Source organism: Diadema setosum, chromosome 18, assembly GCF_964275005.1.
Source record: "Diadema setosum chromosome 18, eeDiaSeto1, whole genome shotgun sequence".
Classification (NCBI taxonomy): Eukaryota; Metazoa; Echinodermata; class Echinoidea; order Diadematoida; family Diadematidae; genus Diadema; species Diadema setosum.
Window position 1 is genome coordinate 653,727 of NC_092702.1, and position 72,089 is coordinate 725,815.

General features: G+C 37.9%; 3 protein-coding genes and 1 pseudogene across 3 annotated transcripts; 2 read left to right on the forward strand and 2 right to left on the reverse strand.

Moving 5' to 3' along the window:
• Positions 1-4,419: 4,419 nt before the first annotated feature.
• On the forward strand, positions 4,420-23,495 carry LOC140241909 (uncharacterized). Its single transcript, XM_072321656.1, is given in 9 exon segments — positions 4,420-4,431; positions 6,912-7,073; positions 11,323-11,496; positions 12,064-12,273; positions 13,703-13,849; positions 15,122-15,221; positions 17,980-18,074; positions 20,636-20,773; positions 23,328-23,495. Coding segments are annotated over 9 exon segments (1,206 nt in total).
• Positions 23,496-24,915: 1,420 nt separating this feature from the next.
• Positions 24,916-32,072, forward strand: LOC140241910 (uncharacterized). Its single transcript, XM_072321657.1, has 5 exons — positions 24,916-24,960; positions 26,103-26,228; positions 28,432-28,565; positions 30,022-30,197; positions 31,943-32,072. Exons 1-5 carry the CDS (start codon positions 24,916-24,918, stop codon positions 32,044-32,046), a joined length of 585 nt encoding a protein of 194 aa, XP_072177758.1. The 3' UTR covers positions 32,047-32,072.
• Positions 32,073-35,068: 2,996 nt separating this feature from the next.
• LOC140241911 (52 kDa repressor of the inhibitor of the protein kinase-like) lies at positions 35,069-35,524 on the reverse strand. The gene has a single exon (XM_072321658.1). The coding sequence runs from the start codon at positions 35,522-35,524 to the stop codon at positions 35,069-35,071; it is 456 nt and encodes a 151-aa protein (XP_072177759.1).
• Positions 35,525-35,546: 22 nt separating this feature from the next.
• On the reverse strand, positions 35,547-39,385 carry LOC140241912 (uncharacterized; annotated as a pseudogene).
• Between the last annotated feature and the right edge of the window lie 32,704 nt (positions 39,386-72,089).

Consider the following 72,089-nt stretch of genomic DNA (forward strand, 5'->3'; position numbering starts at 1 on the left):
AAATAAACTCGCCCACCTCACAACGCGAGTGAACAACCTGACACGTCGCCCCTTAACATTGTATGCTTTCTGCCGGCAGAATGAGATTTCGGAATCAAAGATTGTTGCAATCTTTGATATTTCTACTAACAAAATACAATCTATTTGCCTAGAATATACCTCTCTGTCAGCCTTTTTTCCCCTTCACCCTCTCTATAATATCTCTTCACTTGACCTTCATGATTATTAACTGTTTGAAAGCAGTTTGGCGATTACACATTATAATTCGTGATTATGGGTAAAGGGGAAGCGAAACATTTTTTTTTTTTTTTTGGGGGGGGGGGGGTACAATAGAGCCAAAAGTGTATATTGTGTGTCGTGTGTTTGTGTGTGATGGGATAGGGGTATTCCAACCCTACCCACTGCAGTGAAGTCATTACCATAAAATACAATAAAAGCAGCAAAGCTTGGTTGCTGCTTTTGGAATCTACATTTTATAATAAACAGAGAAAGTACAAAAGCAGGTAGTTAATGCTCTATATACATCACAACCACATTTAATGATTCGATACTAATTTTCTATAATTTCCAACTGTTTTCAAAGTCAAAGCTGGGAATCTCTTGACAGACGTGCAACGAATATAAGTCAAGTCGAGTCTCATGAGACCACAAACAATAAAAACAGTTTTGGGATTGTAAAAGTTATTTGACCATAAAAAATTAAAAAACAAGAGAAGAAAGTGATTAATGTCACATGACCGTTTTCAATATTGTACAATTATAATTAGGCCAACAGCCAGGTATAAGTTGACCGATCACATCATCTCTTGGCTTTTTAAAGGAAACCCAAACCCAAAGAGAAGTGTATGTGGATTGAGTGAAAGCAGCAACATTATAGTAGAACACATCAGTGAAAGTTTGAGGAAAATCAGACAATCGATGCTAAGTTATGAATTTTTAACGTTTTCATGTTGGAAACAATAGATAAGGACTACACTATAGACTTTATGACATCATGTGTGGACAACAATATAAAGAAAATATAAAAGAAAATTCAAAATATATTACACTTTCACTTTTCTTGCATAATGAAAGAGCACTTGACTATACTACCACTTTCAGAAAGCAGGGGGAATACTCTTAACATATGCCAGTATCAAGTTGATGGAATGTGTAATTTTCATGAAAATTAATTCTTGTTGAATTCTCTTTATATTTTCTTTATAATTATTGTTGTCCACATGCACATGACATCATGGACTATAGTATAGTCTTCTTACATCCAGTGATTATAACACCAAAACTTTAACAATTAATAACTTTTGCATCATTGTCCGATTTTCCTCGAACTTTCACCAATGTGTTCTCCTAATGATGCATGCTTTTCTTGCTCGTTTGGGTTTTGGTTTCCTTCAATGATAAGAAGTCAGTCAGGAGGATCTGCCCTCATTACCATTCATCATCATGATGAAAGGAATAGCAGTAAACTCCACATCTTAAAAAAAAATAGTAGTGAGTAAATCCTGTTCAACCCATTCCATTCATGTTCATATGCATCGATCTCAGAGTTGACTATTTCGCAATAAACCATATTTCTCCAAAAAAAAAAAAAGGATCCTCTCTTTATTCCGAATAAACGTCATATTTGCTCATACAGGAAAAATGTATACACACCACCAGAAAGTTTATAATACCTTGAGATCTTGTATATACAATATTGCATTATAAAACAATAATTCATCAGACTATTATATATATTTTCATATACTATTATGAAGGGTTTGTTTGCAAAAACCGATAAGTCCATATTTGCCAAATGAAGATATTTGCGATTAAAAGTTAAGAAAAATAAAGAGAATAATTAGAAAATTTTTGCTTCTTTTGACCATAACTTCAAAAATATACATTTATATGTAGTGACCAATATTTAAAAGGTATCATTTTGTACATTATGACAGAAACCGTATATCAAAAATGGACTTATCGGTTTTTGCGAACAAACTCTTCATAATGTTACCTTCACACTTTACTTTACTTCTTACATGTATTATTACTGGCCCCCATGGAATACTGGGTGCTGTTCGTTATTCCAAAGGTTCGTTAATCCGAAACACACAAATTCGTTAATCCGAACATTTTGTGGCGTTATTCCGAAGGTTCATTATTCCGAACGTTCGTTAATCCGAAAATGAAATAGGGTTCGCTATTCCGAAGGCTCGTTTATCCGAAAATGAAATAGGGTTCGTTATTCCGAAGGTTCATTAATCCAAAAATGAAATAGGGTTCGTTGTTCCGAAGGTTCGTTAATCCGAAATGAAATAGGGTCCGTGTAAACCTTCGGAAAAACGAGCTTTGTGTCATTTTCGGACAAACGAACCTTCGGAATAACGAACCTTATTTCATTTTCGGATTAATGAACCTTCGGAATAACACACCTTATCACATTTTTGGATTAACGAACCTTCGCTAATCCGAATCTCATTTTTTTTTTTGTATATTTATGGTGTGTTGATATACTCTTCATTTGCTATATGTATGTTTCATTTTATGCATGTATCATTTTCCTGGAATGGAAACCTTATGTCTTTTATATCTGTATGCCTGTTTATGATGGAAATGAAACAAACAAACAAACAACCATTATTGTATCAATTTGTTTAAAAAAAAAAAAAAAACTTTGTTTATTGGAACACAAAGAACAGACCAAAAAAGATAACATGAATACACTATGGAACATTGGTCATCAGCTATACACTAATGGGGGGCGTTTGATGAAAACATTGCCCGGCAATTCTTGCAACGAAATGTTTTATTAAAAATTTTCCCGATATTCCTCCCAAGTATGCACCTGAATATTGACATATAAGAATGTTAAAGGGATGGTACAGCATTGGTGGAGATGAAAATTGGGCTTTAACTTTTTTGCAAGATACCAAGAAAACACTTATGAAATAGTACAGAGCATCCCATTTTAAGAGGAATTCAAAGTTTATTTGATGAAAATCGTGTTTGGAATAGCTGAAACATCCAAAAACAAAGTAAAACAAAAAGATCGTAATAAAGTGTGGGTCCCACACTTTATTAGGATCACTCTGTTTTGGATATTTCAGCCATTTCAAAATCAATTTTCATCAAATAAACGTTGAAATCCTCATGGAATTACATGCTCTTTCATATTTCATAAGAGGTTTCTCACTATCTCACCAAAAATGATAAAAACCTGAAGTTAAATCTCAACCAAAACTATAAGATCCCTTTAACGCTCCCTTGTGAGGGAGAGAGATACCCCTCCCATCCCCCTCTCCCTTCTCTCGCTCTAGCACTAGTCACTCGTTTGAGTGTGCAACCCCCCCCCCTCTTATAGCTCTCAAAACGAAACTTTTCCTACGCACGACCACGCCCCTTCGTGCGAACCTCAAGAAAGGTCCACTTCTTCCAATAAGAACACAGATATCTGTGAATAAGAACCAGAAGCGGATCTGGGGGGGTTGGGGGGTTGGCGGGGGGGGGGGGGGGTTGCAACCCCCCCCCCCCCCCAAAAAAAAAAAAATCCGGGGACCATCTTTTTTTTATCTTATCTTTTTTTTTAGACTTGTAATTTTATTTTTTTTTTCTATTAATGGCAATGACCTCTATGCCAAAAATAGCGGTGTTTTAGATGCAAAAAAACGTCATTTTCACACACAGATTTTCAAAAATTCTCCCTACTGTGCGAGGTGGGACACCCCCCTCCCACACCCTCCCCCCCCCCCTCGCTCGCTCCGCTCGCATACCACCCCAACCCCCTCCTTTATAAAAAGCTAGATCCGCCCCTGAGAACCCCCACACAACAACAACAACAAATCCCAGTAACGAATCTATGTCCTGTTCCGGGTCCAACGCCACAAGTGCAGTACTCCTAGATCCTGTCAATTTCATCAAGAAGCAGTGGTGGTCGCCCTTGTGATGCTAGATGGCGCCGCTCGACATGGGTTTGCGACGTGCCCCTCCGCTCTAGCTGCCTGCTGAGTGGACCATACCGTGAGATGCCCGACCGGCCGGCCCGCCGCGCGCCCCGCGCCTTGGAGACACCCAGGGACCGGACCCACCGGATCACCGGATCAGCATGTGGATGATGCACTGTTTGGCACTGGTGCTGCTATAAGCTGCCATAATTTCTCAGTTTTATTATCAAAATGAATTGCAGCTCACAAACAGCGTGTTCAAAAAGCCCAAGTGACCTTTCAACATAAGTTTCCACAGCTGATTCAGACGGCTGAACCGAACATTCGCAGGTATTGTGGTGAGACACGACAACCAACAAAGGAAAGAACGAAAAACGCAGCCTGAGCTGAGGCAAGCAGCGCCAGCGGTACCGGTACAAGCTTGTACTGTATCACTTGGACGCTTTTGCTGGAGAATCTCCCATACCACCTTTCTGCAAGCATATCCGTAATCAGGATGCGTGAGTTGGTAAGCTCCACCTGAATATATATGTATTGTAGGTGTGCATTTCTACATTTTCATACCGCACGTGATATTGGATTGGTTTTTCTCTTTCGCTTTGCAATGTTTATGATCTCTTCTTGTCTGAACTGGTGGTGAGCAGCTGGAATGGTTCACCTGCAGCAGGGCCCCATTTCGTAAAAAGTAGGCCTATATATCAGATATAGGGTCTACTCCTAGCAACTCTTGCAGCCATAGTAATCTACAAGTGTCGTGGTTATGACAAAATTAGCTTCCTCATTGGCCAGCTGTTTTGCCTCAAGAAGTTGCTAATCTACAGTACAGACAGTAAGACTAAGGAGTTGCTGTTTAACATATTTTATGCCAAGCAATGAGTGGGGCCATGTGGATTTAAACCTGATAAAACTTGGTGTCTATACAAATTCATACTTTTGAAACAAAACATACTATCACTGAGTATTTTTAAGTACATGATGTGTATCTATTCTGCTTCCCTGAATCCACATGTACAGAGTGTATCAAAAAAAAAAAGAAAAAAAAAGGTAATCCAACTTTGGAGGGCTACTCACAATTGTCATCAATGGAGAGTGCAACGTTGGTTGTGATAAAATGGGGAACTCTCCTCTTTCCATTGATACCAAATTATGTTGACGAATATCATGCATGACTGAGCACAAGAACTTTCAAGATGACCATGACAAATTGCTATTTTTCCAAGTTTGAGTGTGTTGGGGGAACAATGAATGTCGCATTAATCTGTCAATGAAAATGGTCAAATTAACAGGCCGCCTGCAGGTTTGTATTTGTAGGGTTTCTTTTAATCTTTTTGTTTTATTTTCTAGTCCATAACCTTCGACATGACCACGTTGTTGATAACTTGGTCACTCCCACAAAGGCTAACCTATTATCCATTTTACTCTCTTCATCAAGACAGGATTTGTTGCTGCAAGCTATGTGTTGATGAACAGAGAAAAATAGACTGCGTTGGTTGGCCTTTGTGGGAGTGACCAAGTTATCGGACAGGTGGCCATGTTAAAGGTTATGAACCATAAAATGTTAGAAGATTCCCAAACACAAACCCTAAACACAAACCAGCGCAGTTGTGAAAGCTGGCCTATTTATTTGGTCACTTTCATTGATGGATCTCGTCCATTCAGTGAGACATTCATTGTACACTGTACCTTCATATGATATTCAAACTTAGAAAAAGTGCAATTTGTCATTGTTGTCTTTAAAGTTTGTGTACTCAGTCATGCATGACATTTGTTGACATGATAAAATATCAGTGGAAAGAAGAGGAGTTCTTCTTTCCTCACAACCAATGTTGCGCTCTCCATAGCTGTGACAATTATGAAATATGGTAGCCTTCCAAAGTTGGATTACCATTTTTTTTCTTCATATATTCTGTATACAGTGCGCTCCCGTTATAACGGTTATAATCGAATTCCAGTTACAATGAAGTAAAAATTCAGGCTGCGACATTATATGCTCACTATATATATTTTTATTGTTTATTTGTTCGGTTATAACGAAAGAAAACTGCCGGTCCCGATGACTTAGTTTTAACGGAAGTTTACTGTAATTGAGTTAAGTTTCCCTTAGCGTGATGGCGATGGCCATTTTCAAAGTGCTACTCAGAGTAGCAAAGTCACCACCTTCAAAATCCTCCTTATCGTTTACAAGATATGTAATAATCTTGCTCCATCTTACCTCAAAGACTTAATTTCTTTCCGCTCCTCCACTTCAGCCCGTTCTCTTCGTTCTTCCTCCACTCTCCAACTATCACATGGTCCCCGCACCTGCACCCGCTATGGTGATAGGGCTTTTTCTGTTATTGCCCCGTCTCTCTGGAATAAACTTCCTCTCCATATTCGTAATGCTGATAACGTTGATAAGTTCAAGTCATCGTTGAAAACTTATCTGTTTACTCAACTTTAATTATGTTGTTTTGCTGCTGCATGTTATATCATAATACGTATATTTACATAATGCTGTATTTTATTTTAATGTCATACTTCTCTTTTTTTTTTTCCGGATCAATGCGCTTAGAAACATTAGTATTAAGCGCTATATAAATGTTATTCATTATCATTATCTTGACAATCGATGAAGAAACAAATCTGATACACTCACTGCCACATGACCAAAAGTAGACCCATTGACTTTTACATAGTTTATTGATCTCTTCATTTTACACCTAGGGGGTGTTTCACAAAGTCGAACTTAATTTAAGATTGACTGAAAATTATGGCATGCCAGGGGTTTCCCTGTTCAATATCATTAGCCTAATCACCACCCACTTCATATTATCATTTATGCTTACAGAATAATTCCATTGTTATTTATTTTATCTTGTATTACAATGGCTACATGAAAAAAATCTCCAAAATCATACCATAATTTTTAATAGTCAATCTTCAATTTTAAGTTCGACTTAAATTCTTTGTGAAACACCCCCTATTATGTCAAATGTGTTTTAATGATAGAGACCAAGAAAAGCTGGTAAGGTGGTGAAAGAAGCAGACAGTGGGTCTAAAGGAAAAAGCCATGGAAAAAAACAAACACCGCCATCTACTGGCAGGCAACGTAAATCCAAGGAGACTAGCAGTCGGCCAGCACAGACGAAAAAAGCTGCCATCAGAAGCAAGGTAACCAGAAGGGAAAAGGCTTTCCCTATTTGGTCAAAATTCTCATGTACAGTTTGTGAGTTATATTTTCTATTTTAATTCTATATTTTTGGATTTTTTTTTCTTCAATTTCGTATTCCAATTCAGCATTGAATTACTATCACATATTTGCATTTGTCTTCATTTATAATTAAAATGAAATCTCATTTGTACGTACCTGCAAACAAGCTTGGGTTACTGTGAAATGGTACATTTGCAAGATGCGGTTTTTGTATTAGACCAATTTTGCATGCTTATTATTATTTTTTATTTTTTATTATTTTTGTAACGAGAGAGTATTTCTGAACATGCTGTATTTTGATAACTCCAACCTTTGCATGTTCAGCATGGCAGACATCAGTAAATTTCCACACTCTGCAAATTCCACATTTATAACATTTTCTTTCAACTCTTCATAAAAGAGCAATATAGTTTCCTATAATCATGTTTCTGATGCAACGGCGTAAATCCATACTGAGGAGTGGGGGGGATGATCGGCGATAGTCACCATCACCACGATTACAAGCCCATAACCGAACCGGCGCAGCCTTGAGGGGGACGGGGGGTGAGAGAAGCTTGGTAACCCCCCCCCCACACACACACACACACACACTTTACAGGGATCGGATGTCTCACTCTTTTGCATGAAATATAAAGTGGGAGGAGAGTGATATATTTCTGACAAACTGTTACAAGCGAGCTTGAAAATTTTGACATTTTACAGTCCCAAAACTGCAGTTTGTGACTGTATTTTGTCCGCCTTGGAAATTTTAAGGGGGGGGGGGGCACCGGGTGAAACTGCCGGCAATTACTGACAGCAACATCAAGAGAATGGCATAACAATTAAATGCGAGCGAGCGAAGCGAGCGAGCTTGAAAATTTTGACATTTTACAGTAAAAAAAAAAACTGCCGTTTGGGCTGTATTTTTTCGCTTTGGAAATTACGGGGGGCGCACAGGGCGCAACTGCTGGCAGTTCGTACTGGCAGCAACATCAGGAGAATGGCATAATGATTAAATGCGAGCGAGCGAAGCGAGTGAGCTTGAAAATTTTGACATTTTACAGTCCCAAAACTGCCGTTTGTAGCTTTATTTTTAGCTTTGGAAATTAAGGGGGAGCACCGGGCGAAAACTGGTGGCAATTACTGGCAGCAACATTATGAGAATGGCATAATGATTAAATGCGAGTGTGCGAAGCGAGCGAGCTTGAAAATTTTGACATCTTACAGTCCCCAAAACTGCCATTTGTAGTTATATTTTTCGCTTTGGAAATTAAAGGGGACGCACCGGTCACAACTGCTGTCAATCACTGGCAGCAACATCAGGAGAATGCCATAGCGATTAAATGCGAGCGAGCGGAGCAAGCGAGCCTTCAAATTTTGACATTTTGCAATCCCAGAAAATGTCGTTTGTAGCTGCATTTTTTCGCTTTGGAAATTAATGGGAGGCACACCAGGCGAAAACTGCTGGTAATTACTGACAGCAACATCAGGAGAATGGCATAATGATTGAGCGAGTGAGCGGAGCAAGCGAGCTTCAAAATTTCGACTTATTACAGTCCCAAAACTGCCGTTTGTAGCTTTATTTCTAGCTTTGGAAATTAAGGAGGGGGGCACCGGGTGAAACTGCTGGCAATTACTGAGAGCAACATCAAGAGAATGGCATAACAATAAAATGCGAGCGAGCGAAGCGAGCGAGCTTGAAAATTTTGGCATTTTACAGTAAAAAAAAACTGCCGTTTTGGGCTGTATTTTTTCGCTTTGGAAATTAAGTGGGCGCACAGGGCGCAACTGCTGGCAGTTCGTACTGGCAGCAACATCAGGAGAATGGCATAACGATTAAATGCGAGCGAGCGAAGCGAGTGAGCTTGAAAATTTTGACATTTTACAGTCCTCCAAACTGTCGTTTGTGGCTGTATTTTTTCGCTTTGGAAATTAAGGGGGAGCACCGGGCGAATTGAGTGCTGGCAATTACTGGCAGCAACATCAGGAGAATGGCATAATGATTAAATGCGAGCGAGCGAAGCGAGCGAGCTTCAAAATTTTGACTTATTACAGTCCCAAAGCTGCCGTTTGTAGCTTTATTTTTCGCTTTGGAAATTAAGGGGGGAGCACCGGGCGAAAACTGCTGGCAATAACTGGCAGCAACATCAGGAGAATGGCATAAATAAATGATTAAATGCGAGCGAGCGAAGCGAGCGAGCTTCAAAATTTTGACTTATTACAGTCCCAAAACTGCCGTTTGTAGCTATATTTTTCGCTTTGGAAATTAAGGGGGGGGGGGAGCACCGGGCGAAAACTGCTGGCAATAACTGGCAGCAACATCAGGATAATGGCATAATGATTAAATGCGAGTGAGTGAAGCGAGCTTCAAAATTTTGACATCTTACAGTCCCAAAACTGCCGTTTGTAGCTATGTTTTTCGCTGTGGAGATTAAGGGGGGAGCACCGGGCGAAAACTGCTGGCAATTACTGGTAGCAACATCATGAGAATGGCATAATGATTAAATGCGAGTGTGCGAAGCGAGCGAGCTTGAAAATTTTGACATCTTACAGTCCCCAAAACTGCCATTTGTAGCTATATTTTTCGCTTTGGAAATTAAAGGGGACGCACCGGGCACAACTGCTGTCAATCACTGGCAGCAAAATCAGGAGAATGCCATAGCGATTAAATGCGAGCGAGCGGAGCAAGCGAACCTTAAAATTTTGACATTTTGCAATCCCAGAAAATGTCGTTTGTAGCTGTATTTTTTCGCTTTGGAAATTAAGGGGAGGCACACCGGGCGAAAACTGCTGGCAATTACTGGCAGCAACATCAGGAGAATGGCATAATGATTAAATCCGAGCGAGCGCAGCGAGCGAGCTTCAAAATTTCGACTTATTACAGTCCCAAAACTGCCGTTTGTATAGCTTTATTTTTAGCTTTGGAAATTAAGGGGGAGCACCGGGCGAAAACTGCTGGCAATTTATGGCAGCAACATCATGAGAATGGCATAATGATTGAATGCGAGTGTGCGAAGCGAGCGAGCTTGAAAAATTTTGACATCTTATAGTCCCCCAAACTGCCATTTGTAGCTATACTTTTTGCTTTGGAGATTAGGGGGGGGGGGGCGCACCGGGCGCAACTGCTGTCAATCACTGGTAGCAACATCAGGGGAATGGCTTAGCGCTTAAATGCGAGCGAGCGGAGCGAGCGAGCTTTAAAATTTTGACATTTTACACCCCAAAGACTGCCGTTTTTAGCTATATTTTTGCGATTTGGTTTGTCCCACTTTTATGGGGGAACCATCCCCCCCCCCCCCCCCATCGACGCCTCTGCATATGAGGGAGTAATTTGTTAAGTGAAAGATATGCTGCACACTCTTTGACAAATTAGGGAAATATACGTCAATCTCAACAGTGTACTTATCGAAAGGGATCCAGTATAGCGGAGGTTTTGCATGTTTATGATTGCAATTCAATGATTTGGTGCATAGTTCTGGCGGTATTTGGACAATAATTCCATTAAGAAAGTTCGAAATTTGTCCTCATCTTGGAAATTGCTTGGGGGATAAATGATTTGCCTGCCTAAACACTTTCGTAGGGGCGGGGCGAATGCCCTTTGCCCCCCCCCCCCCCGAGATATTTTCGACGCCCCTGATCTTCCCTGGGTATACCCATAGATGTATCTTGACTGAATTATCAGTCACTGTCGTTCCTCATGAATGATTCAGGAAATGGAGGGGGTTCAATTATGGCAATATAGTTTTGTTATTGTTTGTTTGTTTGTTTTCGTACATATTTTGCAGATGGTCCCAAGTTACTCTCGTCTTAGCATGTTTACATGTAGGCCTACACTATTTGACGTTGTCAACGTCTGAGCCATACCTTACAGTGTATGTCCATGTCCGCGAGCGAGCGAAGCGAGCGAGCGCTTGAGAAAATTATGCATTCGATTTCCTACAAGATAGAATACTGTTCAGCTCTGTTACAGCTGTCTGAAGGCCGGCATACAAACGTCATGCAATATGCCAAAATTGATACAATCACATTTCTGCTTCCTCCATTTTTTTTCTTCAAAATTCAGGGGGGGATGATTGTACAGGCCATCCCCCCCTCCTCCATTTCAGGGGGGGATATATCCCCCCCATCCCCCCCGGGATTTACGCCCATGTTCTGATGGTTTTCCCAACTGTTCTTGGACAATGAAATAAGAAATTGATATTGATTCAAAGCAAACCATCATTCACATAGGATAAAGGAAGACAGAGAGCTGGTGTTAGGGCTGCAGCTTCAGTAGGGCACCGCAGAAGTAAATTCTTATCAGGACAGCAGGCCAAGACTGTTGTAGTGAAAGACCTGAAGCAAGTTTCACGGAGGAACAAACAGACTACCAAAGGCAGAAAGGAAACAGCCCCAACCAAGAAGGTGTGTATATGTGCAGTGGCGGATGAAATATGTAAAAAGAAAAAATGGGGGAGTGCACCCCTCCCCTTTGATTTTGTAAAGGCGCCTCTCCTTTACGAAATTCCTGGATTCGCCACGGTATCTGTGTGGGATAGACAAGGCCCCTGCAGGGAAAATGTCACTGGACTTGTAGCCAGTTCTCTGCATTTGAAAATGATTATGCTGTACAAGTGTATGTGACAAAATTTGTAGTTTCCAATGTACATTGTGCGCTATCGCCATGCATCAAGCATCTGCACTAGGGCCGTATATCAAATTCAAGCTCTAAAGAGTATTTGTGTTAATATGAGACCATTTGATATTCAATTGAGATTTCCTAAATTTGTATCTGCTACATAGGACTTGACTGGGCCGTATATGTGCTACAAAAGTCAAAAGTGCAGGATGAAATGAGGATATTTTAATTTCAAGATCGCACCAGTGCCATGCAAGTAAAGGATATTGCATACAGTCAATGTACGATCCCATTTGCAGATGGTTCATAAAGTTGTTAAATATCCCATAACATGGCCTCTTTTGTACCCACAGCCAAGAAGTGTAAAAGTGGAGCTGGCCAAGCAGAAGAAGGCAGGAGAAAGGAAGACACTGGTAAAGCAAAGGCAGAAAAAATCAGCGACAAAAGGCAGCACAAAGACAGAAACGGAGAAGAAAGCACAAAAAGCCACGGTGAGTTGAGTAATTGATCAGCTATGAACTCAGGAGGAGGAAAGGAGGGGTAGTATGCCATCTTCACCAAGTGTGAGCTGGGCAGATTACTTCACATTCATTCATTTTAACCATAGCTTGAAACTTAGTAAGAATATAGTCTGAAGATTGCTTTGCTTTAGGTGGCATGTAGAAGTTGGTTCTGTTTTGTTGTTTTATGTTTCACATTTGTTCAGATTAAATGTTGATATGTAGCCTTATGTACATCTTTTCTGGGCTTGATGGCATGACAGGCTAAAGTTAAGATTGCTAATATGAGACCCTGCATCACAAATCCAACAAAAAGTCGCCAGACATGGATTTGTAGTTATAGGCAGATTCTGAAAGAGCAGACTCTAAGCTTTAAAATGATGTATAACTCAGTTCAAATGGACTCTCCTAACCTATCTAAATATTGGAAAGAAAGTACATACTCTTGAAAAGTGTGAACTGAGAAAAGAGGCTATGAAGTAGGGTCTATTCAAGCGCTTAATCTTTACTAAGCCCTGCTACCTGTGCGATGAATGGGACAAAAAACAGGATGTAATCCACCGTAGCAACAACAATGAAGGGACTATTGGATTAAGCTGAAATTGAGCATGCTCTATGAGCACAATTTTGTCCACGATTAATGCCAACTTTCAAAGCAGTAGCATTATCTTTTCAAAAGTTGAAAGTGAAGTGTGTGCAAAGGATTTCAAGAAATGAAAAGGGGCCTCAAAGACATACCTGATCACACTACTCTACCAAAAAATTGCTCTAGAAAAACTGCTGAAAACACACTTTCCCATTCATTTTATGATCCCAAACTTAGAAATAATGAAGAAGAAGAATAGCTCTTTCAGAAAACATAAAAAACTCAATATTGACTTAGTTGACCCATTTCACCTTTTTTGAGTCCTTACATAAAATCAAGGGGTGCGACTTTTTGTTGGTTTTGTGATGCACGGTCACATATTATTACAATAGCTAGTCCGTACATTATGTCCAAATTGGTGTCATTATGCCATGCACTTGGTCTTACTTTAAGGATGCAAATACATACGGGATGCTTAGAGAAAAATTGGTTTCTGATGGGCCCAGGTCAAAGTGGAAATGTTGATGCACTATAAAAGTTGGCCTCCCTCATGCCGCTAGCGTTCATGGAGCTTGTGAGAAGGTGGCAGCTTTCTTGATTACATCTGATGCAGAACATACAAGAGATTGTCCCCAGTATCTTGTGGAGAGACTACAGAATTGTAGGAAATAATTGCCCTTTTTTTGATGGTGAAACATATCTTGTGCCACCCTGTACATTTTTAACCAATCATCTTGCAAAAATCTTTGTGTGTTAGACATATCGACATTATTTTGAAATTAAGTTTATAATACAATAGGGACAAGCAGTTGTACTCCTTGTGATTCACTGTTCTACCCTCATCGCTGCCCATTCCATGGACATTTTGATGCCTATTCTGATACCATTCATGGTTTCATGTTACAGCTTGTCTCCGGGAATGTCCCCAAAAAACTTACGGAGCCCTCTGGAACTGTGAAGATCGATGAAGGAGGTGATGGAAAGGAAATGGGAAGTCCCAACAATGAACCTTCTGCAAAACCTTGGGAAACAGTACTAGGATATTATCAACAGGTAATGGCAAGTGGCTTTGTACAATTATCCAAGAAATGTGGGAGTGCAGGTGTTAGATCAAAACCCTGAAAAATACCATGTAGGGTTGGACCTACTACTAATCGACCGCCTAATGTTTATTTGCTTGATAAGAATATTTAACACTGAAATTCACGTAAAAAACTTGACCTACGTGATTGAGAAAATCTAGCTCTATCAAATGCCGTTGTTCCCTTTTCGATTCGAAGTTTCAGTGCAAAAATATCGCCGACGAACTTGCGTGGCCTCGTTTCAGCTCCCCGCGGTAAATCGCGTTTTTAGGATCGACCGCTGATTTTGCATTGACAATGCACGTAAACCGAGTTGTATTGAACACCGTGTTGTACGAAGCTTTTTAGAAGCCTTTTAGAAACTTCCATAGACATTACATTGTGCTGTCATTACGATTCGGTGAAAATATTCATTCGAAATTTTGTCCTTGATTAAAACCATTAATGAACAGTGAATTATCGTGTTTTCCCACACCATCCTAATCTACATTCAAAGCCAATCCATTTTTATGTGCTTTGCGCGCAGAGAAGTGCGTACTGAGTGTTCAGTGCGCGAATCATACGCGGTCGGTTTCAATAAGGGTGGTCGATATGTAGTAGGGCTACCATACATGTACGATAGAACTAATCCTGTGGTGATTATTCAGTGCTTATTGTTACGACAAAATATTAATGGGTCAAGAGTGTTCAACTGGTAAAACACCCTGCAGCAAGTTCTTTCACCAAAGTGTAAAAAGATGTCATATTGCTTGTCACATTGTCCAGTGCAAGGTCATGTAGTCTTTATTATGTACATGGTTGAATATGACGTATCCCTCACAAAAAAAAGGAACAATGGAAACGCTTATTACCCTAGTTTTCCATGGTAGAGTCAAATGAGTTCATGACTTCACATTGCTCATTCTCTTGCAATAATGGATCACATTTTGTGTGGCTTACCTGACAGGCAGGCAAGCAGTGAAAATTGATAACAGCTTGTTTTTTTCTATCCACAAAGTTTACTCTTGTTGACTCCCTTGGCATTGAGTTTTGTAAAATGTTCCAAAATTGTGGCTGAAATTCACATTCTTTTTTTTTTTGGTGACAGTGCGATTACCTTGTCATAGTTGGTTGAGCATAAAGTTTGGAATGAATGTGTCTGTTCTCCCCCCACCCAACTTGACTCTTTTCACAAAAAGGTTCCTACAATGCAAACTTATGGCTCATTTGTATTTGTATGGGTCATCCTTTTCATTCACTTCAGACTGATGATCCATCGGAGCTTGTCAAATGTGGCATAATTGACCCCAACAGAGTGTGGCAACAAGGGGCTCTACGGAAGCTGAATAAGCATATTGAATCAGGTACATAGGTGGAATGAATTGTACAAATAAAAGAATACATAAACAGGGTGCTACATAACTTTATTTTACCACTTGCCCGGTTGGGCAAGCAGATTTTTAAATTTGCTGCAAACACTTGCCTGAACAATAATTTTATGTGCCTGAAAAGAAAGTCCAAAGTATAAGGAAATACTGTAAAACATGATATATTCGTGGCATGAATTTTTCGCGAATTGGAGCTGACGGCCTTTTTTGCGGCATGAAATTTTCGCGAACTGCCACTTGCATTCAATGCACATAGTGTAGACAAGAACTTTCGTGTGCATTTTAATTTCGTGAATCCTGGCGCGTGCGAAATTTGCGAAATTAAAATGCACACGAACATTCCTCGTTTTACAGTAATGTAGAAAGTTAGTCAAGGGCTTAATATTATACAGATAGTGCATGCTCTATGATGCACTATACTGGATTAGAGAACGACAAATACTAAATTATCCTGAGTGCTGTTTTGTTTCACCGAGGCCGCAGGCCGAGGTGAATAGAACTGCACGAGGGATAATTTAGTATTTGGAGTTCTATAGTCCAGTACTGGTGCATCAATAGAACATGCACTAATTGTTATAGTAAATAGGTTCCTCGATCTACATGCATTTCCGTAGGTCTAGGCCCTAATTTAGATCTAACAAGACTCACCGTACAGCCGGCACTGCACTTGTTGTACGCAGAGTTAACCGCAATCTAGTACCTACCGTAGTTTACGTACAAAGCGTGCGATACGCTAGTACAGCCGTGTATACGTATTGCACATCCCAGAGCAGACTCGCTTATAAACTCCTACATTCAGAGCTCAACGCGCGCGCATACGTTGAAATGCTCGGCCTTGTCTTACTACGTCCCTCGGCGGCCCTCCCTAGGCCTTGCGCGAATCTCTTCGTACATAAAGCGTAGGCACGCACTGTCACAAGCGTTATAGTGGCACGGTCGTGCCACTATAACAAAATTTTTACACAATCACGTGATGCTATCCAACCAATCACAACGTAAATTTCACTCTACCTATTTACTATAACACAATCATTTGAATAGGATCCTTGATAGCGCACACTGATTCACATGCCTAAACACAATGGAGTAGCGAACTTGGTCTGATCAAGTGTCGCCATCGCATTGCATTGGCGCTTCTTCACTTTGGTGGAAAGTTGCTGAAATGAAATATAAAGTGTGTTGCATCACTAAACAACTATTATCTTTGAGTTTCTGTATGGTTGGCTTTGTTGGTTTGTTGGGGGAATAAGTTTTAAAAAAAAGTTTGCTTCAAAAATTTTTGCTTGCCCAATTCAGGTAAGCATTTGCTATCATTGTTCACAAGCACTTGCCTGATTTTGATTTTCACTTGCCCTGGGCAATCGAGCAAGTGCTTACGTAGCACCCTGCTTAAATGCGATCTCTTCTTCCATGACAGTCTGCTGATGTAACTACACACTGGCTACGATAAAACCAGAAACATTCACGAATTGCAGCGCGCGGCCTTTCTCGTGGCACAAAACTTTTGCAAATCGCCACTGGCATTCAATGAATCATATAGACGGACACTTTCACCTGCATTTTACTTGCACAATCCTTGGCTCCTCGCAGAATTTGAGAAAGTTTCATGAATGCAAAAATATCTGGTTTTACAGTGCATGATGATTGTCTTTCCAAAGAGTCTGGACTTACAAGTGAAATTGGAAGGCTGTGCACATGTTCAGGTGTTTAAGTGTGTAATTAGCAACTTGACATGTTTCGTGGAAGGCTTTTCTGAATATCTTTGATAATTCACGGCAAAGGACAAAAAGGCATTTCTTTGATTAATTTGCCAGAAGCATTGATACTTTCAAATGAAATATATCTTTGTTGTCCCCGCCGAACGAGTTCGAGCAGGGGACTATGAAACGGGCTCCGTACGTGTGTGTGTCCGTGTGTCCGTGTGTGCGTCCGTCCGTGTGTCCGTCCGTCCGTCCGTGTGTGCGTCCGTGTGTGATCAAAATGTTCAAAATGCTACTCCTTCGCCATTTCTAACCCGATTTTGATTCTGTTTGCTTTATATGATAGCACTACATGGGAGCTTTGAAACTTCTATACAGAATTTCAGTTGTGACCTTTGACCTTGACCTTTGACCTATATTGTACATTTTGCTTCAAAATGCTACTCCTTCGCCATTTCTAACCCGATTTTGATTCCGTTTGCTTTATATGATGGCACTAGGTGAGGGCTTCGAAACTTCTACACAGAATTTTGACCTTTGACTTCTTTGACCTTTGACCTTGATTTTTGACCTATATTGTACATTTCCTACAAAATGCTACTCCTTCGCTATTTCTAACCCGATTTTGATTCCGTTTGCTTTATGTGATGGCACTAGGTGAGGGCTTCAAAACTTCTACACAGAATTTTGACCTTTGACTTCTTTGACCTTTGACCTTGATTTTTGACCTCTGGTGTACATTTTGCTACAAAATGCTACTCCTTCGCCATTTGTAACCCAATTTCAATTCCGTTTGCTTTATGTGATGGCACTAGGTGAGGGCTTCAAAACTTCTACATAGAATTTTGACCTTTGACTTCTTTGACCTTTGACCTTCATCTTTTTACCTATATTTTACATTTTGCTACTAAATGCTACTTCCGGCGGGGACATATATTACGCACCGCGTAATTTCTACTTTTCCTTGTTTTTGTTGATATTGTTGATTTGTTCTTATGTGTCATATTTGGTGCATTTGTGTTAATTGCAATCAGGTCAACTGTCAGAGGGGGTAATTTCAGAACTTTGCCGGAGTGGGTTTGTAGAGTGGATGGGCAAGATCAGCACTTTCAACGAACACTTGGATGATGTGAATGTGAGTATTTACCCTTCAAGTTGATTTCAAGCCATGATAGGTAATATTCCATGTAGTTCAGCTTTCTGCAATTCTCTGCAGAGATTACGGTTCAAAGCTTGCTATGTTTGCTGGCCACCAGATTCAGCATTTTGCTCTAGTGCTATCAGAATATTTGGTCAGCTCGCTTCTCCTCTGTTCCTGCTGATTTTTATTTCATTTCCAGTCTTATTTTGCCAGCATTAATTATGATGAAGACCTGCTCGGCTCAGACAGGAATCCCTTGCAGAACAAAGTTCAATATCTTATTCATTAAAGCAAAGATCTTGAGACCTAGCCCAAGACCAGGATCACAAATTTAATTCTTTTGAATGAATTTCAAATAACTGGTTTAGGAGGTCATTTTGATATGTAACTTAGTTCACATGTTACACTTAAAGGAAGTTTAGGTATCTTTAGTCTCATCATTATACAGATGCCGTCAGACATTGATTAATTGTTTCTCTGTTTAAAGAAATTTGTTTCAAACTTTATGTCTCTAGTCTTGCCAGTGGCATTATGTTTTTTGGGTTGTCCATCCATCTGTATTGATTTTGTGGGCAGCATACCTTAAGAACCATACACACACACAAACACACACATACACTCAGGGTCATAGGTCAAGGTCAAGTTCTAAAATTTAACTATTTCTCCCGTATAAATCCTTGCAATGCCTGAAGTTTTTATTATGAAACTTATTACCTCTGCCAAGGGAGGAGGTTATGTTTTTGTTACCGTTGGTTTGTTGGTTTGTTGGTTTGTTTGATTGTTTCTTTGTCCGTGTGCAAAATTACTCAAAAAGTAGTGAATGGATTTGGATAAAACGTACAAGAAAGTTTGAGAATGACACAAGTAACAAATGATTACATTTTGGTAGTGATCTGAGAATTTTGGGGGAATTATGAAGGATTTTTGATATTTTGACAGGTAGGGTCAATGAACTTGGGAGTTCTTGGGAGAACTTGGGATATCTTCATGAAACTTACTATATATTGCCTGACCATGATTCACTTGGGAAGTTTTTGGTCATAAGGTCAAAGGTCAGGTTAGAATGCTAAAATTACACAGTTTTTTTTTTCAAAGCTTGGAAATAACTCAGTGTGTACACTCACTAATAAAATGTAGTACACTGTATACGCTATAATTTTCGCGTACATAAATTTTCGCGAATTGCCGGTGTCACACATTTTCGCGAGTGGTTAAATTCGCGATTGGGGGACCAGAGAAAATATGAAGTGGCAAAGAAAGTGTGAATTTTCAACTTACTAGCAAATAAGAATGATACTAGTTATACACTGCATGAAAACTTACCAAACTCTCTGAACTAGTAAGTTAGAATTCAACCCATCGCGCTAGATTTGTGACGAGTGGTCCCCTTGCGATAATGGATTGGCTCTCTACAGTATTCGTAAGTAGACGAGGACGTGCTATATGTACGTAAACAAGCTTAGCCAGTATGGTCTGTTCGGAAAGCCGTGACATGGTTATACCAGTACTGAAATGTTCGTATCATCAAGGCAAGGGATTCATTTTGGAAGGTAATATTTTCGCGTGTTGTTAATTTCGCGAATAGCTCCCGACTCGCGAAATTCGCGAAAATAAAACCCCCGCGAAATATATAGCGTATACAGTACATGCATTGCTGCACAATTATTCTGTTGGGAAGATTGAGGCATGTGGTCAAAGGTAAAGAGAAAATGCTAAAATTTCACTATTTTTTCTGGAATTTTGAAATGATTCAAAGTATTGTCATGAAAATTGATATATGTATATGTATATATATATATATATATATATATATATATATATATATACAAAGTTGTAAATTTCCAATCATGTGAAACTGACATTTCACATTGGCAAGATGTACATGTACCTTAAACACATTGGGCAAAACAATGTGGTATTGCTGAGGCGTGACAGTTGCTATAACAGCATTTATATTTTTTTTAAAGGAGTACAGCAAGCACTCTGGTGCTTCATAAGTACATGTATAATACATACTTCATAAGTACATGTATAATACACTTCATAAGTACATGTATAATACATACTTCATAAGTACATGTATAATACACTTCATAAGTACATGTATAATACATACTTCATAAGTACATGTATAATACATACTTCATAAGTACATGTATAATACACTTCATAAGTACATGTATAATACATACTTCATAAGTACATGTATAATACATGTATACTTCATAAGTACATGTATAATACATACTTCATAAGTACATGTATAATACATGTATACTTCATATTAAACTACATGTATAATACATGTATACTTCATAAGTACATGTATAATACATACTTCATAAGTACATGTATAATACATACTTCATAAGTACATGTATAATACATGTATACTTCATAAGTGCATGTACAATACATACTTCATAAGTACATGTATAATACATGTATACTTCATAAGTACATGTACAATACATACTTCATAAGTACATGTATAATACATACTTTATAAGTACCGGTATGTCTTCTTTGTCTTTTGCCTCCTCTTTCAGCGAAGATTAGTTCCTGAGGCCAATGCTAGTCTTGAAACATTCTACCGCCATTATCATCAGAGTCTTGATCTAGAGTTGCCTTCAGACACCAACTTAACATTGGATTTACCCGCAGAAAACAGCTCTGCTCAAAATGCGGTGAGTTTTGTGTGTAAGTAATACATTATCGTGTGTAACATATTTGTTGCAGGATTCTTTTTCTTCAGAATTATAATATGCAATATGACTGAAAATCCATGAAGTGGGAAGGAAAATATCTTGTCTTAACCCATTCATAACTGGAACATGGCATACCAAGTTCCCAAAATGTGGACAAGAGTGTCAGCATTCATGGCCTTAATTCATGTTTATTTGTCTTATGCTTACCAAAAAAAGAAAGAAAAAGAAAATGACTTTGATCAAAGGATTACAGTTTCTTCCAACAACACCGTCTGTTCTTTTTCTGTATCAAAACCGTGTGTACTTTTATCTAATTTACTATTTTGCAGTGTAGTAGTACGCTTGTTTTGCTTTCAATCTTGTTTGAAGACATACATGGCAATTAAGGCTGATATCACCAGATTTTGATTTCATTGACCCCATGCGGGTGCCCTTATACACTGAAGCATATGACAAAAGAATGTTGAGTTTTTCGTAATGCCTTTCTGTGGTGTATCCTTCGCTTGTTGCTTCAGTACTTACAGGATGGACCAGTCACAGACATATTCTATGCATAAGAACCAAAGTAGTTTATTTACTGATGATGCCATAAACTGCTCTTAAGTGTCTGACAGACTTTGCCCTGTGCTTTTGCTACACACTGGCTTGTGTAGCTTGAGGATTCTGTGCATTCCTTCTCAACTTTTAATGGAGAATGAAACCCACATATATAGGCCTACATACATTGAGTGAATGTAGCAATTTCAGGAAAAGACATCAGTGAGGTTTGAGTACAATTGGATAATCTGTCCAAACGTTATGAGTTTTTAAAGTTTCTTTGCTGCTGTCGCTGGATGAGAAGACCACAACAGTTTGTGTCATCACTGCAGGACAACAGTATAAAGAAAATATAAAGAAAATTCAACATATTTTCATTTTTCTAGCATAGTGAAAAAGCATATGACTTTATACCTTTTTCAGAAAACAAAGGAAATTGTATAACCCTAATAACATTGTGTCAGTATCAAGAAGAGGAATGTGCACTTTTTATAGAATATGAAATTTTGTCAAATTTTCTGGTGTTTCTTTACATCATTGTCCATGCATGATGTCACAAACTATTGTAGTCTTCCAGCAGCATTTTTGGCTTGATGTCATTCCATTAATTGATCTTGAGTAGTATAAAAAATCTACCCCTTCCCATCCATTTTGGTTTATGGCACCATCAGTTTCCTGACTTTTAGACCCCAGATAATTCATGATCCTCGATGGTCTCTCTCTGTAATAATAAGCATATGTGACCGCCTGTCTCAGAACCCACAAAAAGTGGCCAAAATGAATTTTTGCTTTTTCTGCAAGGTTTGAAAAGAGGAAACCTGTTAAAATTGGACCATCCTAACCCATTCAAAAAGTGATTGAAATATTGAAGAGACGTAGGAGGTGCAGTGTCATAGAATAGGGAGAGAAGATGATTTTTAAAGATGCAGTAAGGATCACTCAGGCTTGCTGTTCAAAGGTATCAATTTCTCAGTGAGGTAGCACTTTTTCCCAAAAATATGGCCCAGAAAAACTGCTAATATCTTAATTTCAGTTTTGTTTTAAGCTGTCAAATTTTGACAGTATGTAGAGAAAAGATTACTCTCCCAGATAAGACAAACTTAAAGGACAAGTTCACCTTCATAAACATAAGGATTGAGAGAATGCAGCAATATTAGTAGAACACATCAGTGAAAGTTTGAGGTAAATTGGACAATCGATGCAAAAGTTATGAATTTTTAAAATTTTTGTGTTGGAACCGCTGGATGAGGAGACTACTAAGGCTCGTGATGTCATATGAGTACAACAGGTAAAGAAAATGTAAAGAAAATTCAACATATTTTCACTTTTTTCGCATAATAAAAGAGCACTTGACTTGTCTCTTTCTAAAGGCAATGGGAATAATATTACCCATAACATATGTCAGTAACGAGTCAAGGGAATGTGTACTTTTTTCAAAAGATGAAATTTTGTGAAATTCTCTTTATATTTTCATTATATTGTTGTACGCATGTGACTGCATACACTGCAGTAGTCTTCTCACCCAGCGGTGACTGCACAAAAACTTCAAAAATTCATAACTTTTGAACGGATTGTCTGATTTTCCTCAAACTTTCAATGATGTGTTCTACTAATATTGCTACATTCTCTCAACCCTTATGTTAATGAAGGTGAACTTGTCCTTTAAAGAAATTGAGTCAGTCAACCCAAATGACATATTTTGGTTCAGTAGAGAGAACCCTAATCTGTGACTTTTTGTGGGTTCTGAGCTGGGCGGTCACATAGTGTACATATCATACTGAGGAAAATTCATGTTGGCCAACAAAGTACAATGGCATTCCATAGCAACAACTAGTTTCTAGTTATCATTATCACAAGTATTGCAAATCATTATTATGATTATCATTCATTCCATTCACAGTCACATTCTGAGTGATGCTCAACCTGAGCTTTTCAGAGTAACAGACCCAGATCCAGATCCAGATCATATGAAAGTGATGTTATTTTGTTGTGACAGAGTCTTCCGTGTTTGCCGATTATCTCTCGACTTCTGTACAGCAGGAAGGAGGAAGTGTTGGCTGATGCCTGTCAAGCCCTCAAGAATATTTGTGACAAATCCAGTGATTTCATCCAAAAGGTGCTGGATGCTGGAATCTGCCAAAGACTGGTTGATCTGCTGGCGTAAGTCTCAACACGTGTGAACGATTTGCTCCCTTCTTAAGTTTTTGTTAGCTCACCTGACCTAGAGGCTCAAGTAAGCTGTAGCGATCTTTCATCATCCAGCATCTGTTGTGTGCTGTGTATCATCTGTCGCGCGTCATGCGCAAACTTTTTACGTTTTCAGCTTCTTCCGGGAAACCTCAAAACAAATTTTCATCACACTTGATAGGTACCATCCGTAGGGTGATGGGATCTGAATTTATTAAGTTGGGCACCATGCCCCCCCCCCCCCCCCAAATTAGGGATCTTTAAATATCTTCTTCTCTAGAACCAAAATTGCTAGAGCTAGGTTAGTGACGATAGTTTCAATTTTGTTCATGGCGGTAAGGCAAATGCCTCCCCCCCCCCCCCCAAATTGGGACCAAAATATCACATTATCATCTTTTTCTTAAAAACTCATGGTCAAATTTTCACTAATCTTGGCAGGTATTATTTCTTGGGTGCTGTAATATATATTTGTACAAATTGGAAACCATTCTCCAGTTTGGGCCCCCATTGGCACAGAATTAGGGAATTGTTGAAAATGATCTTTGCTTTCGTAACCTGTTGAGGACGAGGTTTTTATTTTCGCAAATTTCGCAAGTCGGGTGCTATCGCGAAATTAAAGACACGCGAAAATATTGACTCTGATCCCCGATGTGAATGTTACGTAGGTGTGTACATTTCTCTGTTCAGTACAAGACTCCATGATCGCGAATTTAACCACTCGCGAAATCGTCGGGAATTCCCGATTTGCGAAAATTTAGACTCGCGAAATATATGGCGTATACAGTACTTGGGCAAGTGAAATGCATGTTGTGGCAAAATCAGCCAGTCCTCAACGGATTAAATTGGGACCAAGGTCTTAATTCCAGGTTAATACACACATATGTATTGACCACCTTCTTAGTGTGAAAATAATTAAGGCTACATAAGGGATGGTATAGTTTTGGTTGAGATGGGGGTTTAGGTTTTAACTTTTTGCAAGATAATTAGAAACCCCTCATATAAAATATCAAGGAGCACACAATTCTGTGTGGACTTAAATGTTTATTCGATGAAAATTAGTTTTGAAAAGGCTTAGAAATAAAAACAAAAAACAAAGAGGTCATAATGAAAGGTGGAACCCACCTTTTATTGGGATCACTGTGTTGTACTTTGTTTTTGGTTATCTCAGCCATTTCAAAACCAATTTTCATCAAAGTAACTGTCAAGTCCTCTCAGAATTGTACGCTCTTAAATATTTCATGTGTGGTTTCTAATTATCTTGCAAAAAGTCAAAACCTGAATCCCCATCTCAACCAAAACTATACCATCCCTTTAATAGCTCTGAATTTTTCCTCCTGTAACTTTAAATGATGTTTTTGTTCAGGCACACCAGTCAGGATGTAGTACGAAGCGCATCGATGGCAGTGGGAAATATAGCGTATGGTGGCAAGCATTTTGTCAAGGTATATTTTTATATCCCATTTGATTGCACTTGAAATATGATATATGAATTTTATTCAGTGTTTTGGTTTTAATTTTTTCAAATTTTTAAGGATCATTTCAGATGGCACTGTGGGATTTTCCCCTTTAATCAAGTGTTTGTAGATGGGGTTACAGCATTAGCCCTAAAGGTGATTTGTAATTCTTTGTGTCTAGCATTCTTTGCTATATGATGTGACAGATGTCTTTACAAGCAAATTTTCAAATGAATGTGAAGTAAAGATGATTGCATTTCCTTTAATCATTAAATCGTATTATGAACAGTAAATGTTTACAGGGACGTTTCTCTCACATGTGTTTGGTTCAATCACAAAATTACAAACATGGAGTTTTACATAATAATTGTTTATGTTATGTGTGCCAAGCTGTGTGAATAAAATTTTCCCCCAACGGAGATTTTCAGTGTTTTGTGTTGTTGAAGGAAAATTTAAAACATTAAGAAAATGTGTATTCTTTAAATGTGATGCAAGACCAATACACATTCCATTTGTTAGCTGTGAAATTGGCATAAAGAATACGAAACCAACACCCTTTATTCACAAAAATATTTAGAAGCTTGGAAGCATGAAATTGATTGCAATGTCATATTTCAAATGGTTGCAATGAAGCCATTATGTGTTCCATTTCAAGTTGTCTTTTTAATGTGCTTGAAAACCTACAGGAACTTAAAAAGCTGCTAGCAGTACACTGTAACTTGGATACTTGGACATGATTACAAGTAGAATGATGTGTACCATGGAGTTATATATAGATCTCCCCTCTCTTGTTCCATGCCCAGTAAAGGATGATGGGTGCTCTAGAATAGATCTCTAACTTCTACCCCCCCCCCCCCAATAAAAGAAGAACCATTCCTACATGCTTTATTATCCATCATTTAAATAGATAGTTTAGATCAGCCAGCTTTGATGACCTACATGTATGTGACACTTTAAAGATTGCTGTCTCATTTTACAGAATTCAAACCTAACTAGAGAGTCTTATCCTACAACTTTGTAACATAACTTTGTGTGTGTGTGTGTGGGGGGGGGGGGGGGAGTTGTGCTGCCACAGAAGTGCCTTATTTGCATTCTATTACTACTTTCCACTCTCCTTTTCCTTGCCATAGGTTGTTGTAGATTGCTCAGTCATTCCTCGTCTTTACAATCTTTTGAGCAACTCGGATGAAATCATCCGCAAAAGAGCCTGTTGGATAGCATCTGTCATCGCTGCTGGCAACAGAGCAGAAGTCCTGGTAATATTTTCAGCAACTTTATCTTTTACGACAAATGAATGAAATGGGGATTTCACACTTACTTGATGCCCACTGGTCAAATACCTTAAAAGTGATCTTATTGATGTGATTTTAATCTTTATCTCTTTATATGTTCATTCACTTATCTATTAATCTATGTGGTAATGAAAGTCAAATGTAACATTCGGACATGCAAAACCGAAGTTAGTTGTGAAGAAACGTGGGCCTTTGGATCCAATAAGCTAAATTCAAAGCAGTTGCTGAGGACATGAGAAATGTTGCATATTCTATCAATAACAGATATTGCACATGATGTTACATATACATCATGCTGTACTTACAAACATAATAGTTTTTAACTATTTGATGAATTGTGGATGCAGATTGATTGAAATCTCAGGCATGATATTTTACAATTGTCTGCACCGCATGCAGCTTCATGGCATCCAAACTGCCCTTTTTAGTGGCCAAACGACCCTCATAGCATCCGAACTGAATGATATACACAACATGGATAGGCACTCATTTTTATTCAACGTTACAGATAAAAGGTCATTAAGGTAAAGTTCACTTCAAAATGTCACATTTAGCTCTTATTTCAACTTGGAATGTCCAGTGATAAAAAAGATGAGTAGGAGTGATAGAAATATGGACATTTATGAATATGAAATGACAGGGATGAAAGGTCAAAGGTAAAAGATTAAATGTCAATGAATTGGCTGATAATATTACTTTCCCACCATCACTTTAGCTTTATATCCACTGGCAATATGGTGTCATGGCAGGGAGAGAAACATATGCACAGTTACTCACATGAAATGTGGGGGCCAAAGGTCAAGGTCAAATGTCACTGCATTTTGGCTCTGAATAAAAGTGTATTGTGAATGTATAGTTTGTTTAGAAATATTTCCTTTGTGCATTTGGGGATTACAGGTTTATCCCAAGGGTCAAAGGTTAAGATTATGAGCTTCATAGATCTAAATTAAGATGAGGAGCCATATTGTAGAGAATACTGATTGTGTGAGAAGACAAAAACATCCCAGTGTTATCACGCTCTTGTTGACATGTTGAGGTTTATTAGCTCACCTGAGCCAAAGGCTCAAGTGAGCTATTGCGATCGCCCTTCGTCCGGCGTCCGTCGTGCGTCGTGCGTCGTGCATCGTGTGTCGTCCGTCGTGCGTAAACTTTTTACATTTTCATCTTCTTCTTGAAAACCCCAAGAACGATTTCCATCAAACTTGGCAGGAAGCGTCCCTAGGGGGATAGGAACTAAATTTGTTAAAATGGGCACCATGCCCCACCCAGGGGGGGGGCCCAAACCGCCCAAAATTAAGGAATCTGTAAAAATCTTCTTCTCTAGAACCAGAAGTGATAGAGCTAAGTTAATACTATGAGTTAGTACATTGATGACTGTAGTTTCAAGTTTGTTCATGGCAGAATCAGGGGTGCCCCCCTTGGGACCCAGGGGAGGGGGGTGGGGAGTGGTCCTAATGGGGCCTAAATTGTACATTTTCATCTTCTTCTTGAGAACCCCATGACCCATTTTCACCAAACTTGGCAGGTAGCATCCCTAGGGGGTTAGGATCTCAATTTGTTAAAATGGGCACCATGCCCCACCCAGGGGGCCCCCAGGGGGCCCCAAACCCCCCAAAATGAAGAAATCTTAAAAAATCTTCTCTAGAATCAGAAGTTATAGAGCTAAGATAATACTATAAGTGAGTACATTAATGACTGTAGATTCAAGTTTGTACATAGCAGGTCCAGGGGTGCCACTCTTGGGGGTGGGGGGGGGGGGGGGGTTGGGAAGGTCCAAATGGGGGCCTGAATTGTACATTTTCATCTTCTTCCTGAAAACCTCATGATGGATTTTCGTCAAACTTGGCAGGTAGCATCCCTAGGGGGTCAGGATCTCAATTTATCAAAATGGGCACCATGCCCCACCCAGAGGGCCCCAGGGGGCCCCAATCCCCCCAAATTAAGGAATCTTAAAAAATTGGGGGCCTTTTTTTTATTATACATTTTCATCTTCTACTTGAGAATGCCTGGTCAAATTTTAGTAGAGCTGTGAATAATTTAGATTAGTGACTGCGTGAAAGGTGAACTTGCGATACTCAGGTGAGCGCTAGACCCGCAGGTCTCTTGTTTGTAAAAATGATTGAATTCAACTTTTCTCTGACCCACTGTCTTCTTTGTTTCTTCCCAGGCTTTGATTAATAAAAACATCGTCCCAAAGGTGATTGACCTCCTGGACGACACATCACTCCACATTCAGAGAGGAGCAGTCTGGACAATTGTGCAACTTACTGGAGCCGTGGATGCAACCAGAGAACAGACTCGGTAAGACTTGTAGAGAGACAAGAAGCTGAGCAGTTCAAAACATAAACACACACAGTAGGGTGTACTGTGATCAAGTTGAAAGCAGGAGTTAAGTTTAAAAATTAGGGTTAAGCTTTTGCTGTTGGTCTGAGACAAAAGACAAGACAATTCCCTCTATCACATATACCTATTAAAACTCAAATAGTGGACAGTGCTGAATAATTTTTGTAACAATAATTATGTCAACACTGTGCACAGCATTGCAAGGTGCATGGTCTATTTTATTATACACAGAAAGCATGAAGCACTATCTCTATGTCCAAACTACCATAGTTTTGTAGATTTTCTCAGGCAATTGTTACAAGTTTAGAAAAGAAATATGAATTTGTGAGCTCTGAAAATGCATTTCTATTGTGAAGTGGCAATGTTTTAGTCATGATAAAAAGGGAAAACTTAGATGCAGTTACCGTATATTGTGAAACCAGCAATTTTTGTGTGCATTTCAATTTCGCCAATTTTACGAGAGCCAAGATTAGTGAAATTAATACTTAGATGCAGTTACCGTATATTGTGAAACCAGCAATTTTTGTGTGCATTTCAATTTCGCCAATTTTACGAGAGCCAAGATTAGTGAAATTAAAATGCATGTGAATTTTTTTGTGTGCACTATATGCGTACGGAATGCCAGTGATAATTCATGAAAATTTCATGCTGTGAAAAAGTCATCAGCTCCAATTATGAAATAAGATGAATGAGATATAATAAAGAGGGGAGTATTCTTAAGTTCAGTGATGAAAAAAAAAATGGATTCAAACTTATGTCATGCAACAACCTACATCAGTTTATTCAGTGATGAAGGTTATTTCAAGGCCTGACTTTAAACAAAGGGCAAATCAAGGGATGGTTGTATGTGTTCCAGCTTTGGCATCAAGTTTCTCATACCAACATTATCTGGCATGGAAAGAAAATACTGTATACTATTGACTCTGATCCTTGAATGTGAATGTTACGTACTCGTGTACATTTATCCGTTCAGTACAGAACTCCACGATCACGAATTTAACCACTCGCGAAATCGTTGTGAATTCCTGATTCGCAAAAATTTAGACTCGCGAAAATATATGGCGTATACAGTATATGAAACAAAAACTAAGCAAATACCCCATATAAGGAGACACAAGATCAATAACTTTCTCTGCAAGTCGAAATCACATTTGTAAAGGTTCAAAGTATCAGAAGGCTCTGAAGTAGCTAACCCGCTACTTTGGCACAGGTACCAGACAAAATGTATGTGATTATACCTGACAAAACAGAGGAGTGAAGCATCTATTTCACAACCTGGCCTGTAACATTTTAGCTCACACTCATCATCACCTAGATGGTTCTGTGTGTGGGAGCTGGGGACTTTCATGAGCAGTAAGGGGTGACCTTTGCATCCTTGACTTGGTCATTCCCACTGATTTTTTTTTTGACTCAGGTTTGTAGCAGATCAAGGCTGGGTCGAGCCATTATGCTGCTCCGTCCTCGGCTCGGAAGATGTCGAGCTCTTGCAGATGGCCCTGCGAGCTCTCTGTGATCTCCTCGACAGGCTTGGCAAAAAGAAGGGGCAGGGCAAGCCTGACCGGTATTCAGCAGCAATCAAGGCCTGTGGAGGTAAGTACCATGGGTGTGCCGTGACAAACATGCAGGTAAAACATTACAGTGGAGCCTCGTTATAACGAGGTTGGATCTATAGCAAGATTCCTGATAGAATGAGGTAATGTTAAAGGTTACATTCCCTTTATATTCTTTTCTGCCTATCTCTGGTATGAAGAGATACACAATATAGTGAGAAAATTTAATTGATCTCAAGAACCTTATTTTAATGAGGTCAGGTCAACCCTTTACACCCCCCGGCGTGTAGGGCAGAGACGAAGGCTCTCCACCTGTCTCTGTTGCTGACCATCCTCTGGAGAGAAGCCCAGGACTGTCTGTGATCGGATATTTCACCCTCTACTGTTCTTCTCCGTGTCTGCTTGGGTCTGCCACGTCTTCTTTTCCCTTCAGGTGTCCAACGAAGGGGCACTCTAGGAATGGAGTTTGCATCCATTCGTAAGACATGTCCAATCCATCTCCATCTCTTTCTGGTGATTAGAGTCTCGAGGTCCTCGGTGCAGCACTGCAAGAAGAGGTTGCAGTTGGATATCTTGTTTGGCCTATAGACCGATTCTGTGACGCGCAATGTGTATTTTTGGCATGGGCAGCGCCATTACTGCGGTGTATCATCCGACCCCCCCTTCTCTCTCCCCACCCCTCTCACGCGCGCGGAGTGAAAAACTGATGCATGGTTGTTTTAGCCAATGGGCGTCTCGTACTGAGTGTGCGAATGCTTGCTTAGTGCGCGAACCTTTGTTACAAGTGCGCAATAAACATGTTGCCCGTGGGGTGGGGGAAAGGAGGGGGGGTCTGCTAATACACCTCAAAATGAGCTCATGGCTGCGCCCAGTGCCACAAATTGTCTGCTGCCCTCAACGAACCCGAATCGGTCTATAGATGTGCAGGATTTTACACAAACATGTGGTGTGGAATGCCATATAGTTTATTTAACAAGGTTCCCTGGAATTTGAAGCGCTGGTGTCTGAACATATTTTGTTTGAGTTTAGAAGAGCACCTCTTACCCTGACATCAATCAATGTGCTCAATGGGTAACAAAGAATATTCACACTTGATGCAGAAGTCTCATACCTTAGAATGCAGAATCCCCCCCAGTCTTTTCAAATACCACACACGTACTTGCTATGTGACAAATGTTATCCACCAAGTATGTATGTGTCTTGCTTGTCTTATTTTGTTTTTGAAAGAATACCGACTTCATTCGCCTTCTTATGAGCCTTCATCATTTTACAAGTTCAACAAACTTTTCGTAGGCCTTAAAGGGTGTGTACAGTTCTGGTTGAGGTGAGGATTTAGCATTTAACGTTTTGCGAGATATTCAGAAACCACACTATGAGATGTCAAAGAGCATGCAATTCTAAGGGGTATCAAAAGTTTATTTGATGAAAATTGGTTTTGGAATGGCTGAGATATCCAAAAACAAGGTGAAACAAAGAGATCCTAATAAAAGGCGTGGCCTGTCGCCTTTTATTATTATCACTTTTTTGGATATCTCAGCCATTTGAAAACCAATTTTCATCAAATAAATGCTGAATTCTTCTTAAAATTACATGCTCTTTCATATTTCATAAGAGGTTTCTCATTGTCTCACTTAGGAATGTTCAAAACATGAATCCCCACCTCAACCAGTACTGTACAGTCCCTTTAACATCACAGTGCATTTATTATGTGTGAATATGAGTTTTCATTATAAACTTCTCTTCTTATTATTAGCTATTCTTTCTCAATTATTTTCTATTTTACAGGACTTGACAAGATTAAATCTCTGCAGAGTCACACCGACAATTTAATCGGGAGGAGAGCACGCGACATCATGGCAAACTATTTTGAGACTGAAGAGGATGCGTGAACAACAGTTGATGCAGAAGATTTGGCTTAGATGTGTATGTCATATATTTCATAGATTTAATGAAAACTTACCTGTTTGTAGTTTGATCTCAATGATATGAGTAATATTCCAGACAGGATTAGATTGACAGAAAGACCCACTGATGCATGCGCAGATTCCCCAATATTCATAGAAAAGCCGGCCATGGATAGCGAAGTATGGATCAATGAGAATTTGCTACAACTAGTTTGAATACACAGGGAAGGAAGGGACACATCAAACTACAAATAGATAATTTTTGGTTTAATCTAGCAATTATACTTATTAATTCCTTCAGGTATTATGCTGACAGAGATTTTAAAGTTGCTTGTAATGAGCGATCTTATAATACATGAGCCCTATCTTTGCAGTTTTTTTCAAGGCAGGTTAGTTTACCTGACTTTAATGACTAGATAGTACCTGCTTGTTTGTTTGTTTTATTTCTGTCATAAACATACATACAGACATAAAGGACATCATAAGGTACAATAACAAGGAAAATGATACATGCATAAAATGAAATGTACATACATAGCAAATGAATAGTATGACACATCATCGATAGGCCTATATGAAAAAGAATAGAATGTAGGGGTAGACAAAGATAATGGTTGGATAGCCCATAATCAGCTGCACTTTTCTGGTGCCGCTGGTCTTCCATGGGGACCAGTTATAAAGAGGTAAGAAAGAAAAAAGAGGAGAAGGTTACATATGAAAATACAAAATTATGATAGTCTCTTTGGAATTTTAGGGTCAAATTCAAGGGTCAAAGGCCAGGTTAAAATGCTAAAATTTTACTATTTAAAACTGAAATTACACTTTTTCTCCACACCTTTAAAGATTACTCAGTGCATAAGATTATAAAAGGGTTAAATGTCAAGTAAAAATCCTCAAATTCCCAAATACCTGCACTCTTAGACAATCTAGTCATTCATCCAAGTAAACCTAGTTCAAGGAAAGTGAACATTCAACACATATGTGACAAACTGTCATTTTTATATTTTGCCAGTTGTATGAAACTGTCATCACACATTGTCAAGACATTGTACATATACTATAGACCTATTAGGAGAACCATGCATCATGGCGGAGATATATTTCTAGTTGTTTCTAGTGCACTACGCACTTCTGGGGTAAAGAAAGTGGGGGGGGGGGACCCAAAGTGGTGACATCCTATGTATTTCTTTGTATGGTGCAAAAAAAAAAAAGTGGGGGAGGGGGCCCATTTAAAATCATTCAGTGACGTGCAGTAACGAGTTTGGCTCCCCTGTAGAAAAATGTATGTTTGTAAAAGTTTGTTCAAGGTTTTAGAGGGCTGAGGTTCCGGTACCAAAATTGGTAGGGATTGGGGAAATAAAATATATTTCTGTGTAGGTAATTAGGTGTTAAATTATTCAAAATCTTGAAAATCATCACTCCGATATGAAATATTTGATGGGATTTTGATGTTTCCCACTGTAATATGCCATACATTGACATAACAGAAAAGTGTTATTTAGGATTAATCTTCAGAATGATTCTTCCTGCTCTGTTTCGCAGTTTTTGCAGTTGATTTATATGCTTTTCACATGAGGACTCCCAAATTACATCTGCATAATCTAAATGAGGAAGAATAGCATTGCGGTATATAAATTTCGAAGAATTCCTGTATATGAAATGTGTCAAACGACGAAGGAAGGAAATCATACAGCCTACTTTTTCACACAGATGATTTACATGCACGTCCCATCTGAGTTCGTCATCGATGTACAGTCCGAGGTATTTCAAATGTTCCACCTGATTGATTTCAGGACCTTTTATGCTTTAATCCAATCTGTTGTATCTTTTCAACATACGATGTGTATTACCAATAAAGTTACTCACAGTTTTGTCATAATTAACTCTCAGTCTGTTCTGACACATCTAACCATCTAAGATAAATAATTCCGTATTCAAAGTTGTTTGTAGATAGTAACTGTTCAATTCAATTCAATTCAATTCAATTTAATTCAATCTGGTATATTCACAATACTGCCATGGCAGCCAAGTGGCTGAATTGTGGAGGGACATACAGCTGTGTATACAATAAGATATACATGTAAAATATCATTATTGCATTAAAACCATACATAATAATCATATTCATACATACATATATTCATAATTATTTGATAAAACTGAAAGAATAGTAAGTTTACTTCAAGGTACAAAGAATACATGCTGAGACGGCAACAATCAACATGAATGAAAATATCAATTACTAATTTATCATTAACCATATCAAAGGTGTAAGAATAATAGCATCTCTTGTGAGTATCGGGCGCATGGTTTGGTATGACATTGCGTACAAGTATAACCTGGACCAAGTGGCATATAGGGCCCCTCGTTAATATACTGTATACAGTGTGCTTTTGATTATGACATAAACCAATTAAAAAAAAAGTTGAGACAAGCATCGTCCCCTGAGGCACGCCTCCATGTGGTGAAGCTACTGTAGATGCCATTACTGTTTGGGTTCAGCTCTGGATGTTCCTGCTCCAAATCACAGCCTCAGTGAAACTCATCCTTGTTTCCAGTGGTTTGTTGTAAAAAATGAAAGTCTTTTACCAAGACTAGCCTGCTTGATCCAGGATTTGACTGATGAGTGAGTCTGCACTCTGCTCTTTGCAGACCTTGTCAATCGATGCCTCCAGTGTGCGTGGTCGTTTGGGAGAAAACTTGAAAAACAAGCCCACTGACTTCATCAGACAAACCATAATATTGTATACCTTGGCTACCTTTGAAGCTTTGGGCAAGGCCAAGTTCAGCTTGTGTGATGCATAATGAAAGTATGTTGCCTTTTACTGTAGTTAACTGTTTTTACTCTCACCTAATCAGCAGCAGCCTTCTCTTTGCCAGCCATGTTTCCTGACCCATCGTATGTTTGACACCGACATTCATCAAGATCCAGGTCTAAGTGTGTAAGAGACTATAATGTGGTCTTCTATCTCTTCCCCTGTGAGGCTTTCACACTTTACATACTCAATCAGGCGCTCAACAGGCTTTCATCTTTCAGATGCCGCACAATGACACCAAGCTGTTCCCAGTTACTAGAATCTATAACCTCATCTGCAATGACAGCGAAAAATGGACCCAAAGGCTGTGCCTTTACTTCTTCCACTATTTTTTCTTGAATATACTCCTGTATGCAGTCGATCAAGGGATCATTTTGTGTAGTCTTTGGTGTATACGAAGCTGTTTTCATGCAGCTTTCAAGATATTCCATCAGTTCCTCGTTTGTCCTGCTCACCAGCTTGACCAATGCCCCGAAGTTTCCCATGTTCTTGGTTTCATCTGCCTCGGGTGGGTTCTCGTCGTCTCGATGCCCTTTTAAAGCAATGCCTTGCCTCCCGCAATGTTCAATACATTGAATAATGGATTTGAGGAAGCAAGGGTTCTTGGCAGCAATCTCTGAGGCACCTGCAGGAAGAATGTGGTCCATGCGGGATTGAGGTCCCTCTCGGCTAGCTGTTCATGAATGCTTTCAACTTGGCATATGAGTCCTGGAGTGTTTCCGAAGGTTGGCTCTTGCATTTTTCCAGTTTTGGTAATGCACCGTGATCAGTGACTCCACACAGTGACCTTGATGCGCTGGCATTGGGAAGAGGACACAAGGCAAACAATACAAACCATCCATGGCTTCAAAAATTAATATAAAATAAACTTGTATGCATCAAACCACTCGTGTTGACAATGGCAAGTCCTTGTTATGCTTGGCTTTAAAAAAAAAAAAATCTTTGTATTGTTTCCTAGGAAATTTAAAGTTGGTAGCAGGTACCCGGTTCTCAACGAAGTGTGCCATTTTGTCTTCACTGATACCCCCTTTCTCCTTTATTATTTCCACAGCTTGGCTGATGTTGTGCATTGTCTTGTTGGAGTTGTTGGGCTGATCTGAGTCAAGAAAGAAAACCCAGATTACGTCCCAAGTCTCTCGAAAATTGAAAAGAAATATAAACTTATGTCGGGTAAAAAATCAGTTAACTAACTTTTATGTGGTTCATTGGTCTTTGATATGCAGTCATGGACAAGTCGATTGTTCACTATTCAATTTTGCAAAACATATCAAACTTGTTTTTGTCCAAGTTTGAGCTGAATAATGAGCTTTCAAACAATCCCATATCTCATATCCGATAATGATGTGACTGGACGTCCTCAATGAGGCAAACACTGGCTTCAGTATTTTAGCAGACAAATGGGGGGGGGGGGGGCTGCAAGCTGAGCCCATCTGGCATTGCTTTGAATTGCCAAAATGACCATTGCGTCATCATCTACTTAAAATTCTTCAGCTGTTGGGAGTGCGCACCTCACTGGGGCTCTTGTTGAGTTGCCTGGCTGGACAAGCTCAATGTCTGTGTGTGAGGTGGCTGCCTGCCCCTCGTGGTGTAAAGCTGGCCTAAAAAAGAAGAAGAAGACTTTAAAAAAAAGAACCCGCAATAGATCCAGCAACTGGTATGCCACTGTATGCATTATGCTGAAAACCCTGATGTGGTCAGTTTGAGTGAATGCAGATACGCTGCGAGTGGTCTTGCCCTCCCTTGTGATTTCTTAACTCCTGCTGCTGCTAGCTGCTGATCTTTAAAGTCCTTGAATTGCTTCCCAAGATCGTCTCCGAACAGTAGGCACAATGCCAGAAGGGAAGGCTTACACAAATGTGCAAATCTAGAGTTTATGTCTGGTTTGATCAACTCCTCACAGAGACAGTTGAGCTCGAAATTCGCATTGCAAATCAGAGCGAGGGCATCTTGCTGTGTATCAGACATGTGACCAGCTGATAGTGATCTTGTTTAGGCATTTAGTCCCTTTGTGAGTGATTTCTGAACTTGCTGTAGTTTTATATCCCGACTCTTGGTCGCTTTAGGCACATCTATAAACTGGCAATTGTTTGGAGAGGGGTGTTTTCGTACCACATCATCAAGGATTCTAAGTTCAAGATGGTGTGTCATGAGGTAAGCAGCCGACTTCACAACTTTATCATTGATTGGGTCCTATATCGTCGCTGGGGCGACAAGACCTCATATCTACAAAATGTCAAATGTTCAGGAGAGCAAAAAAACATGGCGGCCAAAGCACTGTGGTGAATGGGATAACATTTCCTTTGACATGCTGTGGTGGCTTCATTTTTGGTGTAAGACATCTAGGATTTGGACAGAACATCACTTAACTGATTATCTGACCATTAACCCAAAAAAGTTATTTTCACCAAAACTGCAGATACAAGGTCTTGTCACCCCAGCGACGATATGTCAGTAGACATAGCGAATTTTGCAGCTATGGTTGGGATCTCAAATTTTTCAGCTTTGGACTGAGAGAGCTGCTCTGTTTGGTCAAAACAGACGCAGTTTCTTCTTTTGCATGATTCATGTACATACTGAGTTGCCCTGTAGGGGAGTGGTCAGGCAAACTCATGTCTGCCTGTAGTGTAGGTGGTGTATGCACACCGTGTACTCGTATCCTGTTTACAACCTCCTGTAGGGGTCATTATGTTGGGCAGCATTTGTGATGATTAGGAAGTCACTTGTAGGAGATCGTCAATTACTTTAGAAAGCAAGCTTTCAATTTTATCAAGCCTTTAAGCCCCTGTCACACTAGAGCGGATTGAGCCAACGAATGCCCAACGAATTCAATAATTTAGAGATATGCTCACATCCGTTGCTCATCGTTCGTGACCCATTTGACATTGGCTAGCTGTATCCACTAGCTGTTCGTAGAGATTCGCAGAGATCTGCCGGAGCCAAATTTTGATTTTGGACATGTCCAAAATCTTGAGCGGATGACAAAGTGAATGACAATCCGCTTTGTGTTCGTTTAGCATCCGCTGTTTGAACGTTTTGCTCGCTCTGCTTCCCTTTCTTATTCGTCCAGCAAATCTGGACAGCGCAGGTAGTGTTTGACTGATGGAGACTATATGAGTGACGTTTCCTACAAAAATAGATGGATAAATGAATAAATAAAATATATATAATGCAACATGCAATTGATCATGCTGAAAGAAGGTAGAAATATTTCGTGCACCCACCACTGTATCCTAGTTCATCAGATTTTTCTTGCCACAGGCGATCCTTCTTTGTCTTCATCCGGTAATCAGACTGCTTGGAGTCCCAAAGGCAAGTGTGCAAGATTGCAGTATTAGGGGAATCTTGAGTACTGAGGATAGTGACATCAGGAGTACTTGGTAATTTCTGTGCCTGCTTGGCAGGTTGCTTTCTTCTCTTTGGGGCCATTTTCACAGCCAGAACATCGCTTGAGACTGTCGCTGCTCAAAAGGATTTGGTGAAGTGTGCGTCAGCCGAGATCTGTCACGTGATTGCTGCAGTATCGGTGGTCATTAGTTTTGTCCACTCGGCATCCGTTGGATGGCCTGTACGCATTCTTCTTCATTCATTACTTTATCCGCTCATAACACGGTTAGCATATGCTCATCATTCGTTAGGCGAACGTTCAAAAACCACATTTTGCTCAAGAATTCGAGCGGATTTGAGCATATCTGGACGTTGCCAAGTTTTGCCCGTAAAAATGGTATGTGCTAGGCATTTGCTGATTTATACGCTATAGTGTGACAGGGCCTTAAGGCAAATTCAGTCATATGTGCTGAAATTTTTGGTTGTGAAGATCCTGATGAGGGTTTAGCATTTCCATTCTTCACCTTTGTAGTGACCAACTATGCAATTTTCTTCTTCTTAGTGTTAGCCACTGCAGCCTTGCCACTTATGTGTATATCTATTGGGATCCCAACTGTGCCTGTGCCGAAGGCTGGCAGGCCAGCTGTAGCTGGCATTGCTGGAGCTATGGGAGAGGCAGCCGTGCTTGCCTTCATACCAAACGCTAAAATTTAATGCAAATAAGTGAGAGAAAAAGACTGAAAGACTTAATGTTTGAAAAATCAGTAGAGTGCTGCACCAATATTTTCAGGGGAAACATGGAGCATCCAAAGCTGTGCTTCGGAGTAAATGCACCATCAGCAAATTTGGGAATCTGTGAATGCGTCAGGGGGTCTCTCTGTCAATGTAATCTCTGAAGAAATTACAGAGTATAATTTGTGAGTATGATATTTGCTAAATTGGCACTTGTAAGACAATTTTAGAGAGTGGTTAAATTCAAAATCAAGAATTTCAGTGGCAGACTGAGAAAGAAGTATCATCTATTTTTGGGAGAAAAATTTTGTGATTTCATACCTTGGAGATGATATACAGTGTATTTGTGTTTTTGGATGTAATATTGTTTTCGAGTTGTTAATCTAGTGAACATCTGCCAAAAAAGCACTGCAACATGGCCTGACATGTGCTGCTGTGACAATTGCTCCAATCCAAGGACTTCTGGTTAGGATTTTGGTTTGGTTTTAGGTTTAGTTTGATGTGAGGATTAGGATTATGGTTAGTGTTATGTTTGTGGGTAGAATTTATGTTTGGCTTAGCTTGCCAATATTTCATGGGAGCATTTGTCACAGGAGCAAATGTCATGGAACCTTGTGATAAATACTGCATGTACAGTACTTGCACAACATCTCAAGTGTGCAGCCAGGAATGTTTGAATCTCTATGAAATAATTGCCAATGATTGTGATTACCATTAGAGCAACTCTCTTTTTATAGACTAACGTCATTCTGTGCAGCTGATTATAATATTATCATCTGGGCCCTGCTTCATAAAACTTGTTATCAGTGACAATTTGTCATAGTTGTTACAAGCTACTGAAATCCTTGCATCTGATTGGTTGAGAGCAAATTTGTTATAGAAATGTGGCAGTTGACACTGATAACAAGTTTTATGAAACGGGGCCATGATTTTCTGATATTACATGGTGTTTGTAGGCTTTCTTCAAACTTTTCCAAATATTTCATTTATATATTACAATATTGTATGTTCATTAATGTTAGCATCGCATGCATTGATACATGTACTTTGATGTACATCAGTATTTGCCATTAATGCAAGTTTTCATCTTAATTCCTTGGGTTTTATGCCTTTTTAATGGTCTCCGTATGATGTTTTTAATTTTGGGGATGAAAATAGATTTTGCCTTTTTTATGTCGGCATAGCACTTATGTTGAGTCTTTGAATTGATCATGATGTTCGTGAGATAAGTCAATTTGTCGTACTGTGTTGATGTGATTTAATTGTGTGAGGATCTCACTGCATTCTGAGAGTGTGAACTTACTTTTAAGAATATGATAAAACACCTATAGGAGGATCATAAGAAATTGCAACATCTTTCGCTCAGCTACACTTAGAGTCATTTCATTGCACATTACTCAAATAAACACACAGGAGATACTGTGTGGTATTTGTCACAACATGGTAGATTTTTCTTTTTCTTTCAAAACATTGCATATTTCAGTTTGTGTTGTTCTGTGTTTGTCAAAAGGTTCAGAGAGACTAGTGGTTGTCTTTTGTGTTATTTCAATGCCAATCATATTTCATGTACAATTATAATTTGTTGAGCTATCTTTGAAATGTGGATATATTTATGTGTATCCAATGTATCTAATGGCTATAGATAGGTTTGTGAAAAAGGGAATGCTGCTGAGAATAACTGTCTGTAATTTCGTAAGATCATGGATGAATCTTGGTGCATATGTTATGTGACAAGAATTGTGTGTAATCAAGAAAAGGGGTTTCACCCCCTTGCCATTCATCTTTTCCCCATCTATTTCAGGGGAACCCTGAAATACATGTATCTCTTTTAAAGAGGTGAAATCAGCAGTACGAATTGTCCATTACTGTAAAAGTGGAAATTGCTGGTAGAGTATTTTTTGCAATCAACCGAGTAAAATGAATTTTGCGTGCTTTTTAATTCTGCAGAATGACAGAGATAAAATATCATCATATGTGAGACACAAAAATATTTGCATGCTTATATTTTTGCACTAGATCCACATGATGTGTGAAAATTTCTGTAAATTACTTTAAAAGTACTGTATTTGCCTGGTCTCTGGTGTTTATGAGGTACCAGTTTATTTTCAGGAGGGAAACTGACAGTCTGAACAACCTTGTTATAATATGATATTTCCCTGTAGTAAGTTAATGCATATCTAATGAGACACAATATACACACAGCTTTGATGTTTTCATGGTATCTTTTTCCTAAATGGGAATACACTGTAGGTTGGCATTGTCATAGGGTTTAAATGACATTCCCGAACATAACATATTTTCTCTTGAATTCATGAGTACTTCTCTCAGTAATAATGTTCTAATTTTTCTAATTGTTGTTGTAAGAATGAGAAGTGTCTAAAGATGGAGACTTGACTATTCAAGTGACTTTGTCATAAAAAAAAATTGGTTTAATTACTCTGAATCTAATTCATGCAATAAGTTATTTTATAATATACATGTAGAGGTGATGTGGTGAGGCACTTAATATTCTTGTAAATGAGATTATGTAATTTTGCATCCAAAGTCTAGTTATACAAACATTTATATTTTGTACAATTTTAGTATTCATATAGAACAATTTTGTAAAATGTTTCTATTCATGTAAGTGTGTGTAGATGGCTAATTTGAATGCTATAAAGGATTTCACACACCATTTTCACAGAACAGTGAGTAGTTATACAGTCTGTGCACCCTGCCACTCAAATCGTACTATAATAATTATTCCATGTCCTTTGCCTTCCGGCAATTCTGTTTGTTTAGATATCTAACCGTACACGACGCATCTTGTGCTCTCGCACCATATTTAAAGTATTAGCACAGCCTTTCTACAGATTTGTGCAATTTGGCAGAGAATGTAAGTCTCATACACAGGTTAATGAAATACAGTAGATGTCTTTTTCTGAAATCATGTTTTCACAAAAAATTCCTGAAATATTAAAGTGAGTCATAGAAAGAAACAAGATATTTTTGTGTTTGTTGATGTGTTCATATTTGTGTTGAAAAATGTTGAAAAATGTGTCTTAAGTGATTTGTGACTTAAGTTAACACCAAAAACAGTGATACTATAAAGCAAGAAATATTCGCGAATTGAAGCTGACGGCCTTTTTCCAATGCATTAGTGTAGACGAGAACTTTTGTGTGCATTTTAACTTCATGAATCTTGGCTCTCCTGAAATTCGCGAAATTGAAATGCATGCAAAAATATCTGGTTTTACAATACATTGGTATCAACACACAGCACATTACACATAATGATTTTTGCCATCTCACAGCAACACAAAATACATACAATAAAATAAAATAAAGAGAATCACAGGTAGGGAAGTAAAATGTTGATACAAATATACTTTAATGACATGACATAAAACCATTTAGACAATGAAAGAACCAGAAAAGAACCCTACCTACAAAGTGTTCTCTTACTATACATAAAAAATATTATACAGTATATGCATAAAGTCAATCTCACCTATATAAGTTGACCTCACACATGTCAGAAAATTGGATAAGTCGAATAAAAATTCTACCGGGAAGGACATGAATATATCTTAATTGTATTGAGCAAGTCAAACTTCAAATAAGTTTTAGAATTTTCTCCAGACCATTTTGGATTCAACTAGGCAAGGTTGACTGTGTATACATGTACATTCATTTCAACATACTTTAATGCACTTTTATACACATTCATGTAGCAGATTATACATGTACAGATATTATTCATATACACAGTATCCCTCAGTTTTCATTTTTCTTACAGAGGAAAGCATGTAAAAGATGAAATAGATATAAATCTTGCTTGATGAAGAGACACATTATATTGCACAATCAGAAACACAAATCTGACATTGTGATGAATGTCTCCAAAGCAAAGGGAGCTAAAAATTCTTCAATGAACGAAACACTTCACCTTCTTTTTGGTGGGAACTACGCTGACAAGATCCCTGGTCTTTTGTAGTTTCCATGTTTCATTTAAATATAGTTATCATAATACGCTATGTATTGCATTTTTGTACACTCGTTCCCTGTCTTCAGTTTGTTATTTACAAAAATATGTTATTGGTTTTAAAAACAAAGTTCAGGTGAAGTTCATGTTCAAGACACAGCTAATGCAAAATTGAGTTTTTGGTCATGATCAATGCTACATTTTTATGCTCTTCTGGCAAAAAAAAAAAAAAAAACAAAAGAAAAGAATAACTACTGTATATGCTGTTATTTTCATGTACAGATATTTTCTCGAATTAGAAGGTCACAGACATTTTCGCGAGATGTTGTTTTCGTGAATTGACGCTAATGCTGTCTTGCATGCATTGTTACTCTAGTGTACAGTGACATTTTTGCGTGTTGTTAAATTTGCGATCCAACTGTGATTCGCGAAAATGTCACTTATACAGTAAATAGTAACTGAATATTCAGCAGGAATAAAGAGGAAACGTGTGGTACTCACACTGCTCATGATTGAAAGATGCAGTGAAATCACGATACCATCAGTAGGTGAAATTTATTCAGAAATGGACAGGGAAAAAAAGATATGAAGATTACCTTCAAATCATCCTCACCAAAGCACAAAACTTCTTATGAATTATTGTTACATATTTGTGCAAGAAATATCATCACTATCATCCAAAGTTTACAGATTTACAAATGCCTGAAGACATTCCTTCCCTTACTCCCATCAAAACCATCTAGGCTGGCAACATAGTATGAAAGAACAAGCACTTGAAAGATCGCCATATAAAGCTAGGTACAAAAAATACATTGTGTATGTAAGTTTCTTCTCCGATTGCAATATTTGCTGAGTGGTTAAGGCACAGTAAAAGCACATTGCAACATAAAACAATAATTCATACTCTTTCTGAAAGGATGAACAAGAGTGTTTCGTTTTCTAATTAAACACTAACAATGACACAAGTCTTGTTACATGTCATGCATAATCATGAATTCATAATATAGTTGCACTCAAAGCAATCAGATTGTTTTCTTACTGTACTAGCACTCCCCTCCATGACTGGTGGCACAGTTACAAAACTCACCATACATTATTATATTTTTACTATTCCTCTCTACAGAAATGAATATCCAGCCTCATGAGTTCACTACTACAGACATTAATGGTAAAAAGGTGATATTCGTACATAATACAATGTGCATATCATGTTACGTACAGGTGCACTGGAAATATATGACCTTTATAAACTACATTAGATTTAATATAACTGCAGAAGGACATACATTGTACCAAGAACTTTGATTTAATGTTAATGATGACAAACACAAAGGAAGATCATGCAAACTGACATTAACCACAATATAGCTTTATATTTTTACATATCCATGGTGAATCCACAAATAATGTCATACTGGCACTTCAAGGAGATGAGTCTGCATGATCCTAAATATTCCTATAAATGACTTCATAAAGTCACATAGGAAAGGAACCTTTCTGCTGTTTTAAATTAAAAAGTTTCAACATTCAACAAATTTAATGATTGCATCTCACACTTTCAATGCCAAGACAGAAAAGAGAGGTAAATAAAATGCTATTGCTGAGTTTGCATGCAAAAATCGGCATAGAACACACTCACATAACAGTTTGATCTGCCCTTGAAAACAAAAACACACTAACACCTAGAACAGTCATGCCACCATAAAGCAACCTACTGAGTATTAAAGATTGTACTGTGGTCAAAAGATGAATAAATGATAACATCATCACTTTCCCTTTTAACTTGTTACCTTGACCACGCTCGGGAGGCCATCTACCAAGATTAAACGTACTGTTTACCATTGCGAGCAGTGATTTAAAAAATAGAGTTTGAGTTATCACATGTGATGCATATGTGTTGGTCAGTTGTATCACAAAACATCCTACCATATAGAATTATTACAATAAAGCCCAAAATATATGGAGATATCTCTATTTTTCTCACTAAACCATAACTGTAGATGGTTTTTATAGTCTAGAGACAATTTTATTATAACTATTGTTCACATTTTGTATACCTAATACTTAACATTGATTATACTGATTAACTTTTTTACACTGTTTTTTTCTTTCCCTAACTCAGAATTTATAACAATTTTGAAGCACTAAAGCTGGGTTTTTGTTTCATCTGCAAATGGTAATGCCATTAAGCCAAATCTACCAAACTGTGCATATGGAATGGTAGCAGCAGACGGGGGAGTACTTGAAGGTAGATTGTAAGTCAAACTCATCTCTAGAAACACAAATCTAGACAAGAAATCATCAATATAATCAAAAGGCACCTCATGGAAGAGGACTTTTCAGACATTCTCTCCCTTCCTCCCCCCCCCCCAAAAAAAATGTTCATCTTCAATTAAAAAAAACCAAGAACAGTACTCTCAATGATTTTTAAAAGATCAGTTGAAATCGGTACCAGTAGGTTATCTTCAACAAGTTGCTGTGTGAAATGTGAAACTGCTGTTTCTATATCACTGTAAAAGTGCCAACACTGACAAAACGTCAAAACATGACAAAATCTAATCAATTGCATTTATGAAACGATACTTCTTAAAGTTACAGTCGGTAGAAATACATGTATCTTTTACAGTACAATAAACAAACAGAAGAATTAACAAAGCAAGTTACAACAAAGAGTTGTTCATTTTCAAGAGTCCGACTTTGAAATAAATCTGTACTTGATACCCTGAAAGAAAACGTAGCACAACCATGAGATGTTAGTAGTAGCAGCATCTGAATCTTTTTGACTCCAATGATGTGTGCTGACACAGCACCACACTTCCCTGAAAACCTAGTGTATTTGAATCAAGGCTCTGTAAAAATTGATATTCAGGCAGTAATTCAGTTACTGCTATGAGCACAACTGGTTGAATTCATGTAACATGTTCACACAAACATATCGTTTATCAAATATAACAAGTAAACTGTAACCATGGAAACCATGAGAAAACCAGAAACCTTACACATGATATCAGTTTTTCATCAATACTTGAATACAGAACTTCCGATACAAATTGACGAAAATTATCAACTGAGCTGATACTTTGTGATTTAAACCTGTTTTTAAAGTCCCATCTATAAGACCTTCATAATTGCAAACTGATGATAGACTGATGTAAATTCTTCTCATTCATCCAGTTGATGTACAAGATGAATGATTATTTGAATTAAAAAAAGGAAATAGACTCACATGATGCAACTTTTCGCCAATTATCATAATAATTGGTGAAGCGTCACATCGAGTGAGTTTATTTCCAGTTTTTTTTATTTGAATAGTTATCAGTTGCAAACTGATGATATGTCTAAAGAACCCCACTAGTCAAGATGCCTTTCTTAAAGGGGAAATCCAGTCCAAATATAAGTTGGTCTGATTAAAAAAATAGTAAAATCCTACGAGTTCAAACGGTAAAAATTTGACTGAAATCGGATGAAAAATAAGGAAGTTATGATATTTTGAAGTTTTGCTAATTTCTGCAAAACAGTTCTTGTACAGTGAAATGAATATGCAGATGAGTAAGCTAACCATGTCATAACCTCAAAATTTTCCATTTATCATGTTGAAAAAAAATTATGATAATTCAATGTTTCTGTCATTGAATTCTAAAACATGATGTTATTCCTGGTTGAATAACTTCGGAATAGTGATCAGTTAGATATACCAGAATTTGAGCCTCAGGCATAATTGTGTTTGAATGAAAAAAATTGGAAATTTTACAATTTCATGTCCAAACTATATGGCAAGTTGTGAGGGAATGACATGCTCACTTTGCCATTTGCATAGTCATATTGACTGTTCAAGAACTGTTTCCTGAAAAATTAGTGAAACTTCAAAATGTCATAACTTCCTTATTTTTTACCCAATTTCAATCAAAACTTTACTGTTGAATTTGTAAAATTTTAATCTTTTTATCACACTAACTTATAACTTATGGATTTCCCCTCTAAGAAGTGAGCCCATACAAAAGTAATTAACACTTTAAAAAGGCCGATGGAATCAACATCTTCAGCCTTTAACTTCAAATTAAAGCTGACAGTATTATTCCTTTCTGTTGCTTCTGCTGAAAAACTAATCTGATAATCAGACTACTACTTAATCTTTATCTCTGGTTAAAAAACAAACAAAAAATTACAAGCATACACATAATCTCATGTTCAGGACACTGAAGTGTACCATTTTACCACATCCAGTGAGCATAAGAACAATTTTCAAGAGTCTATGGATTTAATCCTCATATAATCATGTCCTAAAATCAAGAAATATAGAGGGTGTTTAAAAAGAAAGTATTTTTTATGTTATCTAGTAATTAAAAAAAAAAAAATCATTGATTACAGACTCGGTTTTTACAAGTAACTGAAGTGGGTATAAAGAGCATTGCATTATATACAGTATGAAGTTATGAAATATTTACATGGTAATACTTGTACCATGCAAAGTACCAATATATAATTTGCAGACAGAGGAAACAGTAACAGAAAAAAGAAAAAAAAAAACTGAAGATTCAGACATAAAGATGATGACTTGGCAAGAAGTGCTTATACATTAAAAAGAAATGAGGATAGTGCAAATCAATGTAATAAAGTCTTTCTCATGCACCTCTCATATATCCATAGAAAGAGATGATTCGATGTTATTCTCACAAAGACATGGCTTGAAATGCTTGAAAGTTCCAGATATCACAGTATTGCACCACATTGTTTAAAAATAGCCATCCCATCCCACTTCTCAAAAAAAGGAAGAAAACAACAACAACAACAAAGAAAGAACTCCTTGAACATGAAGCAGCAAGCATTAAGAGTTCTTGGTAACACAACATAAATCCAATGCAGCTAAATAAAGTCACCCTAGTACCCACAACTTAGCATATTTCATCATAGGAACAGTACTGATTTTGGAATGTAAAGCACACATCACAGAAACATCAAATATCATCTGGTGAGGATGATAAGGGCATTAAGGTTCCTCGAACACTGGCTTTAATGGCAACTTAATGCCCTATCAGTCTCAACTGATGATATATGCTGTCTTTACACCTAAAATGGAGGTATTGTACCATGGATATACCACCCATTAACTATACAGAACACACACTTGAACAGGTATGCTTTTATCTTCATGCATTTAGAGTGTTCACAAAATATCTTATCTATGTGACAAATATGCATACACAATTACAGTCTGCATCACTGCATGGCTTTCTCAGACTAACACTTTCTGTTCTAGACTTTAACTAATTTTTCAGCCTCAATCATGGCAGAAAGGTACATTGTACTTTTACAATGTAATATTTAAACTTATACTAAAAGTTTGCTGCTGTTGCGCCAAAATTCATACAAACTAAGATTAGAGGAATATTTACATGGAAAGACAAATTTTACTTTATTTACCATAAACTTGACAATGACGTTTAATCGGGAGTCACTGTTTTCACAAAACAATTTTCAAAAACATGTTGCCCCAGGAGTCTGTGACTTGGAACTGGGGCCATTACTGGATGTTGTACACATGTGTGTTTACATGGCAACTGCATGAAAGAGCAAATATCTGATTGATGTATAAAGGGACAGGAAATGGAAGAACATAAATGAAAGAAAAATGGGTTTCCCTTCACATTAAACATCATACCAACTGACAGTATGTTATTGACAATGCATCAAAGTATGTTGTGGCTGCTATCATCATTGCACCACACTCGGCCCCCTCAGACTCTGGGTGCGAAGAGGAGGACGACTTGGGAGCATGGGTGGTTTCCTTGGAGTAGAAGGCTTTTTTGGGACCGATAGTTTATTGGCAATAAAGGGCTTCTCCTCCACCTCCTCATCCATACCATCATCTTTAGTGATGCGATCTCCACCTTTCCTCCAGTCATTGTCTTTAGAGTTGTTGGCATTAAAGTTTGGTCTAGAGCGTGAAACTGGCTTCAGGGCAGCTCTGGCACCAGCTATGCCATTTTCAGGAGTCTTGGTCTCGTGGACTGAAGGTGGACGTTTCAAAGGCGGGGCAGGTCTCAGCGTAGTCTAGCGGGCGACGTATTTTTAGCCTAAATCAGTGTTTGGCAGTCAATAGAGGGCGCGACGATGTGGAAGTCAAGTTGACTAAAAATACGTCTAGTAAGAAACCTCCGAATAGAGGCGTGGAACCGGGTGTGGCATGACAGTTGTCAGTCGTCAACTCTCGAAGTTTTATTGGCTGAGCATCGGATGTCAATCAAAACACGTCGCAGAGCCCGAAGAAATGCTAGTCTACTCTCCTAGGTATACTACAGATAATCTTTCAATAAAAATACAGTTTGCCTGTCTCTTTCAGCTTACTACAGTATTTTTTCACTCTTCTCCATTCTTTTTAAGGTTTATTACATTTTACCTTACTTCAAATACAAAAGAATGATGGTAATCAGTGCAACTGACTTCAGTTGTAAATCTGTGAGGGTTTTGCACGTGGAAACTACGCCCAAATTACTGCCGAATGCAAACCTTCAATTATTGGAGTAAAGTCTACTTGATATATACTTTAATTGTACGTTTCGGAAATATATCTGATATCATTACTCCCCTCTATCATTTTTACCCTTGAGTTACCATATATTTTTGCATCAAACTTTGTAAGATATTTGCTTAACATCAATAAAGCTGCCGTCAAGACATCAATCTCTATATCGGAGCACCGTAGACTTTAAACAGGCATTTTCTGTCGTGTTCACGCGTGATCATACTGTCACGGAAGAACACGTCCGCGGTACATGGGCGTCCAAGGGGAAAACAAAGAGGAGGTGTGACACAAAAAGATTCCTGCAAAGCCAAAGGCACAGGTGAACTATGGTGCATCCTTTGCAATCATAAAATTACGAGATGCCATCTACGTGGTGCTGGCAACAAGTAATGATAAACCGATTCAATCTGAATCACATTTTATTACAATGCATATGAGGACATCTTTGTGGCCATTCTGTATGCATATTATGTATTGCTAAATTGAGTATCATCAACAAGCTAACAACTGTGGTAAAATTCACATACAAACACGCACGCACACACACACACACACACACGCACGCACAAGACGTATTACGCAACTGAGGCACAACACGCAAGATTTGTGTCCATGTCCAAATCGCTAAAAGTGACACGTATGGCTCTGCTAAAGAGTCTTGTACGATTTTCGCCTGGAAGATCTCGTTTAGAGGTAAGGCGTGGTTGTTAAAATAACATTCACATGATTCGACCTGTCAGAAATAAATTATACTCGTATTTTCTGACAAGATTTCAGAAATGATTATGTTTCTTCGTGTCATTCCTGGGATGCATCAATTCAAGGATCGTTAATCTGATAATAAGATCAGGTTCGTTATTCAGAAAATGAAATATTCTTTTAGTTACAAAATACGTTGATGTGACACCAATAATAAAAGGTTGAATATTATGCATTAAAAATTGAACGAAAACACGCACACGTATTCATGCCTACACACGTGCACACACACGCATTGACACACACAAAGACAAGTATAATGACAAACATACACAAACTAAAAAGGTCAAAAATAAAGCACACGTGTATGTGCTGATAATCCCCTTTGAAATACGGCCCAAATCTTAGATCAGCCCCTTCCCACTCTCATAACTCAAATGCATCAGACATGCAGATGTAAACCAAGGATGACAGAAAAAGGCAGCAACGGTGACGAAATTAAATCAGCCCACAATGTGCTTATCTAATGCCTCAACTTATTTTCCACTTTGCTTAGAGTAGCAAGATTCTGAATGTGCTTTATCAAGACGTTTTGTCCAAGACACACTTGCTTTGGATTGCAGGGGTCAAATACCTCAAATAAGGGGTGACGAAAGAAGGCGGCAACGGTATCGAAATCGATTCAGCCAAAATATTCTTAAATAATCCATCAACTCGTAATTCAACATTGCTGAGAGTTGCATGCTTCTCAACGAGCCAAATCAAGACATCTTATCCAAGAGACGTGCCCTTTGGATTAGAGGCTCAAATACTTGATGACGTTGTAAATACAGGATGACGAAATAAGACAGCAGGGTGACAAAATCGATTCAGCCAAAAATATGCTTAGCGAAGGCATGAAATCATTCTGCCGCTTTGATTGGAATTGCATGCTTCTTAATGTGCTATATCAATAATTTCTCTCCAAGTGGCATGAGCTTTGAATTAGAGGGCTGAAATGCATCAGACCAATGTACAGAAAGGGTGACGAAAAAAGGCAGCAACGGTGACAAAATCGAATCAACTTACAATGTGCTATGGTAAAACAATATCATACCACTTTGCTAAGGGTTACATGCCTCTCAATGTACTATATCAACAAGTTTCTTTTTTTTTTTCCAGGACACATGTGATTTGGATTAGAGGGCTAATATACATGATGAGATGTAAATAAAGGGCGAATAAAAGAAGAAAGGAGAACGCTGACGAAATCGATTCAGGCAACAAAACGCTTGAATAATACATCAAATCGTTTGACTACTATGATCGGAGTTGCATGCTTCTCAGTGTGCTTTATAGTGCATCAAGAAGTTCCCCCCTGTGACGTGTGCTTTGCATTCTAGGGCTCAAATACATGAAACTAATTGTACATGAAGGGTGGTGAAATAAGGCAGCAACGGTGTCTAAATCGATTCAGTCCACGATATGATTAGCTAATACGTCGAATTGTTCATTTTGTTCAGAGTTGCATGTATCCCAATGGGCTTTTGCTATGGGGACTCAAATACATAAGAAAGTTGTACATAAAGGATGAAGATAAATGCAGCAACTGTGAGGAAATTTTACTAATCCTAAATGTGGTTAGGCAATATATCAACTCGTCATACCACTTTGCTGAGAGTTGCATGGTTCTCATTGTGCTACAGCAAGACGTTTTCTCCATGGGGCATATTGTGCTTTAGATTAAAGGGCTCACTTGTATCAGGGAGATGTAAATAAAGAGTGACGAAAACAGACAGCAACGGTGACGAAATCGATTTGGACTGAAATTTATTCAAGTACTACTCCACTCTTTATACCTTTCTACAGAGAGCCGAATGGTTCGCATTGCGCTTTATCAAGGCGTTTTTATCAAAGAAGCGTGTACTTTGGATTTGAGGGCTGCATGCTTCTCAATGTGCTTTATCAAGAAATTTATAAAAGAGACATGTGTTTATATTAGAGGGGTCGAAAATACATGATGAGGTTGTAAATAAAGGGTGACGAAAAAGGCAATCAGGGTGACGGAAGCAAACAGTGTGTCTAAATGATGCTTCAAATTATTATATCAAATTAGTTAGTGTTCCATGCTTCTCAATGTGTTACATCAAGACATTTTCTCCCAGAGACATGCTCTTTGCATTCGAGGTCTTAAATACATGATGCCGTCTTACACGAAGGGTGACGAAAAAGGCGACAACGGTGACGAAATCGATTTAGTCCAGGATATGATTAGCTAATACATCAAATTGTTATACAAGTTTTACAGTCGTATATCACAATGTACCTTATCAGTATTTTTTTCAAGTGGCATGAGCTTTGGATTAGACAACTACAATGCATCAGAAAGTTGTACGTAAAGGTTGACGAAAAATTCACCAGCTATGACGAAATCAAATCAGATCAAAATGTGGTTACGTGATATATCAACTCGTCACGCCACTCTTTTGGGAGTTGCATGGTTCTGAGTTTGCTAAATCAATACGTTTTATCCAAGAGACGTATGCTTTAGATTAGAGGGCTTAAATGCATCAGACAGTTGTAAATAAATAGTGACAAACACAGGCAGCAACAGTGACGAAATCGAATCAGCCAACATGTTGCTTAAGCAATAAATCAATTCGTCATATCACTTTACTGAGATATGCATGCTTTTCAATGTGCTTTGTCAAGGTGTTATATCCAAGAGATGTGTCCTTTAGATTAGAGGGCTCAAATGCATCAGTCATTTGAAGATAAAGGGTGACGAAAACAGGCAACAGTGGTGACGGAATCGAATCAGCCCACAATTTGCTCAAGTAATAAATCAACTCGTCATATCACTTTATTAAGAGCTGTGTGCTTCTTATTGTGCTTTATGAAGACATTTTATGCAAGACATGTGGGCTTGGATTAGAGGGCTCAAACGCATCAGATAGTTGTAAATGACGGGTGACGAAAACAGGCAGCAGCGGTGACGGAATCGAATCAGCCAACAATATTCTTTATTACTAGTACATCAACTCGTTATATCGCTTAACTGAGACTTGTTTACTTCTCAACGTGCTACGTATATCATGACGTTATATCAAAGAGAAAAGTGTTTTGGAATAGTATATGGCTCAAATACATCAAGAGTTGACAAACAGGGGAAAACCCCACAACGAAGAGCTGTACGGTTCATATGCAGTTACTACATTATCCGCGATCCAGACTGTACCACGTGCATGAGGGAGAAACTAAACTTGCCAACTCTTACCTTGGGATGCCAGGTCCGGAGATTAAAATCATTCTTCAAAGCGGTAGAGGGGTTGGTCCCAGCCCTACATTCTAGAATTGTTTTCACTAAAGTAAGACCCAAGCGAAATATAACAGCAAAGAAATATAAAGAATGTAACGTAACAAAAAAAATGTCGAAAATTACGTTACAAATCAAACTAATTACACACTAAGGCACTGTAACACATCAGTATACCGACCGAGTTTCCCTCTTTTTTGTGAAACCGATCCTGCTTTGAAATTAACTTCCAGCTGAAGTCGTTAACAGTATATTAAGGAGGTTTTCAAAGCAAAGATTGAGCAAAGTCTTCTTCACTTTGACTACCAACGCTCCCAATGTGCCCTCTCTCACCCGGCGCCTTATACCGCAAGGTCCTGCACCGTACTACATCCAGAACCAGGAAGGATGACCAAAAAAACGGCAGTAACGGTGACGAAATTTAATCAAGCCCCGATGTGTTTAGGTAATGCGTCAACTCGTAATACCACTTTGCTGAGAGTTGCAGGCTTCCAAATGCTCTACATCAATATGTTTTCTCCCAGAGACAAGTGTTCTAGATTAAAGGCTCAAATAAATGATGGCAAAGTGAATAAAGGGTGACGAAAAAGGGCAACAGCGGTGACGAAATGGATTAAACCAACAATATGCTAAAATATTACATCAAATCGTTACACCAATTTGTTTAGACGTACAGGCTTCTCAATGAACTATTTCAAAATGTTTTTGTCGCAGAGATATATGCTTTGCATTCGAGTTCTTCAAGGACAAGTTCACCTGACTAGACACGTGGATTGAGTGAATGCATTTTGTTGGCTGAATCGTTTTTGTCATGTTGACTCTCTCATTTTCGTCACCCTATATGTACAACATGTACAACTGTCTCATGTACTTAAAGGACAAGTTCACCTTCATAGACATGAGGGTTAAGTGAATGCAACAATATTTAGTAGAACACATCAGTGAAAGTTTGAGGAAAACTTGACAATCCGTTTAAAAGTTATGAATTTGTAAATTATCTGCACAATCACTGCTTCATGAGAAGACTATGATGTCATATGCATAGAACCATATGAGGAAAATGATAAGAGGAAAACTTCGCTTTTTGAATAAAGTGCTTATTTCCTGGACTTGTTATTGTTATATTTAAAGAAACATTACCCCCCTCGCCTTCTGAAGTAGAGAAGTCGATTGTTCTTTTTTATGCGAGAAAAGTGGAAACATGTTTGATTTTCTTTATAAAATGTACTTTTTTATATTGTTGTACACATGTGACATCACAAGCCAAAGTAGTCTTGTCATCTAGCCATGACTAAGCAGAAACTTCAAAAATGTATAACCTTTGAACGGATTGTCCGATTTCCATTAAATTATCACTAATGTGTTCTGCTGATATTGCTGCATTCACTTAACCCACATGTCTATGAAGGTGAACTTGTCCTTTAAATACATGAGACAGTTGTATATATAGGGTGACGAAAATGAGAGGCAACAGTGACAAGATCGATTCAACCAACAATATGCTTAAATAATGCATTAAATCGCTATGTATATTAAAAAGTTTTCTCAAAATTACAAATGCTTTGGATTTGGAGGACACGCATGATACGCATCAACCAAGCAATTATAGACCTGTCTCCCTGACATCCGTGATGTGTTAAAAACATGAGCAGATGATATGTAAGCCTTCTTGCAACATTTGGAGAATCACAACATCCCGTCGCCCTTTAATCACCGTTTTAGACTACTGATTGAACAATTGCCCAGCTCCTCAGAACAATGTATGATCTTTTTCTTGCCCATGACAAGAAGGTCCAGACTGACACCATCCTTTTGTATGTCTCCAAAGCTTTCGATACGTTACCGAACGGTTCTCAAGCGGTTACTATTTTTGTTCTGAATAAACGACCTACCAAATACTCTCAAGTCCCGACTCATTACGCCTTTTGGTAGATGACTGCCAATTAAAAAAATAATAATAAGTCAAGTCTTAGCGTGATTATATCAAGTTGCAAGATTTATTTCAACTGAAAAAAAAAATGGGCATCCGACAGGGGAATGAGGCTCAATGGTGACAAATGCCAAGTATGAGTACTGACGACAAATCCTCATACTTGCCCCAGGCCACCATAAACAAAATTATCACTGAATGCAACGTACATAATTATGACCAAGAATGGATTTCTCAGGAGGTATCACTTTTCATGTGCTGATATATTGAAGTATACAAGAACACTTTATTACACTTGTCTGGGAAGAAGTGAAACTGAGCTTTCATAAAGAGAGAACATTGAACTTGATGATCTCACGTCTGAAGATGGCTCAGATGTTTGGCCTATGAACGAGTATGCTGATGCACAAGAAGGGAATAGTGACAGTGATAATGATTAGATACGGGAGTAGATCAAGTTCAAAATACTCTACTGAATTAAAGGCATTATCTACCATGTCCAGATGAAACAAAAGTCCATCTTAAGTGCTTCAAAATATTTCTAAAATTTGGATTAGGGATAGAAACGACAAATGTAAAAATTAAGTACTATGTATTGTTGATTTACAAATTGGGTACAATAGTTATAATAAAACATGTAGCTAGACTAAACCATATTAAGTTTTAGTTTATTGAGTAAGGCTTTATTGGTCGGGGCTTTTTTATACAACTGACCTATACAAATGCATCAAAATTGACATGATAATTCAAACATTTTTAAATCACTACTCCCAATGGTAAACAATGCCTTTAATGATCTGCATTGCCTCGTTACATGTTTTTTACTGCTACTAATAAATAGTACCCATCTCTTTGTGTTGGATAGGCCTACACAGCATTTCGATAACATTTTTTTTATAGTTTCTAGGATTCCTTTTAAATGATCTGCTCTTATCGTCAGGGTTCGCTCGCATCTTAATAAAAACCGTGTTTAATTGGTCTTCTTGTTTTTGAAGGGAATATAAGCAACATTATTATGAATTATGATCAGTGCACTTCAATACACAAGCCCTGCACTGGAGCAAACTGCAACCCACTGGTAGAATTGAAGAGTTTATTCGCAAAAACCGATAAGTTCATTTTTGAAGATTTTGAAGTACGGTCTCTGTCATATAATAACATTGCATAAAGTACAAAATAATGCCTTTTAAATGATTATATTGGTCACTACATTATAAAGGTACATTTTTGAAGTTATGGCCAAAAGAAGCAAATATTTTCCTATCATTCTCTTTATTTTTCTTGACCTTTAATTGCAACTATCTCCATTTGGCAAATATGGACTTATCGGTTTTTGCAAACAAACTCTTCAATTGTAACTAACTAATCACATTGTTATGTGTACTATGACTGAACTACAAACCGAATTTGGTTCAGGTGAGTGAACATCATATGACACATAGTGTATAACACAATATAGGCCTATTTGCAAATGTAGGCCTATTGGAATAAATTTCCAGTTTATAAAATAATGGGCAAAAATAGCAAGATTGAACAACATTATTGCTTTTCTCAAAGCCAACATAACTTTAATCCCCTTTGCTTTCTAATATAAATGCTATCTCGACTATATCATGGCCATTTGAGATAAAATATGTGTTATATGGATGATTAAACTGTATTCATATTATTATTATACTGACCCATTCGTCTTGCACATTATGGTGGAAAAGCACAGGCAACCTTATTTTCTCAAAAGAAGGGCAATACAGAAAGCGTTTCAGCGCCTCTGTCACAAATTTCCATCATTTATCCATAAACTACAAATATATGAAGAGTTTGTTTGCAAAAACCGATAAGTCCATTTTTGAAGATTTTGAAGTACGGCCTCTGTCATTAAGTACAAAATAATACCTTTTAAATGATATATTGGTCACTACATATAAAGGTATATTAATTTTTTGAAGTTATGATCAAAAGAAGCAAAAATTTTCTTATTGTTCTCTTTATTTTTCTTGACCTTTAATCGCAAATATCTCCATTTGGCAAATATGGACTTATCGGTTTTTGCGAACAAACTCTTCATATTTAGCTCCCAAATTGATATGTTATAATAATCATCATAGATTTAAGTCATTTTCACCATGATCATAATTATAAATCGTCCATGCTATATCTCCATAGTTATTAAACGACACTTGGCGTTTTATGATAGCATGTTTTACAGTAGTCGTTGAGATAAGTAATTTGTCGGCCTATTTGCACACATATAGAATGCAAGGTTTCACTTCATATCTATTACTCGATAAATTATTACTCTATTTAGGCACTTCCATCATGACTGGTGATGTATGTGCCGCTGGACAGAATCTACAGCTTTATAGAAGATCGCATTTCCATGTTTCGCTATTCGAACAGAGTCACTTTATTTGTCAGCTGAATTGGACATTGTGAAAATAAGTGTCTTTTTTTCAGGCAAACGTATATCAAAGCAATGAAAATTCTGGCTTTGGTGCGCTGACCACTAACGCAAGTTATTTATACAGATATTTGGTTAAATAGATGCAGAAAATCATGGTGGATAAAGCTTGATAAGAAAACTATAATAGTGTGCTGATAAAAGAGAAAACAGGGTCTTTCACGAAGCGTAAAAGCGGTATCGTGTTTAACATCTTCTACGGAGTGAGAAAGGTGAATCTCCACATGCAAGCGAAGCTTCTATCTGAAATCGTTCGTCACTGCATTCAGAGCAACAATTTTGTAAATTCCAGATGTCCTTATGGCTCACTCGAGGTGCATCCATATTCAAAGAGTATGCTTTACCCATTCACGCCTATACTTCCTAGTCATATTTCACACTTTCGAGAAAAACATAAAAAATACTGCTGGTGCTCGCGCATTTCCAAACATTTGCCTAATGTCTATATTTTGTGATGCCACGTTGACCTACTGTACACCTGGAAATATAACTTTAACTTTTCAACCAATGTATAACGTCCCTCGAAGCACTTTCTAAGATATGAAAACCAGGAAAATGAGGTATAGGAATTACCATGAGCTACCAACTATATAAGCATGTATACATTCGTGGATGTTTGATTTGACAACCGGGAAATTGGATAAAAAAGGTCGTGGTTTTTTTTCTCCTTTGCGTGTGTGTGTATGCATCAGCCACATTGGTTAGCTTAATTTTCTGCATTGGCATGCATTCGGAATGGTCAGAAAGATGTCCTAATTTGCATTTGTAAAGAAATGTGAATAAGATTGAATCGGTTCCTCCTTACTTGTTGCCAGCACCACGTAGAAGGCATCTCGTAATTTTATGATTGCAAAGGATGCACCATGGTTCACCTGTGCCTTTGGCTTTGCAGGAATCTTTTTGTGTCACACCTCCTCTTTGTTTTCCCCTTGGACGCCCATGTACCGCGGACGAGTTCTTCCGTGACAGTGTGATCACGCGTGAACACGACAGAAAATGCCTGTTTAAAGTCTACGGTGCTCCGATATAGAGATTGATGTCTTGACGGCAGCTTTATTGATGTTAAGCAAATATCTTACAAAGTTTGATACAAAAATATATGGTAACTCAAGGTTAAAAATGATAGAGGGGAGTAATGATATCAGATATTATTTCCGAAACGTACAATTAAAGTATATATCAAGTAGACTTTACTCCAATAATTGAAGGTTTGCATTCGGCAGTAATTTGGGCGTAGTTTCCACGTGCAAAACCCTCATAGATTTACAACTGAAGTCAGTTGCACTGATTACCATCATTCCGTTCTATTTGAAGTAAGGTAAAATGTAATACACCTTAAAAAGAATGGAGAAGAGGTGAAAAAATACTGTAGTAAGCTGAAAGAGACAGGCAAACTGTATTTTTATTGAAAGATTATCTGTAGTATACCTAGGAGAGTAGACTAGCATTTCTTCGGGCTCTGCGACGTGTTTTGATTGACATCCGATGCTCAGCCAATAAAACTTCGAGAGTTGACGACTGACAACTGTCATGCCACACCCGGTTCCACGCCTCTATTCGGAGGTTTCTTACTAGACGTATTTTTAGTCAACTTGACTTCCACATCGTCGCGCCCTCTATTGACTGCCAATCACTGATTTAGGCTAAAAATACGTCGCCCGCTAGACTAGTCTCAGCGGCGCTTTGCCAGATTGGTTCTCTATAGTACCGGGCAGATTGAAGCTGTGTGAGCGTGTTGTGGGTTTAGACTTGGGTAGCAGTGCCTTGACTGCGGGATCAGTCGGTGGTGCAGAGGGGCGTGAGACCGCACCCTTGGGGCGGCTGGGTGGTCCTGTGGGGCGGCTTGGGGGTGGAGCACTTGGCTTTAATGGCTGCTGGGTAGGGACTGGTTTGTACTTCACATCTGGATTGGTAGGTACCAGGGGATGAATGTCATGCACTACAGATCCAGTACCGGTGTTTGGTATATGCTCAATAGTAGGCGGTGAGGCACGGATGGAGGGAGTACGAACAATATTCTTACTGGAAGTTCCGTTGCTGCTGACATATCTCTTGTTCACATATGAGCCATGCCTGCTCCTGGAAAATAAAAGTTGTATATAAAAAGACAAACTTAGCAGCTAAAAGAGACATCACAGTTCTTACAGTGTCTGACAGAACTGTTTCTACTTACATAGTGATCCACTTCACAAAGATTGGGCGGAAATCAACTGCATAATAACTTGCTCCCAGATATGCTCTTCATACTGTCTGAAATAAACAAGTAACCTGTATCATCCAAAATTTTTGTGAACAAAGAATGAAGAGTTGTAAAAACATTTTTTTTTTTAAATCTCACAGATGAGTGATATGACACTTCCATGACAAAAACATAGGCGAAAAGCAAGAAAACCTCTAAAGGGAAAGAGATGCCAAAAAATGCCAATGACATATGGATGCACAGGAAAAATTCATAAATCTACCAAATTGCTCAAAATCTAATAAAGACAAATTTCATTTTTGTATTCCCTATTCAAATTTTGTTTGATAACAACATCATATTCACAATGACACAAATACTAATAAAAAATTACAGCTAGTTTTCCACTCACGCTGCCTGATCTCATAAATTCATACATGCAAAGAAAAAGTTTATATAAATCCACATACACATAAGAAGAGACTTGTACAAAGACCTGTAACCATACAAAATAAGTCATACGATAAAGGATTGACCTCGATCAACTTAATTAGACACATCAATGCTGCTTAATCACACAAAATACATACAATATAGGAAAATACAAAAATCTCGTACATCATAATTCCATTGATTGAACAAGACTCTTATTCGCAGTTTTTCTTAACACCGCCCTCTCCCCCATATCTCATATTTTATATTGCCAAAAAAAGGGGGAGATATTACTGGTAATCAAGAAAGATATAACATGAAGAAAACAATCCTTACCCAGAATTTGGCTCCTTGCTTTTCTGAAACATCTGCAGGAGCTTCTTGCGTTTGCAGTATAGAATGACACCAATAGCAATGAGGGGGAGGACCAAGAGGAAGAAGATGAGGATACCTGCCAAGACACCATTGGACACGCCTACAGAGTGGGAGACAGAAACAGTATCAATGTCATTAAAAAACTGTCCTCAAAATATGAACAGGAAAAACACTCATAAGTATGTCAAAATATTCTTTATAATAGCTTACAGAATTTTCCAAGTGGACAGAGTTGATTTGTAGGAACATAAATTTTCATATTGAAAATTTTCATATTGAAAACTTAAATGAAAGCAATTCGATGTATTTTATGGTACCAAATTCTGTACTGCATGTTGTTTTGCAAATAGGAATTACAGCTCTAATTTAAGAAATATTTATAATAATAGCTTTACAACAAGTTCAATTTGTTTAATCTGACATCAATTATTGTCATTTTTTAGATGGTCAGTTAACCCTCTGCCTGCCGTATTAATTCCCTGTCCAAAGGTATGCATGTGGAATTTGTTCACATTTGACTCACTGGCACAGAAAGGGTTAATAAAACAAATTAAATAGGTGTTATAGAAAAATCCAGTGACACAAGAAATTAAATTTCAGTTATCAAATCAGACAATGATAAAATGCATTTAGATTTTATATGTGACAGTTAAAAACTGAATCTGGAACAAAAGGAATATGTCATGAAGTTATTCCATACCCTTAATGAGTCAAAACAAAACAAAAAAGGTAAAGAAATAAGTCTACATATTCTAATTTTGATATGAACATTTTACTAGTGTGGGGACATTTCTTATATTAACACGACATTATTTGAGATGTTGGAAAACAATCCAATGACAGATATGGGATATTGAAAAACATCCAATTTGATTTAACAAATGAAGTATTAAAGTTATTACCATAAAACAGAAAAAAATAATAATCAGGTTTGATGAAACTGCCACTTAAAAAATTCAAAGACAATGAGTATTCAACAATTTTTACACTTTGCTGACAAATAAGGTAAAAACCACACACATACATATTTGTGCAGTCTTTAAACTAGCATAATTCTTAGAGTTAGTGGTCTTTGGATTTTGGATTTACAAGGATTCACTAGAATATATTAACATTAAATATTTATTTGTTGTTTGCTTTACTGGCTGAGGAATCACCAAAACATATCAGGCCATGTAAGACACTATGCAAATATTGCTCTTAATAACATTAGTCAAAGAATAGCTTCTGAAAGCTGAAGTCAGGCTTGCTTCAGTACTAAATGCTTGTCCTTTCTTGAAAACCAGTAACTCACCATCATGAACTGAACATACATGTATCAATAAAAACTTTAGAAGTGCATACTTGTGCATAAGCTAGCCTATTCAGATGGTAACTTGTCTTTTTCCATACAAATTAAGGCTTCTGAGAAAAAAGACGAGATTGCCCGTAATATAAAAATTATGGCAATTTATTCAAACATCATTGTTTAGCATAATTATTATAAGGTACGCATATCAAAATATTTTGCATCTTGGCAAGAAGCAGAGCAGAAATTTGCAGAGCTCAAAGACAAACCAAATACAGTTATATATAGTACACAGCAGTATGCTCCTAAGCTGGAATACACAGCAATGAAGGTCTCACACCTATAAACCACACGGATTTACCCTTGCCTCTTCACAACACCATATCAAACATACTAAAACAAATTAGAAAGAAGATTCATTACAGATAAGCCCTATGAGTTTTACGCAAACTTTTTAGCTGCGCTTGATGAGGGAAAATTTCTTCACCAAGAGCTTACATTATGAGTGTCTCGTCCAAACATTCTGAGGGATTATTTTTTTGATTAGCATAGAAACACCAAAATGCTGACAATTTCTGAGTGAGACGGCATGTAGTCTAACTAGACTCGGAATTTGTCAACACTGACAAATTAGGTGATCCGATCTATTGGGAAATCAATGATTTGAGTCCTGATCCCAATAGGCATGACCATACAGGTTTCATCTGTGTTGAGGGGACATTGGCCATGTGATGTTTGGAGTCTCATTAAGAAAAGGGAGTCAGACCTGCCATCTTTGGTACCGAATTCCGTATGCACTAACGAAGATACAGAATGAAGTATATTTGACCTTTGACCCCATTTTGCACACCAAAGATGGCATCTGAGCAAAAAGTAGTTATTGTGTGAAATGATTCTTGTAACATGGTCTTTGTGTGTGCAAAATATGGGAAAGATAGGACAAGTATTCACCAAGATACAGGATGAAACATTTATGACCTTTGACCCTAATTTACATACCCAAGATGGTGTCCGATCAAGTAGTTGTTTTTTATGAAATAATGTACGTGACATGAACTAAACATGTGCAAAATATGGGGGTGATAGAGGCTGTTTTTCTTGAGTTATTACAAAGAAAGTTGCAGAAAGAAAAATATCTCAATACATCGAAGATAAGCTTTAATTTCAACCAAGTTTTTTAGCATGATCCAGACATCGTATGAAAAAACAAAAGACACATTTTTGATAGCGCAAAGTCTCAGCTACAACATATTAAAATGTGGGAGAAATTCACCGAAGGGTAAGTGAGCTAGTGCTCGATAAAAACAATCATGTCAACTTTCCTATCTAGAAAAATTCCCTCCCATAGAGATAACACGTCATAACGAAGATACAGAAAAAAAGTACATATGACCTTTGACCCCACTTTGCACAGACAAGATGGCATCTGAGCAAAAAGTGGTTATTTTGTGAAATGATCCTTGTAACATGGTCTTTACGTGTGCAAAATATGGGAAAGATAGGACATGTATTTACTAAGATACAGGATGAAATATTTATGACCTTTGACCCTAATTTACATACCCAAGATGGTGTCTGATCAAGTAGTTGTTATTTTGTGAAATATGTACGCGACATGAACTAAACATGTGCGAAATATGGTGGTGATAGGGTGTTTTTCTTGAGTTATTGCAAAGAAAGTTGCAGAAAGGAAGAAATATTTCAATACATCGAAGATAAGCTTTAATTTCAACCAAGTTTTTGGACGTGATGCCGACTCCGTATGAAAAAACGAAGGGCACATTACGATAGCCCAAAGTCTCAGCTACAACATACTAAAATATGGGAGAAATTCACCGAAGCATAAGTGAGCTAGTGCTCGATAAAGATAGTCATGTCAGTTTTCATTTCCAGAAAAACTGCACTCCCATAGAGATAACACGTAAACTGGTCAAATTTGACAATGTTACTTTTAATCCCTTTTTACGAGGTGATGCCGTCATCCAATAAAAATGTTGTTTTTATATGACTGAAAGACCATTTAATAAGCTACAACATATTGAAATTTGGACGAAAATCAACAAAAGAATAAGTGTGATACGCTTGAGTGAACTTGAAATTTGATGACGTCATTTTGAAAATTTACTTTCTTTACTTTATTAAGAAATTTGATATCTTTTAATCATTTTTCCAGCATAGCTGACCCATGAAATGACATGTACAACTCATCAGCTTTCAGAATATGTAAAGAAAATGGGGGGTCACCGTCCATCCTGACGAGTAAAATCGGATTCAAAATTGGCGGTTTTTTTTTCATTGTTGGACTGTATATCGCCATTGACGCGCGCGCGGAATTTCAACTTTGACGGGTCCGTATGACGTCATATTGAGTCAGATTGACTTGAAACTTGGTAGAAATATTCCTTGACATTTCAGGCATCCGATAAGTGTAAAAATTTTTTTTCAATTTTTCAAAAAATGCTCCAAATGGTCTGAAACGTGTGCAAAAAAAAAATCTGAGCTCGATTTCAGCATACAAATATTTCGACGCGCGCGTACGCGCACGTTTTAAGAGAAAATACGAATTTTGAGAATATGAGTAGAATTCGCATAACTTGAAATATATGTGACGTAAATCTCATTGAAAGATTCCATTCCATTAATGAGATATGAATGAGAATGTGTTTTCATATAATGACGTCATAGTGACGTCACGGTCAACTGATCACTATGATTTTATTAGACCCGTCGTCTTTGGGACATGATACATGTATGGTATAATTTTGACATTGATAGGAAGAATACTTTCTGAGCTAATCGATACACAAAATTTGTCCAGAAATAAAGAAAGAAGAAGAAGAAGAAGAACACCCAACAAAGAATCCGTACAGATACAGAAGGTGATCCGAGAGGATACTCGGATCACCTAATTCAAAGGACCTAGTGCAGGAGTTTGAGCAGGAAAAAAAAATCTTTGCAAATCCATTGCCTAAATTGATAAAAGTTGCTTTATTTGGCGACCAAATAGGAAATTTTGGGTATGTTTGTGTATTTACTTGAACTTGAACTTTATTGAGAATAACACCTTTTGGCCCCGTGGGGGCATATAAAGGCTTAAACGCACATAACATAAACATAATATAATACTATAACGATATAGAACATATTTACAAATATACATGTATATACAGTTGTCAGCCGTCACTCAATCTGTGAATCAAGGTCTACTTGGCAGTAAGCAAAATTAATTACTTAATTACTTAAAGGGAAGGTTCAGCAATGGGGTAGAGGGAGGTCTAAAATATATATTTAAAAAAAAGATTTTCGATTATAAATTCATCGATTAACAAATTTTTCATCACTTTTGAATGGTAAGTTCTCTAAAAACTAGGACAAAAATGCAAATAGGTTCTAAAGTAACAAAGTTACATTTTAATCGGAGTATACAATAACAAAGAGTTTTTTAAGACAGTTGAAAGCTTCAATTTTGTTCCACTATTGAACCATCCCTTTAGGTTGGAACCGGATAAATAGTAATGGTGCATAAGACATTATAGTTTCTGAGTAAAACAATAATATTAAGAGTCATGGAATTAGGAGGGGGGAAAATGTATTCTATGGGGAGGGGAAGGGGAGGAATGGGGGTGGGGAGGAGCTAAAATGGTGGCTTAGAGGACTTGAGTTCCACCATAATAGCATGGGCAAACTTGGCAAGTATGATCAAAATCTTTCTATCTGCAACATTAAACAGCTTTTCCATTTTATATGTATTTGGCTTAGTATAATAATAACTTGGTAATAATTCTGACCTGGTATTTTCTAATGAACTGCATTCAAAAAGGACATGAAATTCATCACCAATCTTTTCTCTTTTACACAGAGTAACGTAAAGATGGCGCGCTTGACAACGGACGCGTAATCTTGACCGTCGTGGCCACCGCATGGCTTTCTCTTCAACTTTAGGGACATTTCCCTTTATTTGTGTAACATTTCTGTCCAAGAACTACGCAATGCCTCGATTTTCGACATTTCAACAATCCTAAGCCGTTAATCCAACCCGGAATGTAACCGCGACAAACATGCCCCGACACAAATCTAACGCTGGCACCACCCAAGCTGCCTCTCCCGCTGCCTCCCCCGCGGACGCTGTGGCTCCACCACTGACGCGAGTGAACGACACGGAGTATGCACGAAGCGACTTCGACGAAAGTCGAGCTCAAAATCAGTCGCAGGTCAACAGCCAGCCTTCACCAACTTTAGCCGACTTACAGCGCTTAATGAACTCTAACACCAACATGGTATGTGGTAAGCTTGATTATCTGACAGCAGAGGTCTCATCCATCAAAAGCAAATTATCGCAGCTAGAATCATCAGTGAGTATGAATTCAGACAAAATCATTGCTATCGAACATAAGCATATCCCTGAACTGCAAAACCAATTCGAAAAGGAAATCGCTTCCCTCAAAGATAAGCTACTTGCCGCTGAGATCTACAATCGACGTCCTAATCTCTTGTTCTATGGCATCAATGAGTCCCCCGAGGAGGACATTTTCTCTGTTCTGAGAAATGCTTTCTGTCAACTTGGCATTCCTGTGAGGGAAGCCAACGGTATCACCATCATCAATGCACATCGCTTGCCTCATCCAAGACACAGCACCCAGGATGAAGGGGCTGCATCGCCAGCACACCAGCCCAGACCACCTAGACCCAGGCCAGTAATCGCAAAGTTTCTGTACATTAAGCAGAGGGATCAGATTCTTCAAGCCTTTGAAAACAAGTCTCGCGCCAAGCAGACCAAGTCCTCAATACCGGCCCATGACCATGCTCAGCAGGACAGCAGCAAGAACGTCACATTCACAGTGCGCACTGACCTTCCTCCAGTCCTGAAGGCAAGAAGAGGTCTGCTTGCAAAAACTGCGTACAACCTAAGAAAGTCTGGCAAATCAACCAGAATCATCATTGTAGGCAGCAAGGTTGTTCTGCAATGGAAGGAGAAAGGTACCACCAAATGGAATGCTTATGAAGATTGAGGCAATATAACATTTCTAAGCCAGGCTGCTCTGCCATGGTCATGAACTCTAGTCCCTAGTCTGAATGTAAATCTTTCTATACATTATCTGGTACCGGTACCATTTTCATTATAGCTCCAGCAGATCACACTTTTTGCTATTTAGTGTTTACAATTACACTGTAGCGTCTACCTTAGTACGTGTACTAGTTTACTGATGAATGTACACTGAGCTATATTGTTCTAAATTGACTGGATGTTTGTAATCTGAGGTATGATACTTTTTTCCTCCCCCCCCCCCACACTTTTGAGAGCTGCTTTTGTATAGCAGAGACTTTGTATAAATCAAAATCAAGATATCTTTTGGATCTTTTCTTTTAAGCAGGTAATTTCTTTTTTTTACAGCTTCCAGTACATTCCTTATGAATGTTAACATGACACTGAGCCTGAGATGTACTGACTACTGTACTTGTACAATTGTACATGTACACTGCTAGTGTATATAACCAATTGCAACTCAGAATTTCTTTTATTTATTATAGTGAAACACTACAGAATTCTTCATGTGGGACTTGTAGTCCAGTACAATTGCTATTATTCATAGCATTACATTTTAGATTTGAATGAAAGAATGACAGTTGATAAAATGTTCTCATATGGCATTGCTTTTTAAAATGGCATTCATTTACTGTTGCTTTTCACTATTTAGATGTACATTGTAAGTTCAATCGACTTACAATGCTGACCTATTTGTAGACCATGCGGTGGTCCGAGTGTACATTTTTTGCCACTTTTTTCCCCCTCTTATTTCTCATTGGTCAATACTGCGTTGATGATGTTGACCCTTTTTTCTTGTTACACATGCACTTTTTTGCTAGTTATTGTTATTATTCATGTTGATTATTGATGTACAATGTTGTTGTACACTGTCAATTATGACAAGTGTTCTGTTGATTCTATTAGAGCAGATGAGATGGCTACTTCTCCTTTCCATTGAATTGGAAGAAAATACCTGCGTAACTGTCAGTAGGAACGGGCTGAATGATATAACAGATTTATCAGTAAATGTATCTCGCACTACATGTTGTAATGTTCTCACTTTTGACTTTACGTCAACTGGTATCTTATCCAGTTGCTACATTGTACCTGACCTCACATGCAAATTTCTTATATCCATGCAGCATGTTCATCCCCTACAATTTTGAAGTATCCAAGTCATGGCCTCTGTAAACCTGTTTCCTTTCCATACATTAGATAATGATGAGCTCTTTTTAAATGTGCAAAGTGTTGGTGAAAGTAGAAGAAAAGACAACTCTATGAGTTCATCTTCAAATCCATTATACAGTATCTCTGATGAAACCATTCTGAGTGACCTAAATGCAGGTATGCCAAGTTTTGAAATCAGTTGCGATGACAACGATAGAAGTGTCTCTTGTACTGAGTCTATGTACTGTACAGCTCAACAGTTTGGTGATGCACTTTCAGATCTGAAGCAAAATGATTTTTCTGTATTACATCTCAATATTAGGAGCCTAAATAAACATTTTGATCCCTTAGAGCAATTGCTCAATACACTTTCAGGTTCCCCTTCAGTAATTGCTCTGACTGAGACTTGGACTCGCAATTCTACACCATCCTCATTATACTCTATGGAGGAATATGATTTTATAGCCAATAGTCGACCCAACAGAACTGGTGGTGGAGTGGGCTTTTATGTTCTATCTAAGCTAAAATATGTCAGGAAGGATGATTTAACACATACTGATTTTATTGAAACACTCTTCATCGAAATCAAATCTTCTGACTGCAAAAATATTTTAGTTGGAGTGGTTTACAGGCCTCCCCAAGCTAAACAAGATGAATTTATGACGGCTCTGAATGATATATTGTCTTCCAGTGAGGTAAACAACAAACATTGTATTCTGGTTGGAGATTTTAATATTGACTTACTCTGCTCTCAGGTAAATCCTTACTGTCAATTATTCATCGACACCATCTTATCCTATTCCTTCTTCCCGTTAATTACCAAGCCAACTCGTATTGCTGATCAGTCACATACTCTTATCGATAATATAATTACAAACATAAATCCAACCCCCAAAACAGGGATAATTGTGTCTGATATGACAGACCATTTTCCGGTGTTTGCTATACTGCCTCAAATGGCAAGTGTAAAAAATCCCTCTTCTGTAGAAATGCATCAGTGGAAGTTAAGTAGTACCAATTTGCATCTGGTGAAGGAGGCACTGAGTACACATGACTGGTCACACATATTAGATATAAATGATGTAAATATTGCATACGATTACTTCCTTGAAATAATAGATTGTGTTGTTACGGGTATTTGTTCTACCCCTACTAGCAGTAAGAGTAATTCGAGTTATAAAAAGAAACCCAGATCTCCTTGGTTATCGCAGTCACTCTTGAAGTCAGTAAACCGGAAGAATAGACTTTATTACAGATACAAATCCAATCCTACTCCTAAGTTAAAGAAAAAATATACTGTTTATAAAAACATTTTGGTCACTCTCTTACGCTGTGCAAAGAAAGAGTATTACTCGCAATTGATTGAATCATGTAAGAACGACATTAAAAAGACATGGAAAGTTATTAATGATGTTTTGCGTAAAAAGAAAAATACAACCCAAATAGACACATTGAATGTAAATGGGAAAAAGATTGAAGATTCTTCTCAAATTGCCAACGGTTTGAATAATTTTTTTGTGAATGTAGGCCCTAATCTTGCACGTAATACTCAATCATTTAACACACATTTTTATGATTATTTAGATCATCACAACCCAAACACACTGTTTTTCTCTCCAGTTGTCATAAACGAAATAATTGAGATTGTCAATACATTGGATAGTAAGAAAAGCCCTGGTTATGATGGAGTTACTAATTTTCTTTTAAAGCATGTCATTTCTGAAATAGCTGAGCCTCTTGTGCATATACTCAATCTGTCACTCAGCTCTGGTATTGTCCCTGACAAGATGAAAATTGCAAAAGTTATACCAATATTCAAAAAGGGCTCCCCTGAAGAATTAACAAATTACAGACCAATCTCTCTTCTCCCTACCTTCTCTAAATTACTGGAAAAGGTGGTTTATTCTCGTGTTGATGATTTCTTGGAAAAAAACAATATCATAAGTGAATCCCAGTTTGGCTTTCGTAAGAAACATACAACTTCTCATGCCATTTTAAAATCACTGAATACGATTGCTCAATCCATAGAAAAATTTTCTCATACAGTCGGTGTTTTTTTAGATTTTTCAAAAGCCTTTGATACTGTTAGCCATGATATTTTATTATATAAGTTGTCTAGATATGGAATAAGAGGCAAGTCATTAGATTGGTTCAGTAGTTATCTGCATAACAGGAAACAATTTGTTGTTGTTAATGGCCACAAATCTCACATAGAGTCTATCACGTATGGTGTACCTCAGGGGTCACTCCTTGGTCCACTGTTGTTCCTGCTGTTTGTTAATGATTTTCCGAAATCGAGTAATTTACTTTCCTTCACTCTTTTTGCTGATGACACAAGTGTATTTTATTCTCACCAGAACTGTGCTACCCTCTTGAATACTGTGAATTCCGAAATGATTAATGTTCTGAAATGGGTAAAAGCAAATAGAATGTCACTAAATGTTTCTAAGTGTAATTATATGTTCTTCAGTAAATGCAGCATCAATCTACCTTCTCCTGTATGCATCGATGGGACTGAACTAGTCATGGTTGATTCTACCAAATTTCTTGGAATAATCATTGATAGGAATTTATCCTGGAAGACACACTCAGATGCCATGGCGAAGTTATTATCAAGGAATGTTGGTATTATCCATAAACTAAAGTCTTTCATCCCATCCAATATCTTATTTATGCTGTATAATACATTGATAATGTCACATGTAAATTATGGGCTGCTTGCTTGGGGGTCAGCTCCAAGACTGTATATTGATAGGATCTTAAGAATACAAAAGAGGGCCCTACGAACTGTTTTTAATTTGAACTTCCGCTCACACACTTCAAATATATTTTTTGAGAAAAAATCACTGAAAATATATGATTTGTATCTTTTCCATCTTGGATGTTTGATGTATCAAACCTATGTGAATGAATGTCCAACTGCCCTTTCTGTTTTATATAAGAAGAACAGTCATGTTCACAATTACTCAACTCGTCAGCAAAACTTTTTCCATATACCTCGTACACGCACCACCTTTGCACAAAACACTGTTATTTTTTCTGGCCCTAAGCTTTGGAACAATTTGCCAATTGATGTTAAATCTGCCCCCAGTTTATCTGTATTCAAGCAAAGATTTAAAAAACATCTCCTTGCATCTTACGTTGATTGATGATAATATGACTTTTAATTAATGACCAATGTGTGTATTTACACCTATTTGAACTGTATGTCACTACTCTCCGTCTTTTACTTCTTTTCCTCTCTTCCTCCCTCCTCTTGTTTTTTGTTTCCCACCTCAGCCCTTCATTCATTTTGCAACACACTGTATATCACTTCCACTCATCTGCATGTAATATTTCTTTTTTGAGGGGACCTTATTTAACAAGCTGTGCTTTCTCAAGGTCCCCCACGCAACATTCCATGTAAATATCAACCCTGTTCAATTTTTTTGTAATTATACTAAGCAATGTACTTGTCCCCACAAGGGGTTTGTGACACATGAGAATGGTGTGTGAAATAAATTGAATTGAATTGAATTGAAATTGAGTACAGTACCTTTCATCATAACTAGTATCTCCAAATCTTCCTAGTACTACGGGGAGATGGGTAAAACCCAATCTGAATTTAGTCAAGTTAATGGCATATTTTCGTGGAAGTATTAATAAGTATTTCTCAAGGCCAATTTTTTTCTTGAAAATTCTATAATTTATACAGGCACTTGATGATTCAATAGAAGAATACCAACTTTGGATGTATTGGTCATCCAATCTTCGTTTAATGTTGGCTTTCAACCATGAAAGGTTACATGTTTGTGATGACCAAACCCCACCAAAACCACAA

Excerpts from the sequence above, each read along its gene's own strand:
- LOC140241910 (XM_072321657.1), top strand. The coding sequence starts at position 24,916 with ATGGCAGTGGGAAATATAGCGTATGGTGGCAAGCATTTTGTCAAG. Across the intron at positions 24,961-26,102 it reads GTGGCAAGCATTTTGTCAAG|GTTGTTGTAGATTGCTCAGT; the intron begins GTATATTTTTAT and ends TCCTTGCCATAG. Across the intron at positions 30,198-31,942 it reads AGCAATCAAGGCCTGTGGAG|GACTTGACAAGATTAAATCT; the intron begins GTAAGTACCATG and ends TCTATTTTACAG.
- LOC140241911 (XM_072321658.1), bottom strand. The coding sequence starts at position 35,524 with ATGGACCACATTCTTCCTGCAGGTGCCTCAGAGATTGCTGCCAAGAAC.